This window comes from Hordeum vulgare, chromosome 1H (genome assembly GCF_904849725.1).
Source record: "Hordeum vulgare subsp. vulgare chromosome 1H, MorexV3_pseudomolecules_assembly, whole genome shotgun sequence".
Lineage (NCBI taxonomy): Eukaryota > Viridiplantae > Streptophyta > Magnoliopsida > Poales > Poaceae > Hordeum > Hordeum vulgare.
In genome coordinates, this window is record NC_058518.1 from 161,246,166 (window position 1) to 161,318,254 (window position 72,089).

The window sequence follows — 72,089 nt, forward strand, 5'->3', positions numbered from 1 at the left end:
TGGCTGACTTCATAGCAGAATGGGTAGAACAACAGCAACCGACCCACATCTACTCGGCTCATTCGACAATGTTCTTCGATGGGTCCAAGATGTTGAATGGCTCCGGCGCTGGCGTTGTGATCATATCGCCAAAAGGTGACAAACTCAAGTATGTGTTGCAGATACATTTCGATTCCTCCAACAACGAGGAAGAGTATGAAGCTCTCCTTTATGGATTACGCATGGCCATCACACTCGGTGTCCGTCGCCTGATGGTCTATGGCGATTCAGATTTGGTGGTTAATCAAGTAATGAAGGAGTGGGATGTAAGGAACCCCACCATGACTACATACTGCAACGCAGTGAGGAAGCTCGAGAAAAAGTTTGAAGGTGTGGAACTCCACCATGTTCCACAACTGAAAAACCAAGCAGCTGATGAATTGGCGAAACTTGGATCCACTCGGAGACCAGCCCCGAGTGATGTCTGCCTCGAGCACCTACACCTTCCCTCAGTTAAAGAAGATCCCTTCACAGAGGAACCAGTACAACCAAAGAGCTCGATAGATCCGACTGAAGTCGAGGTCCCCGCTGTGGTTGATTTGATCATGGAGGTTCTTGCTATCATCCCCGATTGGACTGTGCCGTTCATTGCGTACATCCTAAGGCGAGAATTACCAGAAGACGAGGTCCAAGCCAGACAGATCGTCCGCAGGTCGAAGTCGTTCACCGTCATTGAAGGCCAGTTGTACAAAGAAAGTGTTTCAGGCGTCCTTCAATGATGCATCTCCGCCGAGGAGGGGGAGTTAATCCTGGAAGAGATTCACTCGGGAACCTGCGGTCATCATGCCTCCTCAAGGGCAATCGTCGCCAAAGCATTCAGAGTTGGCTTCTTCTGGTTGCAGGCGAATGAAATGGCGAAGGATATGGCCGACCGATGCGAAGGCTGTCAGTTCTACTCGAACAAGTCCCACAAGCCAACATCTGCACTGAAGACAATCCCTCTTGTTTGGCCGTTTGCAGTGTGGGGATTAGATACAGTCGGTCCATTCAGGACAGGCCAAGGAGGATTCACACATCTGTTGGTGGCAGTCGACAAGTTCACCAAGTGGATTGAAGCCAAACCCATCAAGAAGCTCGATGCCCTTACGGCCATCAAGTTTGTCAGGGACATCATCTCCAGATTCGGGGTACCGCACAGCATAATCACTCACAATGGCACAAATTTTGACTCGGACAGATTCAAAGGTTTCTGTACAAGCCAAGGTATCTGAGTGGATTTTGCATCTGTGGCGCATCCCCAAACAAACGGGCAAGCAAAGCGGGCGAATGGACTTATTCTTCAAGGGTTGAAGCCTCGACTCCTGCGGGAAGTTGGACATGCTATCGGCGCATGGGTCACCGAGTTGCCTTCGGTGTTGTGGGGCCTCCGCACAACTCCAAATAGATCTACACGGCGAACCCCATTCTTCCTCGTTTATGGAGCAGAGGCAGTCCTTCCGAGTGACTTGCTTCACAACTCTCCACGAGTCGAACTCTTCTCCGAAGCCGAAGCAGAGCAAGCCAGGCAAGACAGAGTGGATCTTCTAGAAGAGGAGCGCGAGATGGCACTAACTCGCTCAACCATTTATCAACAAGATCTGCGGCATTTTCACGTGCGGCACGTAAGGAGTCGTACATTCCAAGCAGGCGACCTGGTGCTCCGAGTGGATCAGCAGAGACCTCACAAGTTGGCTCCCGCCTGGGAAGGACCCTTCATCATCTCCAAGGTGCTGAACAACGGGGCATATCGAATCTACAACCTCGACAGGGAAACGGACGAGCCGCGAGCATGGAACGGAGATCTCCTGAAGCACTTCTACACATGACCGCCGACTGAGGCAATGTAAAGAACAAGTATCATCGAAGTAATACAAAGCAGAGTGATTTTTTGCAAATTCAAAATTCTTCCGCGCTGGCAGACTCCGGTCTCAAAAAAAAACTCTGAGTGTGCACTAAGCGTCACACTCGGGGACTTCGCTGCGATCCAGAATCGCCTAAGTACAAACTTTCTCCAAGTGTGCACTAAACGTCACACTCGGGGACTTAGTTGCGATCCAGAATCGCCTAAGTACAAACTTTCTCTGAGTGTGCACTAAACGTCACACTCGGGGACTTAGCTGCGATCCAGAATCGCCTAAGTACAAACTTTCTCCGAGTGTGCACTAAGCGTCACACTCGGAGACTTAGCTGTGATCCAAAATCGCCTAAGTACAAGATTTCTCCGAGTGTGCACTAAGAGTCACACTCGGGGACTTAGCTGTGATCCAGAATTGCCTAAGTACAAACTTTCTCCGAGTATGCATTAAGCGTCACACTCGGGGACTTAGCTGCGATCCAGAATCGCCTAAGTACAAACTTTCTCCGAGTGTGCACTAAACGTCACACTCGGGGACTTAGCTGCGATCCAGAATCGCCTAAGTACAAACTATCTCCGAGTGTGCACCAAGCGTCACACTCGGGGACTTTGCTGCGATCGAGAATCGCCTAAGTACAAAATTATCTCCGAGTGCGCACTAAACGTCACACTCGGGGACTTAGCTGCGATCACGACTCACCTAAGTAAAAAGCTTCCTTCGAGTGTATCCTACAGATCCACTCGGAGGCTTAGCATACGCTCATTGAGACTCATGTAGATGTGAAGACAACTGACAATTACATGAGTCAGAACTCGCTCCGAGCGCGACCTTACAGTCCCCCTCGAGGACTTAGCTGCGATCAACTATCGCCTAGGTAAAAAGCTTCCTTCGAGTGTATCCTAGAGATCCACTCGGAGGATTAGCACACGCTCATTGAGACTCATGTATATGTGAAGACAACTGACAATTACATGAGTCGCAACTCGCTCCGAGCGTGACCTTACAGTCGCGCTCAAGGACTTAGCTGCGATCAACAATCGCCTAAGTAAAAAAGCTTCCTTCGAATGTATCCTAGAGATCCACTCGAAGGCTTACCAGACCTTCACTGAGGCTCATGTAGATGTGAAGACAACGGACAACTACATGCTCCGCATGTTTGCCATTGGCTTCACCAAGAAACGCCAAACAGAAAACACGAGCCAAAATCGTGTCAATTGTTTTTTATTTATTTTTTGGTCAAAGAAGAGCAAATATTCGATTCAAATTCAAAGTTGGTTCAACGGTAGTCGGCTCGGTGTAGATCAAGCTTATCCACACCGAACCACGAATGTGACGGCCAACAGCAGTGGCCAAAGTTTGATACAGATACCACTCGGCATACCGAGGTAAAGTTTTTCAAGCATCGTCAGGACTGGCACCAGGACTGGCAGGCTCCACAAAATTGTCAAGGTCGATCCCGTCTGCGATGCGAGTGGTGGTCTCAAGGAAGGTCTCCATGAAATCTTCAAATCGAAGCTTCTTGGTGTTGGCGACCTGCAACGCCTTCAGCTTCTCTTCGCGAGGTTCCTTGCAGTGCACTCGGACCAGCGATAGCGCCACGTCTGCACCATAGCGAACGGCAGACTTCTTCCACGCGTGCACTCGGTTCGGGATGTCCTCCAGCCGAGTCATCAACCCTTCTATATCCCGCCGGGACTCGTCTTCGGGCCACAACTCCTTGTCGATTCGGCCGACGACTTCTCTCAGGCGGCTGATGAAAGGTTCCACTCTGCCAAGGCGAATGTGCGCTCGGAGCATGTCTCGATTGGCTTCGTCGCCGAGTGGAACGTTCGGAATAACCGACCGCTCAATGTCAGCTGCTTCAGCCTCAGCGTCCATACAAAAATCTGCAAAGACAAGACGAGCAGAAAGTAAGCGCAGAATGAAATACAGAGTCAAGAAGCACTAGGAAAAAACTTACCACCGAGCAGCGCAATCGTCTTCCTTGCCCAGTCACTGACGTACTTCTCCTGCGATATGCACCGACTGTTCATCAACTTCATCTGACCCATCAACTCAGTTCTTTGCTTGCCCATTTTCTCAATTTCGGCCACCAATGCCTTGTTTGCCTCACGGGACTCCTCCAAGGACTTCTCTCGTTCAGCAAGAGCACCCCTCACACCAGCTAAGTCATTCATAGCTGCCTCCAGTTCCGCAGCAAGCTGAATCTTTTCAGCCTTCAGAGCATTGTACGCTGATCCCATTTCGCAAGTCTTCTGCAAATCAACGCGAAGAGAAGATCAGACACATTCAACAAGGAAAACAATAAAAGCTCAAAGTTCTTCAGACCCCTGCCGACGCAAGCAGTCGACAGTGGTCTCAGGGACTACACCCAGTGGGTTCACTAAGAGTGACCCCACTGGCATGAAGCTCGAACAGGCCCACCCTATTGAGCTACATAACAAAAACAAGCCTATGAGGCTACTACTACCCGACCTGAGTAAAATTACTCCCGGGGACTACTTCCAGTGGGTGCACTCGGAGTGCCCCCACTGGTACCATTCGGACAGATTAGTTTTGGTCCGATCAAGTCAAGGAAAATGTATATAAAGACAACTGTTGGTGCAAGCACTCGACAGAAGTCTCGGGGACTACACCCACTTGGTTCACTCGGAGTGAACCCACTGCAAAATAATCCTACTGTATCCGAGTATATCGCTAAAACCCCGAGTGGGTTACAAGAGGAAAGCAAATACTTACTAGCGCACTTACTCGGATATCGTCCCAGAGCTCCAAGCTTCTCTTGTACAAAGATGTGATGGAGTCGTACGCCCCCTTCGCATCACCCGCCATCAACTCCACCTGCACCATAGCCTCCTTGGTGGCTCCCACTTGATCTTCCGGGAGGTGTCGGGCGTCGTACTGGACGGTCGACGGACCTGGCACGACAGGAGACTCCTTGGGCATCCCAAGTCCCGCTCTAGTCGGTTCAGCCACGAGGAGCACTGTCTCAGTCGACGGCATCGTCTCGGTCGGCGGCGCGTCCGTGGCGGGAGCGGTACCAGATGGAACAACCTCAAGGACAGGCACCAAAGCTTGCCCGGACCCCTTCTGGTCATCCTCCTCCAGATGAATCACCTCTGAAGGAAGCCCGACTGAACGACATGAGACCATGGAAAAAGGGCAAGATTAAAGACAGAATTCACGAAACAATAATGCAAACTCTCGGAGTTGCCACAACGTACCTTGCTGGGATGTGGCAACGTTATCCATATCCATGGGATCGTCTTCCTGGCGTGGAAGAGAGGTGGCGGAGGTAGCAGCTCTGTCGAGTAAAATCCACTCGACCAATAAGCATGAGTTCAATCAAATACTGAAAGAAGATAGGAGAACAAGACACTTACGCTGAGGCAACGGGAACAACGATCCTCATCCGAGGCAAAGCTTTCCGAGGCTTGGATCCACTCGATTTGGCCACCTTGGAAGGTTGGTCCGTGGGCTCGGCAGCAGCGTCCCTGGTCCTCTTTGTGCTCCGAGCACTCGGAGCCACGGCAGTAGCTGGCAAGGCGCTCGGAACCACGGGAGGAGCTGGCGAGGCACTGGGGGCCGCTGGAGGAGCCGACGGAGTCACGGGTTCGTGACGATGCTTAGTTCGAGGCTCTGGTGGTGGAGGTGGCGAGCTCTGCTCCCCAACTTCCCCCTCCTCCTCTTCGGTCTCCTCCTCCGTCTCCTCACTGTCGGAGAAGTACTCGACGCTGTCCACGCTGCCCTCCTGGCTGCCTTCCTCTTCCTTAGCCGGATTCCCGTTCGAGACGGGAGAATACCAGTTGGTCCACGCCTGCATGAGATACAGTCGACAACATCAGACGTCAGACAGTGATACAAGAAAAAGCGAGAAATCTAAGAGAATTGTAAGCACTCGACAAGATATGCTCACCTCATTTGAAGGAGGGTTGTCAGCGCGGAAGGGCTTCACTCGCCGGGCTCCTCTGGGGTTATCGCAGGAGCCTGTGATGCTGAGGACCCACGCTGTCACAACCTCCCCGGTCACGCATTCGGGATGAGTCCGAGTGGAGTCCCCAGGCCCCGCGTAGTGCCACATGGCGTGGTGTCGAGCTTGCAGAGGTTGGATGTGCCGACCCAGAAAGGTCTCCAGCAAATCCGTGCCGGTGACTCCCTTGCGGACGACATCTATCAGCGCTTCGACCAGAGGTTGAATCTGGATCTTTTCCATCTTCGTGAGCGCAAGCTGCCTGGGCGGGGCCGGCCGGTCTAGGCTAAAAGGTGGCAGCCCAATTGCGGCATTCGGACAAGCGACGTCCTGGCAGTAGAACCAAGTCGACTGCCAGTTCCTAACGGACTCGGACAACTGAAGAGCGGGGTAGCTACTTTTGTTTTTCTTCTGGAAACCTAAGCCCCCGCAGAGCTGGAGGATATGAGTTTTGTCGTCCGACTGGCTAAGTTTTTTGACGGTTTGGGATCTAGTGGAGAAGATGTACTTAAAAAGCCCCAATGGGGAGGACAACCGATAAAGCACTCGCAGAGCACGATGAATGCAGAAAGATGAGCTATTGCGTTGGGAGGAAAATGATGGAGCTGCGCCCCGAAGTGGTTCATGATACCTCTGAAGAAGGGATGAGGAGGCAGAGAGAAGCCTCGGTACACGTGACTGAGCAGCAAGACGCGCTCCCCCTCCTGGGGCGCCGGCTCCGTCTCGCCCTCTGCCCGCAGCCTCCACGACTTGTTTTCGATCATACCTTGCTCCACCAGCTCCAGCATGTCGTTCGTCGTCACCGTGGAGGGGAGGAAATCCCCCTAGATCCAACCAGCCGGCAGTGCAACAGGAGCCGCCTTCTTCTTCTTCTTCTTCTGTGACTCGAGCTTGCTCGTCTGCCCCTTCGTCATGGTGGAGGTTGCAGATCCGCAGGGGAGGAGAGGAGGGAAGAAGCTTGGGGAGCGCAGGGAGCCACGGGAGAAGCGGGGCGAGTGTGAGTAATCACGTGAGCTCAACAAGAAACCCTCGCCGAAGAGGTTTAAATAAGCTTCCGACTGGGTCACTAACAGGTGGCCCCGAAATCTTATCCCCCGACCGACTGTTGCGATATTAGTGGAGGAGATGAAGGCGCGGTAATTGAGGTGGCAGAAACTACTCGATGACGATGTCGTCATCCCCGCTGAGCGCGCGGCAACCGAAATTTGAGGATCCCAGAAAATCCACCGCTGTCAGTTGACCGGTCACGTCAAAAGATTCCGCGGAAGCACTCGGTCTCTGACGGTTCGTTTCACGGATATATCCACTCGGATTACTGGTCAAGAGGATAAAATGGATCGAGGCAAACAACGCCAAAGTCACATCCATACCAGTCGGATCCGTACTCCAAGCATCGCTTCGTCGTTCCAACCCCGATCCATTCGGGGACTAATGATGGGGTTATAGTCCCAGGGTAGGGTCATAGGCCTGCCCTATAGGTCCTACCCAAGGACTACCCTTCATAAGGGACAAGGCCCTTAGTCAGTTCCGACTGAATTAAGGACTTCCCATCATCCAGTCGGTGACGATTCCTCCATCATCCAGTCGGGGACGAGCATTCAGAGCGTATCAAAATTACCGACTGGATTCCACTCTATATATCGTAACCCCCCTGGAGGGCAACGGTCATACGTTTTCATGTACCATTATTAGCATTTAAGGCATACGTTACCTGTAACATAGGCATTTAATCGCCACTACTCCACCCCTATGCACCGGACCGTTGTGAAGGGCAGCGCACTCTATATAAGCCGCCCTTCCCCACTGGTGCAGGGGTTAGCATTTCATTGTAATCCATATTCCACTCGACATCAAGCTCCCAAGAGCACTGAGACGTAGGGCTCCACCGTAGAGGGGCCTGAACTCATACAACCTCGCCGTAGCTAAGGCTCTGCCCATCCTTTCGTACCCTACACATCTACTGTCAGACTTATACCCACGACAGGTCCTAAGAGGTTAGTCACAATAGGCTTGGCAACCCAAATGGTACTTTTCTTGACACCACTTTGAGTACCAACAAACTTGGAAAACACATTTCCAACCTTATCCTTCCCAAGTGAATAGATATCATCAACAATGATTGGGTTGGATAAATTACCTCTCGTGCAAGAAGAAGCGAAGTGACCCTTCTCACGACATAAGTAGCAACATCTACCCTTTAATTTCTTCCCTATTGATTTCTCAACATGAGGAGTGTTAGCTTGGGTCTTCTTGGGAAGGGGCCTTTCTTCAACTTGTAGTTGAGTATGTGAGTGCACTTGTGGCCTCTTCCCTTGTTGATTGTGACTTTGGGGCTTCTTCTTTAGTGGGCAAGATCTAACATGGTGCCCTTCAATTTTGCACTTGAAGCAAATAATCTTGGCCGAATTCTTGACTTGTTCTTGGCCCTTCTTCTTGAAGCTTTTGGACTTATTCTTCTTGTTGGAGTTGAATCCAAGTCCATATTTGTCATTTGGGGATTTTTTTCCCACACAAGACATTGTTGAGTGTGGACATTCCTTCATGACTCTTTTCCAAGTCTTTCTTCAAGGAAGTGACTTGGGCCTTGAGCTCTTTGATTTCCTCTACATGGTTAGTATCAGCACATGTACTAGAGGAAGTATAAGCTTCATTGTTAGAGCAACAAGGCATGGAAAGTAATTCATCACAAGATGTAGCAACATTGTGAGTAGATGAATTACGAGGACTAGCACATGGCAATATAGCTTTTTGACAAGAAGTAGTGCTAATGTCCACATGAGGCTCACTCGATGTTACCTTGGTAGTAGTAGCCTCATGAGCTAATTTTAGCACATTATGGAATACTAGAAGATCATCATGAGAGCTTGTGAGCATTACATGACTTTCTTCCATTTTCCCATAATTGCTAGATAGCAACTCGAGTTGAGCCCTTAGATCAACATTCTCCTTTAAAATGGATACTTCACAAGAAGTAGAATTAGTAGCACAAGCATCATTATTAACAATAAGAGGAGAAGGCAACTTGGCAAGCTCTTTAGCATATGAAGCTTCAAGTTGAGCATGAGACTCGGTGAGTTCGATGAGCGAACTCTTAATAGCCTTTGAGCCATTTTCGATGTGCTCATAGTCCTCAACGAGTTTAGCATGTGCAACTTCAAGCTTATCGTTTTCAGTTATAAAATCATTAGCCACCTCAAGAGCTCTATCATGGGATTCCTTTAATCTAGATAATTCTATAGCAAAGGTTTCCTCAAGAGATTCCTTGGTGGTTTGTTCATTTTCAAGAGCTTGAGATAGCTCCGCGATCTCGTTAGCGTATTCACGCTCATGACCTTCCATTGTCTCAATGGTGGCCTCATGCTCCTCGAGATGAGCTTCCAACTCCTCAATGTATTTCTTGCCCTCAGTGGCAATAGACATGATTTCCAAGAAGTTGGAACAAGCAAGTTTATTCTTATAAAGAGATTTAAAAATCATTTCACCCTTAATTTTTAAGGATGCAATATTATCACTCTCTTCATCATTATTCTCATCCCCATTATCATCAACATCATCATCATGAGATATATTGGGATTCAAAGTAGGAGATACCTTTGAAGCCTTAGCCATAAGGCAAAAGTGAGTCACAATAGATGATGATGTAGGATCCCTTGAAGCATCATTCAAGGCCACATCTTGTTCCATGGAGTGATGAATTTCCTCTACATTGTTAGCACAACAACTCGAGGAAATATATACATTTTTATCATGGCAACAAGATATAGGAAGCATATCATCATGAGATTTAGGCAAGCAGTTTTTACATGATATGCAAGGACTATCAACACAAGCATGTAAAACATTTAGAGTGCTCGAAGTATTAATGCCCAAATATGAAGCATTGCAATAATATAGTGATGAAGGATCATCAACAATAAACCCACTATCATCGTTGCAATGATCACCACTACTCACCATATCATTACCTTGTGGCAATCCACATGTAGGTGAAGTAGATGAAGTCGAGAAGACCACACGACCGGAGGTGGAGGGAGAACAATCATTCCCACAAATCTTGGACATACCATATTTATCTTGAAGCTTTGTCCACAACTCATGAGCATCCCGTAATGGCATGAGTTGAAATATAACTACATTGCTCAAAGCATCAAAAAGCACATTAGAAGCTTGAGCATTAATATAAGAGTTTTTCTCATCCTCTAAAGATATATTTTGAGAATCCTTTGGAGGAGAAAAACCCATATCTACAATTCGCTCTAAATTTGGGTCCAAGACCCGAAAGTGATTAAGCATGCGAATTACCCAAACATCAAAATTTGTGCCATCAAAACTAAGAGTGTCAGTGAATCCTAAGCCCCTATTCGACATCCTTACTCTCTGGGTGGTTAAACCTAATAAAGAGAGACCTAGCTCTGATACCAATTGAAAGGACATGGATGTCGCCTGAGGTGTGAATAGGCGCTTTAAAATAATTACGGTTTAGGCTTGAACAAATGCGGAATAAAACTAACGTTTAATTTTTCAAGCACAAAACCTACAACAACTAGGCTCACCTATGTGCACGAACAACTTATGCTAAGCAAGATAAACAACTAAGTGATAGCAAGATATATGACAATAAACAATATGGCTATCACAAAGTAAATTTCATAAGTAAAGGGTTCGGGTAAGAGATAACCGAGGCATGCGAAGACGATGATGTATCCCGAAGTTCACACCCTTGCGGATGCTAATCTCCGTTGGAGCGGTGTGGAGTCACAATGCTCCCCAAGATGCCACTAAGGTGAAAAGACCTCGATGACGCCTAGAGGGGGGTGAATAGGCTATTTAAAAACTTCTTCGGATTTGGCTTGAAACTAATGCGGAAATAAACTAAGAGGGTACTTGTCAAGCACAAATCCTAAATGCACTAGGCACTGCAGCGTCTATCAACAACATGATCTACCAAGATGGACACAATACAGTTACTAACAAGGACAAGTAAGTTACACAAACTTACTTGAGCTATATCACACGACAAGTAGGTGAACAACACAAGATACTAGATCACACTATATCACACGATATATCAAAAGCTGCAAGTATGAACGTGTGGATATGAAGGTATGCTTGAATGATTAATCTTGTACAAGAAATAGCCAACACAATATAATGAGCACAAACAATATGCAATGTATGTATGCTCAAGTAACACAAGTAAACCACAAGTAAGGAGTTAGGGTTAAGGATAACCAAGGTCACTGAGACGAAGATGTATCCCGATGTTCACTTCCTTGGAGGGAAGCTAGTCACTGTTAGAGAGGTGGGTGTTACCACGAAGGCACACCAACACCACGAAGGCTCACCTTATTCTCCCTTTGAGATAACACCACGAAGGCGTTTCTCAACCACTAGTGGTAAGCCTTTGAGGTGGCTTCCAAACCCTCACAAACTTTTCCGGGGGAAATCACACGGATTGATTCCTCTCCGAAGAACTCCTACCGCCTAGGAGTCTCCAACCTCCAAGAGTAACAAGATCACGGGGAATGCTCAAAACTTCCTGAAATCTCAAATAGCTTGGGTTGAGAGAAGGAGAGGGAGACGATTTATCTTTTGATTGGAACAACTCTCAAAGGGGCTCACAAATGCTCTTGGGATCTAAGATTTGGTGTGAGCAAATGTGTGTGAAGTAGAAATGTGTTCCTATGAGGATAAGGCTGTGTTGGGCTGCCCTCACACGAAGTGGGAGGGGGGTATTTATAGTGGGGAGAGAAAAACAGCCGTTGGGGACACTTTAAGTCACACAGGGTCCGGACGTCCGATAGTTTCCAGAAGTCCGGGTGTCCGCGAGGGGTCGGATCCGACAGGGGTCGGTCGTCCGAGGCCTCTAGATATGACTGAAAATACTGTGAATTGAACAACGGTCGGACATCCGGAGAGGACCGGAAATCCGAGTTATTCGACTCAACTTCTTCTGGTGGGAGGTTTCGGATTTCCGAAGGGGAACGGACGTTCGGCCCTCGGGCGTCCGGAGGGAGCTGGAAATCCGAGTTATAGAGCTCATGTTCTACTGTTGCAGGGCTCCGGATTTCCGAGGCTGGTCGGACGTCCGGAGGGAGCCGGAAATCCGAGTTATAGAGCTCACGTACTTCTGGTGCATTGCTCCGGATTTTCGAAGCTGGTCGGTCGTCCTACCCTTGACCGGTCCTCGGACGTCCGGAGGGAGCCGGAAGTACGAGGTAGTAGACCTGTTTTGAGATAGGAGCAAAGTAGAGAATATGTGGTATTGAGCAGAACAGTGGAGATGTAGTTTGAGCAAGTTCATCTCAAAACCTGTGATCCCCTCTTAATAGTGCGGGATCCCTAAGGACTCAAGAATCATAAAAGGGTACTGATGATCCATACTTGAGTGTATACTTTTATTCACTGATCATCACTCCGCACCACTAACATCAAAGGAACTGATACCTTTGAGTTAGCCCTTTCACTTGAGCTTGATGTTGTTGTTCCTTCTTGGCTCAAGTTGAAAGCAAGACATGATGAAGTCTTCAAGTAGCTCTCCCATACACAATGCGGAACTGATACCTTTGAGTTAGCCCTTTCACTTGAGCTTTATGTTGTTGTTCCTTCTTGGCTCAAGTTGAAAGCAAGACATGATGAAGTCTTCAAGTAGCTCTCCCATACACAATGCGGAAAGCCTAGCTTATGTATTCATCTTCATTTGCCCACCATGTGAACATCCACAAGAATCAAGCATGTAGTGCTCAGGAATGCTTATCTTGATCTTGTCCTTGTTAGCACATGAGCTTGTCCTTATCAACACATCATCATGACAATAGTTTCAATGATATATTCGTGCTGCTCCACTTGAACTTGCACACCACAATCTTGATGACGATCACCACTTGACGTCATCCTTCATGGGTTGTATGAGATCTTCCTTTTGACGCAAGCCCAATGGAAGCACACTAACCCCCACATAGGAGTCTCACAGAGACCATGGGTTAGTACACAAACACGTAATGGACAATGCTTACCATACCATGGGATCACTTGATCCCTCTCGGTACATCTTATACACTTTGTGTGTCGATCATCTTGATTTACTCTTTGTCTGAGATCTTGATCAACCTAGTGTCTCTATGACCATTCTTTGGATAATACCTTGAATAACATCTTGATCATCATATAAACTCCTTGAACCCAACTTATGGACTTCAAGAAATGCCTATGAACAAATCCTATAAATATAACTTAAGGAAACCATTAGTCCATAGGAATTGTCATCAATTACCAAAACCACATATGGACATATATGCTCTAACAATCTCCGCCATTTTGGTAATTGAAGACAACCACTTCAAGATAGTTTATATAAGGAAATAAGCATAACCAAGCGCACACATACAAGGTAATAATGCATGTGTGCAAGATGTAAATGCTTACGCAATAAAAGCAAAACCCTCTAAGCATATCCAAAGTAAACTCCCTAAAGTTCTCCCCCATTGGCATCGATTGCCAAAATGGACGAAAAGTTTAGAAAGCCAATCTAGTAGGTGGCCTCCAAAAAGTGTGTACTTCTCAGCAAATGAGTGCAGAAAAATACACAAATACAATGATAAGTAGTTGGAGGAAAATAAACTATATTGAGGACCCAAAGGTTGCAAATAAAAGGAGCGTATGCCACAAAGACATACAAAGATAGAGGCAAGCAATCAAAAGATTCCAGATGGAGCAAACAATCATATGGTCCTTCGAACCACATGAATAAAAGATATTATGATAAAGGCAACATAGTGCTTTATCAAAAACTAGAGAAGCTCCCCATGATTTGTGCACTAATATGAGATTTTTGTATTTGACACAGGTGCACAAAATAGGATCGTTGCTCCCGCAGAATTTATAAAACACACAACGAGTGCAAGAAGATAGATGAGACAATAAGCATATCAATTTGCACAAAACAAATGGTTGAGCAACATGTAATGGAAGCAACTTAAGAATAGGCTCAAACAAAGTAATGTGTGTGAGTCATGGCAAAACACTTGAGAAGACTAAGATAAGGATGAGCATTACTCATCAACATAGTCTTGATGAAATGAGATACAAAGTGCAAGACATATCATTCCCACACACACATACTAGGAAATGGGTTCAAAAGCTTACTAATAAACAAAATAAGAACCAACGCTTGTGACAACCCATTGTGAAGATATGAAGTAAGAACCTTGTCAAGAGGAGGGATACTAATTGAAAATGGCGAAACCCTCATCAAGACAAGCATGAGGAAAAATAATCTTCATGGCCAAAGAGTGCATCAAGATGTAGGAAAGTAAGATACGCACTCAAAACAAATCCTTTTACGACGCCACCAAAAACCGAAAAAGGAAATGCAACGATGGACGTGAAAGAAAAGAGGATATCAATTAGAGATGTAACTTCTCTCATGTGTAAAAGATTCTAAGTAGAAGACAATCATGATGATATATATCCACAAAGAAGGATGTACACACGAAATGGTTACAAGAAGGAACAAACTAGGTATCCAAAAGGAAGTCATAAATATATCAATGAGATCTTTTGCTTGGAAGCATAGCACATGGCCTAATATTTTCTTATTGTACAATATGAACTTCCAACATACGAACATCAAAGACATCCCAACTAGTAGTAAGACATCATCGTTCGGATGCTTTGAGAAAGCAAACAAGTACTACAAGAACGAATCAAGAGATTCATGACATGATGCAACCTGGAAAAGAAAAGACAGGTTGGGGCCTTTGCAAGAAAAGAATGCATGAAGTGGATACTTGTTACCGAGACAACATTGGATTGATGTAGTAGATAGTTGTTCTTTGATCATCCTAGCTTGGCTTCAATAATCACATGGTCTCAACACCTTCCTTATAGGCGAGCCGAGCATCCAATGCTTCTCCAGTTGTTCCTGGAACAACAAAACAAACAAAATGGTGCCCAAACTCATTGGGACCCAAGAGTTAGAAAACCGGCAATACATAGGACAAACTCCACATACATATGTGCATATACATATGAATTTGAATTTCATGCACACTTTAGCCAATTTGTAACAAGGTGGAGTTTCCCCTATATATTGGGTCAAAGAAGGAAAGCAAGCAAAAGAAGTTGTATATAGTAGCTAGATACACATGCACAAGACTCTTAATAATCAACTCAACATAAAGTTGATAAGTCACCAAAAGACAAGGTATCAAGTGATAATAAGATCCTAAAACAAAAGGAACTATCACTTGAAGGATATCAATTAAAAGATACCTCAAGGAATGAGATATTCATTGACACATGTCAAATAGAAGGCAACAAGAAACCAATTGAAGGAAAACAAACACGAGGTATCTAGTTTCCAAAAGAGAGCTAGGTTCCAACAAACCAAGCCCTCGACAAATTTTCATGATGGCACAAATCATCATAAAGAGCAATACTTGCCTCCCATCAACACACACTTGATGGGGATCAAAAGATTTTATGATGGGTGAATAAAGAGAGTGTTCTAAAGAAAATTGGATAGCTCCCCCAAGGGACGTGCATTATATAGAATTTGCATTTAAATACAAAACGCACACAGTGGGATCATCACTTTCTCTATATCTATAAAAACACTAGACATGTTAAAATAGATCCATAAGAGGCAAGGAAGACAAATGAAACACAGAATCCAATGTAAGATGATTAGCAATTCCTAGCATATGATGGGAATACCAATTGTCAAGGACAAGAAGTATTTTCGAAGTGATACTCATTGGTAGATCACAAATATATTCAAGATCATTTTTACCCATAAAATGCAAGCAAATGACACTTGTAGAGCTAACATGCCACCTAGGAACAAGGTAATTTACAATATCAACACTAAGTGTCAATACGTCAAATGTACACATTTTCTTGGTTTGTAATATGCACATAGCATATTACTCCCCCATAATGTGATAAATCAACAACATTAAAAGGTGGAAAATTAAAACCAACAAGAGATACTTAATGGACCATATAAAATTTGAATTTCTCATGAGTAAGACATACCACATAGAAACTAGATAATCTTGAAGTATCAAAACTAAGTGGTATTCCCCATGTATACACATTTATAGGATTGTGAGGTGTGCAAAGCACATCACTCCCCCACAATGGGATAATCCATTAATCTCTCACAAGAGCCAACAAAAAATAATATAAACAAGATGCAAAAAGGCTCAATACAAGACTCACATGTACGTGATATGCAAACCAACATACCCATACTCGATTACTCAAGATAAGCAAGTTGGAAGCACAACATATACAAACGCATGCAAGGTACAAAACCACAACATGCAAAGGGGCAAGCACCTAACAATGTAAACAGTTTAAATATAAGTTACCATAAGGAGGCACATTGGATATAAGATAGAAACTCGATAATCCAAATGACTTGGCTTGAGATAATATGAATGATGAAGACCCCTTAATTCTTCATTATGTATCCAAGTCTCTAGTGTCCTCCAATAGTCACCTATTGATCAAGTTTGAGCTTGTTGGTCCCCAACTATGTTGGGTCCTAAGAGGTTAATCACAATAGGCTTGGCAACCCAAATGGTTCTTTTCTTGACACCATTTTCAGTACCAACAAACTTGGCAAACACATTGCCAACCTTATCCTTCCCAAGGGAATAGATATCATCAATGGTGATTGGGTTGGATAAGTTACCTCTCGTGCAAGATGAAGCGACGTGACCCTTCTCACGACATAAGTAGCAGCATCTACCCTTTGTTTTCTTCCTAGTTGATTTCTCACCTTGGGGAGTGTTGGCTTGGGTCTTATTGGGAAGAGGCCTTCCTTCAACTTGTATCTGAGTGTGTGATTGAGTTTGTGGCCGCTTCCCTTGTTGCTTGTGACTTTGAGACTTCGTCTTCAGAGGGCAAGATCTAACATGGTGCCCTTTAACTTTGCACTTGAAGCAAATGATTTTGGCTGAATTCTTAACTCGTTCTAGGCCACTCTTGTTCTTTTTTGAGTTTACCCCAACATTATTTTTGTCACTCGGAGATGTTTGCTCACACAAGACGTTGTTGAGTGTGGACATCCCTTCATGACATTGTTCCAAGTCTTTCTTCAAAGAAGTGACTTGGGCCTTGAGCTCTTCGATTTCCTCTACACGGTTAGTTTTAATGCAAATACTGGAGGAAGTGTAAGTTTCATTGTTAGAGCAACAAGGCAAGGAAAGTAATTCATCACACGAGGTAGCAACATTATGAGTAGACGAATTACGAGGACTAACACATGGAAATATAGTACTTTGACTAGAAGTAGTGCCATTGTCCACATGAGGCTTATTTGATGTTACCTTGGTGATGATAGCCCCATGAGCTAACTTTTGCACATTATAGGATATTAGAAGATCGACATGACAGCTTGTGAGCATTACATGGTTTTCTTCCAACTTCCCATAATTGCTAGTTAGTAAATCAAGTTGAGCACGTAGCTCAATATTCTCCTTCAGTGTTGATACTTCAAATGAGGTAGAGTTAGATGTACAAGTATCATCAACAATATGAGAGGAGTAAGTAGCAAATAGAGACTTCTCATGAGTAGATTGAAGCTCCTCATAGATCTTAGAGGTTTTGATGAGCTCTCCCTTGACATTATTGCATTCAAGGAAAAGGACCTCAAAATCCTTTTTAAGTTTATCATGAGCAACTTCAATCTCTCCTTTTGAAGATCTTAAGTCTCTACATGCTTGATGACTCTTCTCAAGTTCATGTTCAAGTTGTTCACTTTTACCTTGTTCATGATTAAGTGAATCATTACAATTTTCAAAGTAAGCAAGAACATCTTGGAATCTTTGAAGAGCGTTATTTTTAGCTTTATGAAGAATTTTACTGATCACATAGATATTTTCGGTCAAATCATCATCATCATCCTCATCACAAATATCATCGTTATTGCACAGGGAAGATGATACCTCATTATTACCTCTTGCCATGAGGCACATGTGAACTGGAGGAGTTGATGATGATTCTTTTGGTGAATCAGATTCTTCATTAGTCAAAAGTACTTCATATTTCTTGATTTCCCCTAAATGATTAGTCATAGAGCAACTAGGGAGAAACAAGATATTTTGATCAAGAGGACACGAGGAAGCAGGCATATCACCATAGACATTTATCGAGGGATCTTTAGGTGAAATGCATGACCTATCAACACAATAATTTACACTATGTGTGGTGCTAGATATGCTCGTGTCCATAGAGGCTATGACATTTTCATCAACATATATTTCTTCACTCACCATGTCATTACCTTGTGAGATTGAAGATGCTGAAGTGTGCAAGCAATCGGATATGGAAGTAGTGGTGGACTCTTTAAGATCAAAAAGAGTGAAGAGCTCATGCACCAACTCCTTCATCATAATACCGTCTTCATCAAGATTGGACCCACCATATATATCTTCAAGTTTAGTCCAAAACTTCATGAGCTGACTTGCAAGTCGAGATAGACTTAAACACTTCAGGACTTATGGTTCGATGAATGGCAAGAAAAGCCACACAATCAAGATACATCTCATTAGTAGATGAAGATGCATCATCCTTTTTGTCGGCAATCCCTGCAAGAACAATTCGTAAAGTATTTGGGCCCATGGCCCGAAAGTGATGAAGCATACGAATTCTCCATAGGGTATAATTTGTGCCATCAAAGTCAAAGATGTCATTGTGCACTAATCCAATAGTCGACATCGATACTCTCTAGGTCGTGAAACCTAATTAAAGAGAGACCTTGCTCTGATACTAATTGAAAAGACCTCGATGACGCCTAGGGGGGGGTGAATAGGCTATTTAAAAACTTCTTCGGATTTGGCTTGAAACTAATGCGGAAATAAACTAAGAGGGTACTTGTCAAGCACAAATCCTAAATGCACTAGGCACTGCAGCGTGTACCAACAACACGATCTACCAAGATGGACACAATACAGTTACTAACAAGCACAAGTAAGTTACACAAACTTACTTGAGCTATATCACACGACAAGTAGGTGAACAACACAAGATACTAGATCACACTATATCACACGATATATCAAAAGCTGCAAGTATGAACGTGTGGATATAGAAGGTATGCTTGAATGATTAATCTTGTACAAGAAATAGGCAACACAATATAATGAGCACAAACAATATGCAATGTATGTATGCTCAAGTAACACAAGTAAACCACAAGTAAGGAGTTAGGGTTAAGGATAACCAAGGTCACTGAGACGAAGATGTATCCCGATGTTCACTTCCTTGGAGGGAAGCTAGTCACCGTTAGAGAGGTGGGTGTTACCACGAAGGCACACCAACGCCACGAAGGCTCACCCTATTCTCCCTTTGAGATAACACCACGAAGGCTTTTCTCAACCACTAGTGGTAAGCCTTTAAGGTGGCTTCCAAACCCTCACAAACTTTTCCGAGGGAAATCACACGGATTGAGTCCTCTCCGAAGAACTCCTACCGCCTAGGAGTCTCCAACCTCCAAGAGTAACAAGATCACGGGGAATGCTCAAAACTTCCTCAAATCTCAAATAGCTTGGGTTGAGAGAAGGAGAGGGAGACGATCTATCTTTTGATTGGAACAACTCTCAAAGGGGCTCACAAATGCTCTTGGGATCTAATATTTGGTGTGAGCAAATGTGTGTGAGGTAGAAATGTGTTCTTATGAGGATAAGGCTGTGTTGGGCTGCCCTCACACAAAGTGGGAGGGGGGTATTTATAGTGGGGAGAGAAAAAAAGCCGTTGGGGACACTTTAAGTCACACAGGGTCCGGACGTCCGACAGTTTCCGCAAGTCCGGGCGTCCGCGAGGGGTCGGTCGTCCGAGGCCTGTAGATATGACTGAAAATACTGTGAATTGAACAGTGGCCGGACGTCCGGAGAGGACCGGAAATCCGAGTTATTCGACTCAACTTCTTCTGGTGGGAGGTTCCGGATTTCCGAAGGGGAACGGACATCTGACCCTCGGACGTCCGGAGGGAGCCGGAAATCCGAGTTATAGAGCTCATGTTCTACTGGTGCACGGCTCCGGATTTCCGAGGCTGGTCGGACGTCCGGCCCTCGGACGTCCGAAGGGAGCCGGAAATCCGAGTTATAGAGCTCACGTACTTCTGGTGCAGGGCTCCGGATTTCCGAAGCTGGTCGGTCGTCCGACCCTTGACCGGTCCTCGGACGTCCGGAGGGAGCCGGAAGTCCGAGGCAGTAGACCTGTTTTGAGATAGGAGCAAAGTAGAGAATATGTGGTATTGAGGAGAACAGTGGAAATGTAGTTTGAGCAAGTTCATCGCAAAACCTGTGATCCCCTCTTAATAGTGCGGGATCCCTAAGGACTCAAGAATCATAAAAGGGTACTGATGATCCATACTTGAGTGTATACTTTTATTCGCTGATCATCACTCCGCACCACTAACATCAAAGGAACTGATACCTTTGAGTTAGCCCTTTCACTTGAGCTTGATGTTGTTGTTCCTTCTTGGCTCAAGTTGAAAGCAAGACATGATGAAGTCTTCAAGTAGCTCTCCCATACACAATGCGGAACTGATACCTTTGAGTTAGCCCTTTCACTTGAGCTTTATGTTGTTGTTCCTTCTTGGCTCAAGTTGAAAGCAAGACATGATGAAGTCTTCAAGTAGCTCTCCCATACACAATGCGGAAAGCCTAGCTTATGTATTCATCTTCATTTGCCCACCATGTGAACATCCACAAGAATCAAGCATGTAGTGCTCAGGAATGCTTATCTTGATCTTGTCCTTGTTAGCACATGAGCTTGTCCTTATCAACACATCATCATGACAATAGTTTCAATGATATATTCGTGCTGCTCCACTTGAACTTGCACACCACAATCTTGATGACGATCACCACTTGACGTCATCCTTCATGGGTTGTATGAGATCTTCCTTTTGACGCAAGCCCAATGGAAGCACACTAACCCCCACATAGGAGTCTCACAGAGACCATGGGTTAGTACACAAACACGTAATGGACAATGCTTACCATACCATGGGATCACTTGATCCCTCTCGGTACATCTTATACACTTTGTGTGTCGATCATCTTGATTTACTCTTTGTCTGAGATCTTGATCAACCTAGTGTCTCTATGACCATTCTTTGGATAATACCTTGAATAACATCTTGATCATCATATAAACTCCTTGAACCCAACTTATGGACTTCAAGAAATGCCTATGAACAAATCCTATAAATATAACTTAAGGCAACCATTAGTCCATAGGAATTGTCATCAATTACCAAAACCACATATGGAGATATATGCTCTAACATAAGGCCACCGTAATCTCCTCACGCTCTCGCACAATGCAAGATGTCGTGATTCCACTAAGGGACCCTTGAGGGCGGTCACCGAACCCGTACAAATGGCAAACCTTGGGGGCGGTCACCGATACCCGTACAAATTGCCCGGGGTAATCTCCACAACCTAATTGGAGACCCCGACGCTTGCCCGGAGCTTTACACCACAATGATTGAGCTCCGAGACACCACCAAGCTTCTAGGACGCCAAAGCATCCGCGAAGAACAATATCTAGGGTACTAAGTACCAAAGGTAATAAGCTTCTCAAACTTCACTTCCACGTATCACCGTGGAGAACTCAAACGATGCAACTAATGCAATGGCAAGGGCACACGGAGTGCCCAAGTCCTTCTCTCCCAAATCCCATCAAAGCAACTAATGCTAGGGAGGAAAATGAGAGGAAGAATGAAGAAGAACACGAAGAACTCCAAGAACTAGACCCAAGGGGTTCCCCTCACTTAGAGGAGAAAGTGATTGGTGGAAATGTGGATCTAGATCTCCTCTCTATTTTCCCTCAAGAACTAGCAAGAATCATTGGAGGGATTGAGAGTAAGCAAGCTCGAAGAAGGTCAACAATGGGGGAAGAACACGAGCTAAAGAGATAAGCTTCAATGGGGGAAGAAGAGCCCTTTTATAGGTGGGGAAAAATCCAACCCTTAGGCCTCACAGCCCGCACACAGCGGTACTACCGCTCATGGAGCGGTACTACTGCTCGGTAGGTTCATCAACCATGATGAGGCCAAAAAGTATGCAAAAAACAGCCCGACGGAGCGGTACTACCGCTCCTGGAGCGGTAGTAAAAAATTACTACCGCTCCGGGGGCGGTACTACCTCTCCGGGGGTGGTACTACCGCTACAAGAGCGGTACTACCGCTCGCACCAGGAGCGGTACTACCGCTGGATACTGAAACTGCTGTAACTTTCGCATACGGACCCCGAATTCAACGAAACCAAGTTTGTTGGAAAGCTAACGACATGGGATAACACAATCTTGATAGAAATATCAATAAGAAGCAAGTGAGAAAAGTCCCATAAGAAAATGGGATAACCCTTCTTCGAACAAGACCGGTAAAAACTCCCAACATCGAAAACATCATAGAAGATGCATATGGACTCCGTTTTTTATGAACTCAAGCTTGTAATGAAGATGGATATAAGCTCTAAAACTCACAAATAGAAACACCAAACAAGAACCAAGAAGTATGATGCAAGGATGCAAATGGTTTGAGCTCTCAACGAACGATACGATCAAGCTACTCACTTGAGAGCCCCCCTTGACAGTACGGCAATCTATCCTAAAACAGAAAACCTATCAAGGGCAAACCTATACCTTGCACCTCGTCCTCTTGAGCTAGATGACGATGATCTTGGCTTCGTCAAGATGGACCACCTTTCTTGATTGCGTTGGCTTGATGAAGACTAGTTGATTGCTCCCCCGTACACACTATGGGTGAGCCACTCTTCAACATATCTTCACAAGTTCATTGCCACCACAATGGACGACAAGCATCAAGCATGATATATTCGTGTTGATTCACTTGAACTTGCACACCGCAATCTTGATGACGATCACCACTTGACGTCATCCTTCATGGGTTGTATGAGATCTTCCTTTTGATGCAAGCCCATGGAAGCACACCTAACCCCCACATAGAACTCTCACAAAGACCATGGGTTAGTACACAAACACGTAATGGACAATGCTTACCATACCATGGGATCACTTGATCCCTCTCGGTACATCTTGTATGCTTTGTGTGTTGATCATCTTGCTTTACTCTTTGTCTGAGATCTTGATCAACCTTGTGTCTCTATGACCATTCTTTGGATAATACCTTGAATACCATCTTGATCATCATATAAACTCCTTGAACCCAACAGATGGACTTCAAGAAGTGCCTATGGACAAATCCTATAAATATAACTTAAGGCAACCATTAGTCCATAGAAATTGTCATCAATTACCAAAACCACATATGGAGATATATGCTCTAATACCTGTGGCTCGGGCTTACTAAACGTGCACCCTCGACTCGGCTTACTAAATGTGCCCGCGGACCGGGCCGTTCCACACACGATTAGCATGGGTCGGGCCATCCCGTCTAACTAGCTTTGTGTCAAGGGTGACTCGGCGAAATCACTAACTAGGGATTACTTCTTTCAAAGATCTCTCCCACCTCCTCTGACAAATGGCGCACTGCATGCATGTTACTTGTCGCAACATGGGAGTTTTCCCTTTTTCGTAGATTCGTATTTTCAAATCATTTTATCTCCTAAACTGTGCGTTCAAATCTCGAACCGTTTTCACGTACCTCTCGCGAAGGCAAAATGCGCGCCTCCCGCAAAAGCAAAACCGTGCCTCTTGTGGACACAAAATCATGCCTCTCGCAAAATAATAATAATTAAAAACACGTTTTTTCGTTTAAGAACGTGCCTCTCGCGAAGACAAGACCGTGCCTCTCGCAGAAGAAAAATTGTGCATCTCAAGGGAAAAACAAAAATACATTTTTTCCATTTTTTTATTATAAAGTTAAGAAAGAACCTGAAAAACGAAACACAAAAATAAAATAGAAAAACAATCTTAAAATAAAAAACGCGTGTGAAAAAAACATTCAAAACAAAGGACACATGACAACGTATGAGAGCATCTCCAACAGCCGCGCTTCGCCCGGCGCCCAAAAAACTGATTTACAGCGCGCCCATCGCCAGGTTTGGCGCGACGCGCAACGCTGACTCCAGCAGCTGCGTTGAAATGCAGTCGGACACGCGCGAGCAACCGACGTCTCACATTTCTTGCAATTTGGACACAAAATAAATTTTACACATTCACAAAACAACGACATGACATATAACAAATTGTTCAACAATACAATAATACAACAAATAGTTCAACAATACAACAATACAACAAATAGTTCAACAAATAGTACAACGCACAAATCATGATGCTCTTTGGCGGTCATTTCAAGCCCACCACTCCTCAATGAGATCATTCCTGAGTTCATTATGCGCTGCTGGATGTCGAATGGCATGGTAGGAAGCAACAAAACGGGTCACCCTTTCAACCCTCCGTCGCACTCGCACAAGATGTCCCAAGGGCTCATAGTTAGAGTAGTCTACATCTTGGCCACGCTCACTCTCGATGATCATGTTGTGCATGATCACACAAGCGTGCATAATGTACCAAAGCATTTTTTGATCCCAAAATCTAGTCGGTCCTCTCACAACAATAAATTGGGCTTGCAAAATCTCAAAAGCTCTCTCCACATCTTTTCTAGCCGCCGCCTGAGCATTGTGGAAATCAAGATTTTTCTTACCTTCCAGTTTTTTCAACGGCTTCACAAATGTTTACCACTTTGGATAGATGTCACCCGCAAGATGGTAGCCATAGTTGTACATACGACCATTAGCTACAAACTGCACCAATGACAGTTTACCATTTGCAATCTTATTCCTCAGTGGTGACCGATTGACAACGTTGATGTCATTCAAAGATCCAGGCATTCCAAAAAAGCATGTCAAATCCAAGTCTCTTGATCGGCCACTGCTTCAAGGATTATAGTGCAACCCTTTTTTTGTCCGTGAAATTGACCATGCCATGCCTTTGGAGAATTCTTCCACCTCCAATGCATGCAATCTATTGAGCTAAGCATATCTGGGAACCCGCGAGCTTTGTTCATCTCCAATAGCCTTGCGATGTCGTCAGCATTGAAAGATCTCAGGTACTCCGGACCAAACACTTGCACAATTCGGACTACGAAGCGCTTGACACACATGATGGCTTGACTCTCACCCATGATCAAGTGATCATCAACTAGATCAGCGGGAATACCGTATGCCAACATACGCAAAGCGACTGTCACCTTCTGAAAGGTGCTATGCCCGAGCTCTCCAGCATCATTCCTCCTCTGCTGAAAAAATTGGTCATGGCTCGCTAGTTCTGTGCAATGTGCGTGAACAACTCGGTGCTCATCCTAAACTGGCGACGAAAGTACGACTCGGGGTATGTGTAATTCTTCATAAAATAGTGCATCATCAATCTGTTGTGGGCATCAATCCTATCCCTTCAAATTTTTTGTCGACCCATAAACGAACCACCGTGCTTCAGTTTTTTATTGATGTGCATAGCTAGGATCATTGTGAGATCCTCCTCTTCCATATCAAATTCTTCTTCGGAAGAATCATATGCCGAACTCATCTAAAATATTCAAAACTAGGCTATGAACAACATGCACCAAAATTCATGTAAAAATGTGAAGTTGGAAGCAATACATACCTTGCGGGCCTTTTGTCGAACACCTTGCGGGCGCCAAGCGGCAGTGGGCGGTCGGACGCTGCTTGTCGGAGGACTGCCGCGCGCGACGGGCGACACTGACAAGAGAGAGGAAGGAAGCTGCGGCCGCGCGGGGAGAAACCGGGGAAGTGCCGGAACGGTCGTCGGAAAAAACGGGATGGCGAGGGCGGTGAGAGCGGCGCGACTGGATGGGTAGGTGGAGTTTCACGCGAGCGCTCGAGAGTTCAGCGCGTGGGAGCGGGCGTAGCAAATAAGCAACGTGTGATGAGTTTCCTCACGTGCGCTGAATTACATATGCCGCGTAAGTTGTTTTTATACGTCCGCTGGAAAGACCGAAACGGTAGCGCGCGGTTAAAATGACTATCTTTTCAGCGCCGTCACGCTGTGAGTATGCGTGAAATAGCGGGAGGGCTGGGCTGCTGGCTCGAGGGTCGTGAACAAAAGCTAGCTGACCAGTGGCTCGCTTGACTCGAAACCGTTTTTGTGCGAGTGCATAAACGCGAACGAACATGGCAAAAACACAAATAAAACAAAAGAGATAACCTCTTTAATAAAAAAAGTAAAACGACATCTTCTACTCAGCTTCGTTTCTACGCGCAGGAAACCCTAGAAATCGCCCCCACCCGATTCCTCTCTCCAGGACCCCCCAACCCTTCCTCGCCCCTGGAGTCTGAGCCGTAGTTCCCGGCCCCCAATCGCCCAATTTCGCCGCCCGATCCCCGGAGTCCCGCGCCCTTCTTCTATCCGTTTGGGCCGGCTGCCAGAAAGCGACTCGGGATGGTGTTCTACTTCAAGGCACGGCCCGACGCCGGGGACTACACCATCTTCATGGGGCTGGACAAGCATGAGAACGAAGACCTCATCAAGTACGGCTTCCCCGAGGACATCTGGTACCGGCCCTTTCATTCTACCCAGACCTTTTTTTTCCTGTCATTATGTATTTCTTTGTGCGTCTTGAATTGATGCCATAGTAACGGAAGAATGATTCATGGGAGTATGGGACAAGGATGTTTCTCTGGTTTGCAGAGTAGGTTTTCTAGACGGGAGTTGGTTGTTAGTTCACAGTAGTTTGCTTATGGTTAGCAGCTGTTTCCTTATTGATTATACCAGATCAGGATATTGTTGTCTGTGTTAATGCTGTTTTTAGATGCATAGCTTGAGTGAGCAGTAGTTGACTTTTACAAACGGGACATGCTTGCTTTCTGTCAGAAATTGTTGTTAGTTAACTGTGAAATGCTGTCCCAGTGAGTTTTGAATAATGGATTGATGGGTGTTCTTAATTGATGTCACCATGAACAACAATCACGGCGAGGATAATACTCCCTCCGTCTGGAATTACTTGTCGCACAAATGAATAAAAAAAGATGTATCTAGAACTAAAATACATCTAGATACATCCATTCTTGTAACAAGTATTTCCGGACGGAGGGAGTATGTTGGAACTTAGAATCATAGCTGCCTGATTATCTTTTCACTGTAAATTGGGTTCACGGTTTGTCACTTCATAAAAGGGTAGTTTGTTAGTTCGTTTCACAATCCGATTAAATTTTGTTCAAAATATAGCAATATATATTAACATATGAGCAAAAGATCCAAGCCATCTTGCTCCTACCCTTGAACATAAGCCCAAATGAGTCCACCACCTCTTACTCCATCCTCTCGTCGCCTCACCCACAAATTAAAGACGCCGCCACCAAATTTCTCATCCGCAACCTGCTGGTCCTGCTTTAAGCCTCCGCTTGTGCAACTGGCCCTTGCCCCTGAACAATTATAGCTGTGGGACATGGTCAAAACATAGAGTGTGCTTTAGCGTCATTTGGTTGCCCATGTATTGCCTGACCAGGCTGGCAGGATGCAGTAAGGCACCCTGTTTGGAACTTTGATGCCTGTTTATGTCCTTGGGTCCGTCCAGCATGATATAAATGGTCCTGGCTCCAGGGAAACATACTTCATTGTGTTTCCCTTGACCTAACTCGGTGCGGGGTTGTCAGTGTTAGAGGCTAGCACCCATCGATTCAAGCAAATCTTATGCAGACACATACTCCCCATGTCATGAACAAAAGGAGCTTCCTGCCCCAGCATATCTCACACACACTGGCAACCAAACACACGCACCTCCATCGACTCAGCGTCTCAGCCTGTCCTTAGAAATCTAGGTTGAGCTCGTCCTATATGCCTAAGTAGTTGATCCCCACAACTTCTTTTTGTCACAAAAATGCACACATGCCACCTCATCAACCCCACTACTTTTATTTCTCTCAACATGCAGAGGGTTAACCGATACCCTACTTTCATACAACGCACTGGATAGAGGAAAGGAGGAAATGTGACCAGATTCAGGAGGGGGCTTTGTGAGGCACTCAATGTGAGGCAGGTGAGCAGGAAGATACAACAACGTTCGATGGGAGTAGAGGCTCGTGTCCCCGGAGGGAGAGGAGGCCCCCGGCACGAAGGGCCCCGTGCCTGGTGGGGCGCCCTCGCCCGACCGAGGTCTCGGGAGGAGGCCTAGCCAGGCCTTGTGAGGAGGTCCGAGGAGGACCAAGCAAGTCTCAGGGAAGCGACTACAACAGCTACCCGGGGGTGAAGCCGAGGAGGAGGCGATGGATTCCCCAGGACGAGTAAATCTCCTTCCTTGCACGCCCCTCGCGCTCTCCGCTCCCTTTCGCAAAGCTGGGTTTGAGCCCCAACCGTGCAGGAGGAGCGCCTCGCCGATGAAGAGGAGGAAGAAGGAAGGAGCCTAGGGCTAGGATGCTGTGATCGCGCCCGAGGTCCAACAGGAGCTAGAAACAGGAGTTGCGCCAGTGCCCCCCGTTGCCTCCGGAGGAGCGTGGCGGGAACGCCGAGCCCGAGCCCGCGGCCTCCGTCCCGCCGCCCCTGGGGTCCCTCTGGATGAGCTCTGCATCGAGGGAGAGATGGGCCCCAACGCGTTGGACATCACGGGCCTGAACGGTCGCCCGATCTCCCCGAGTTGGAGGCGGCCGCAGCCTATCCTCCCCAGGCGGTTGAGCTGCCGGCCGAAAGGGAGGTCGAGGGGGATCCTGGCCGCCCGAAGGAGAGAGAGACCTCTCGGGGTGGAAACCCGGATCAGCCTGCTGGCGCGGCAGCCCTCGGGCCCTTTGGGGCATCGAGGCCAGAGCCGGGGGGACCGGGCGCATCTTGGGTGCTGTCCCTGCTGAGGCATAACTCTTTGCTGCGGAGCGGGCCCTGCGTCATGCCTGGTTAGCTCTCCTCTCCGTGGAGGCCGACCTCATGGCCGAGGAGGAGCTCCGTCGGGAGCGAGGTCGCTTTCGGAAGGCTGGCGGCAGCTGGACGTGGCCGTCAAGCTGGGCCGCCACTAAGCCGCCGCCACGCGGAAGGAAAGCGGGGAGGCCGTCCAGAAGACCCGTGAGCTCCTTGACGGGGCGATCCGGGACGTAGGGGAGGCCGCTCGGCGCCTCCAGGAGTTGGCTTTAGAGGAGGAGGCCCTTGCGCAGCGGCCCGTGAGGCTTAACTTGCCTCTCGCGAGAAGGTGGTTGCCCGACGCGAGAGTAGGGTGACTGTCCTGGAGCTGGACATGGGGGTCCGAGAGCAGGAGCTGTTGCGGACCACCATCGAACAGGAGCGGGAGCGAGAGCGCCTGGAGAACCTAGAGCGCTACATGGCGGTCGGTGAGGCCTCCTACCAGGAGCGCCTTGCGAAAGCCAACGCCATGCTAGACGAGAAGGCCGTGAAGTGCAAGCGGAGGCCGAGTAGCAGGCCCAGGGCGAGATCACGCAAAGAACCGAGGTCCTTGCCGGCAACTACATCAAGAAGTTGCAGAAGCAGGAGGAACGCTTCATGAAGAGACACGGTGACCTTGACGCCGTGGTCGCCCAACTCAAGAAGTAGCTGGCAGCGGCAGAGGCAGAGGCGGTGAGCGCGAAAGTACTCCAGGCCGCAACCCGTTGCGAGCTGGAGCAACTTCAGGTGCAGGTGGGAGCCATCAGCGACAATGCACAGAGGACCCGTCATGAAGCTGCCCGGAGACGTGGGGAGTAGCACCAGCGCTCCAAGATGTTCCAGGAGCTCGCGGAGCGCGCCCGTCGCGTCGTGGCCGCCTTCTCCGTCGAGAGGGTGCAAAACCCTTTGGAGACCGATGACGCCAGCTACTTGGCCTTCTTTACGAGGCTCGTGGAGCGACTGGAGGTAGGCTCTGCCCAGTGGAATGAGATCCGCAACGCCGAGTGCCGCGACCTCCTCGCCTAGGCGTCCACCCGTATCTTCAGCAACCTGTTGTGTATCGACAACAACTTCAAGCTCGTCCAGTTTCTATCTCCAGCCCCGAGGGGCTTCGAGACGAACTCACGAGGGCGGTGGAAGGCCCGGTGGTGAGCCTACTAGAGCTGTTCGCCCTTGGCAGGGAGGGGTCCGGCGAGGACGGCGAAACCTCCGCGTACGACACCGATCAAGGCGATGCAACGTGAGTTCCCCTCATTCTTCCTCCTCGAAAAGGGTAGACGCGGCCCCGAAGGGCGTGAAAACACTCCGACGACACTTTCTATAGTAAACACTTAATGCTTGCGATACTTTGTGCATCTCCGCCTTTCTCCCGAGGCCCTTCTTCCCTTCTTAAGTTGCCTTTCATGCCTTGCGTCGCTGGGACCTAGCCCCTGAGGCGGGCTACACCGTCGTTGGCATGCCAGGAGGAGGGCTCAGCAAGGCCAGAGGGTGTAGGGATCTTAGGGCTTGTGGCCAGAGGGTGTAGGGATCTTAGGGCTGGTGAGAGATCCTGGGACACGATGCTCAGAGTCCCCCCTTGATGTGCATGCGGCTTGTGCCCTTATTCGATATGATAGGACATGTAAACAAAGCAAGGCCTGGGTTGAGAGCCAATTTCATATTCTTCGGTTCCATTCCTGATCGAACTCCCTTCCTGTCATCGTATCTTGTGTAAGAATCACTTTCAGGCTTCTTATCGCTTTCCCATCAGTGGTAGTTTTGTATCACGTCCCAACCGATAGTACCTGATCAACTTACTGTTGGAGTTCTTAAGCATATCTTTATCCGTTATTAGTTATATCTTTCGAGTGGACTATAAGGCATACGGAAATCAGGACGCCTTGAGAGGGAAACGGGAGAGAAGGAACCCGAGGGGTGCACTTAGACTTAGCTGGCGAGGCCTTCTGCCCACGGGGTGCTGCTCGCGAGGCCTCTCAAGGAGGGGCTCCTGAAGCCTTCGATGTCCTGCATTAGGGAAACTACCGAGTTTTGCAAGGGGCCCAGCAGGGCGCGCTCGCGAGGTTGCTTGTGGATGTTATGCGAGGAGACCCAGGCACCAACGACCTGGTGAGGTGCCGTACAAGGGAGCAGGCCCGTGAGCCAGATCTCAGCCGCTTGGGTTTTGTTGTGCTGCAGGGATTGACGAGAGCCCAGACACCGCGCCTAGCCCCCACTCGCGTGATACACACATGGGAGATCACGAGCGCGCGCCCTTCGAGAGGCATGCTCAGCTGCAAGCGCTAGGAATTCTGGAAGAAGTGAGCTTTACTGATGCATGAAGCAGGTTCATTACATAACAAAAAGCTACATGCTGCTGTATTCGAAACGAGCCAGCGTGAGGTTGATGCAGCTGAAAAGCGCACTCATTGGACGACAGAAACGCTACCGTGACGGACACGAATCAACCTAAGGTTGATGCAGTTGAAAAGCGCCCTCATTGTCAAAAAGTCCGTCATGTCTGAGCATTGGGTATCCGCCAGCACCGAGCATGGGGCTTCCACGAGAGTGGAAAGGGACTCTCACGTGCTGAAGGCAGCGTGGGTAGAGAGAGCCCTGGAGCGTGTACAACTCCGTCTCGCACGTATCAGTGGAGCACGGAAGAACTTACGGTGATGGAGGGCGTTCCATGTGTTTGGTACCGGAACATCCTCCGCCGTCATTATCGGGGCCGCGGTGGGCCGGTTGGTGGTCGTGGACCACGCCCGTGATGCGGGACTCCAAGCTCATGCGCGCCAGCCTCGTGAAGATGGATGTGGCGCTCTCTGGGTTGATAGGCACACGCATGAGCGGAGATGGAGGGTAGTGCCTCGCGAGTGGTTGAGGGAGACGAAATCAACGCACATGCACCTGCTGCCGCACGACTTGGAGACGGGGGTGGGGGGCTTCGTGGGTGATTCCTGCATCTTGGGGCTTGTTGATGGGCCGCGCGCTCCGGCGCACGGCTGAGTGGTGCTCGACCACCTTCCTCGGGAGGCCGGGCATGCCTGGTACATCAGAGCTTGCCCGAAGGGAGGTGAGGAGCGTGCCTTCCTATTTGGGGAAGGGGGCACCGCCGACAGCGCGGGAGGGGCTTGTGCTGCCCTCATCCGGCGACACCCTCTTGGACCCGGCCCGCTCCTGAGGGAGCAGAGGCTTATTCTTGGCGAGTGCTTCCTCGGCAGGCCCAAGGATGTCCTCGTCGGCGGGGTATGCGGTGGTGGCGGCCTTGTAGGTATGCTCGAGGGTGCGTACCACGTCCTTCTCGTCGCAGCGGATGGTGATGGTGCCGTTGTAGCCGGGCATCTTGATGAGGCCGTAGGCGTGGTGGGTCATGACCATGAACTTGGAGAGCGTCGGGTAGCCCAAGATGGCGTTGTAGGGCAGGCCGATGTGTGCCACATCGAAGTCGATGAACTCCGTGTGGTAGTTCTCGCGGGTGCCAAAGGTGACGGGAAGGCGCACTTGCCCCAGGGAAATGGTGGAGTCGTCGGTGACACCTAAGAAAGGCCTGGTGGGCATCAGGCACTCGTAGGGCACTTGAAGCGTCTTGAAGGTCTCGACAGAAAGCACGTTGAGCCCTGCCTCACCGTTGATGAGCGTCTTGGTGACTGCCACATTGCTGATAGTGGGAGTGCACAATAGCGGAAGAGCGCACGACCTTCGTGGACTTGGGATTGTCGCTGGCGTCAAAGGCGATGGGGAGCTCGGACCACTTGAGGCGACTGGTGGACTCGAGCGTCGGGGGGACCGCGTTCACGTCACGAGAGAATTGCTTGAAGTGGTGATTGGACGGAGGGGCTTGGGACCTGTCGAGGATGCAGGCAACCCTGCGGGGCTTCTGATATTTGGCGCGTGGAGGGACGATGTTGGCCTGAAGGTCAGCCTGCCGCGGCTGGTCCTGCCAGCCCTGACGGTTGTTGTTACCCTAGCGGCCACCTCCGCCGCGGCCCCTGCCGCCCTCTTGGTGGCCACCGCGGTGGCTGGTGCGGCCCTCGCGAAGCTGCCTGAGCTCGTAGCAGTCCTCGGTGTTGTGGGAGTTCACGTTGTGGTAGGCGCAGAAGGGCTTCTTAGGCGTTGCGTCGCGGTCGCGGTCGCGCTTCTGCTTAGGCTCTGCTGCAAGCACGACAGGGTCCTTGCGCTTCGGGTCCTTGCCCTTGGACTTTGTTGCTCCAGGCTCGGTGTCAGGGTCGTTGTGGTGGAGCAGGTGTCCCTCTTTGGCCTTGGCGTAGTGGTCGACGAGGACGAAAAGATCCGCTATGGAGTCCAGCTCGTCCCTGACGGAGAGCTTCTCGCGCATCTTTGCGCCAGTGACCTTGCTGGTGAAGGCGGAGATGATTGCGGCGTCGGAGGCCTTTGGGATCCTATTGCGCACCTGGCAGAGAAGCACCAGACAAACTTGCGGGACGAACTTGCTGAGGGGCTCGTCAAGGCACTGGCGCACGGCTTGCAGGTCGTTGAACGTGAGGGGCGGTCGAACGTGCCCGTGAGGTTGGCAACGAACTGCGCATAGGTTCTTCCACGAAGAGATGGACGTGCCCGTGAGGTTGGCAACGAATTGCGCATAGGTTCTTCCATGAAGAGATGGACGCCTCAGGGAGGTTTAGGAGCCATGCGCATGCAACGTCCTTGAGGGCCATGCGGAACCAGTTTGCCATGACCCGGTTGTCTCCCCTCGCGGCTCGGATGCTGATGGTGTAGACCAGAAGGAACTCCGTGGGGTTGGTGCTGCTTTCGTAGCTCTGGCTTGAACTTGTCGGGCCACACCACGCGGCGCAGCTCAGGAGCGAGGGCCAGGTAGCCCCAGTGGTGGCGACGCCTCGTTGAGAGTCGCCTATGCTGGCGCTCGGGAGCGGCAACGTCTTGGAGGATGCGATCTTGGGGCGTGCAGTGGACGATATGGCAGCTGTCGCCGCCACCTGCCGGCGCCGTCAACCCGTAGGGCCAGAGGAGGAGGAGCATCGTGCTTGGCTTGGTCGGCGCGTAGCAGAAGAGGAATTTGGGAGAGGGAGGGCGCCTGACCGTCGTGACTCGGAGCGTTGCGCGCAGCTTCGACAAGCTCGGTGATGTGCTCGAGCCAGGCGTTGTAGCTGTCGTTGGCGGGGCGGTAGCGCAGAAGCTCTTGAGCCATGAGCAGCGCGGCGTGCGGAGCAGGCGGGTGCGGCGCGCGAGTGAGGAGACGGTGGTGGAGCGGCCACACGCTTGCTCGTTCATCGATGGGTGGATGGAGGAGTCCACATGCTCCCCAATGGGCACGGTGGCAGGCACTGCGGGTGCCCTGGTGGTGGCTCGGTGCGCGACGCGTTTTGGTGGGCGGCGACTTCGTCCATGTCGAGGCCGGTGTCGAGGTCAAGGGCGCGAAGACGGCAAGTCCCCCTACCCGGCGCGCCAAATGTTGGGAGTCTGGGATTTGGGTCCAATGACTTTTGCAAGAACAAGGTTCGAACACTAGGGGCTTGGCTTGCGACCTGCAACACGATGACAAACACAGCAAGATCGACGGTGAGTTCACTCTTCCTCACCGGAGACGATGAGGGCACGCGAGCTATACAGGTTCGGGCCGCCGTGCGGCGTAAAACCCTACTCTTGCTTGTGATTTTGTTGCTTTGAAAAAGAAGGAGCTTGAGGCTCCAGTGCACGGATTGGGGAGAGAATGGCTCGATCCCCTTACCTGGATGTGGCCCTTCCCCCTTTGTAGTGCCTCGATCTTTTTCCCCGAAAATATCAGCGGGAAAGGGTGGCCACAGGGTGGCAATTTGAAGGGGGACAGGAGCCTGGCCTATCCTGACTAAAGGTGGTCTTCACTTGGTAAAGTGATGTCCGTGACACGCTCGTGGGCTCGGCGATGACGTCCGTCCTGCAGCACCAATCTGTTCTGATCCTCTATCACCGAAATAGTAAGCTTTGTATCCTGCTTTTGGAGGGGCAGCTGGCGCTGCGCCTTAATCACCAAAGGGGAAGTCCTCCCTGTCCGTGCCGGCTGGTACTGTACCTGCTATTCTTCTCTATGGAGCCTTGCCGCCGGCGCTGCACACCAAGCCTCGTGAGGCGGCCTGACGCTTGAAAACCTCAGCAGGGCTTGGACTGGGGGCAAGGGGGCCTGGTGAGACATACCGCCGCGAGGCTGCTTCCTCCGGAGCGGCCGGGGCAGGGCAGCATTCCTTGGGCCGGCCCACACGTTATCCTTTGGGCCAGTGACAGACGGGCCGTGGTACCCTAGTTCCCATTGGGCCGACACACACCTTCTTGGGGAGTGCCAGTGGCAGCTCAGGCTGGGGCAGCAGCGGGCAGATGGTGCTGGCAGCAGCTGGCAACATTTCTGACCGACGAGAGGCGAGTTTGAGCTGCTGGAGGTGTGTGCGCACCGTCGGCAAGGAACCAGCTTCCTTATTACACCTGATCAGCAGCCTGTCAGACCAATTAATTGCCTTGGCCAGTTGATACGTTGAATGGACCTATCCATATCAGTCACCCTCTGAGTAGGGATTAACTAGCTGATTAACTTATATATTGGCCGATATTTTGAACAGTACTTGAGCGGCAATGCACGAACAACTCATTGGAGTGGAATAGTTTCCTGCCTTGACAATGGGTCCCACTGACAATGGGTCCCACTGACAATGTTGGTTAAAGTTAAATTTATTTAGATGCAATTTTTTCATGGATACTCTTGTAAATTTCTTTCAAGTCATGTAGAATCATTTTATCATGCTTTGAGCCTCAACAACTTTTCTTGAACACAGGTTCCATGTAGATAAGATGTCCTCTGCTCATGTATATTTGAGACTGAATAAAGGTCAAACAATGGATGACATAAGCGATGGTTTGCTGGAAGATTGTGCCCAGCTTGTTAAAGCGAATTCCATTCAAGGTTGGATAAATTAACCGAGGAGACATTGTTATGTGACATGAATTTGTTGCTGTACCTTTGCTTGTTTTCCTTTACTCACACACATCTAATTTTCCTGTTTATCATTTATAGGTAATAAGGTGAATAATGTTGATGTGGTTTATACACCATGGTACAATCTGAAGAAGACACCATCCATGGATGTGGGTCAAGTTGGCTTTCACAACTCTAAACTGGTGAGAAGTCATTATTTTCCCTAGGTCCTTCTTCACTATTTTTATGTCACACTCTTTGTATCTATCCATTCTCCTAATTTTCTATTTGACATGATGATTTGAATAAGTTTACTGACTGAGAACATAATTTACTCCCTATTAGAATTTGGAAGTTTGTGCCTTGTATAAATTTGACTAGTATGTAAGATCGCTAAGGCTACGTTTTGCAGCTCTTTTTTTTGTGGAGAATACTGTGATTTTGTAGAAACCATGGTTTCAAATACTCAGATGTGTTTGGCATCAACATGTATAGTACCTTTTTTTTTGCAGTATTTCATAAGAGGCCTTGGCCTCTTTTTTAAAAACTGACTGAGAAAAACTGCCGTTTTTAGTAACTGAAGCATTCATTGCGCAGGCATTGGGATACTTAGGTTTTAGATTACTACGTTTTGGGAAAACCGTGCTGCCAAACAGGCCTAAGTATATGTCGGACAGGGTTCCCTATTGAAAAGCTATGTTTTCTTGATCTGCGTGACAACCTTTGCATAATCCATGCTGTTGCCCGTTCCTAGTTGCTAGTGAGTTTCGAGGGCTTTAGGGCAGAATTGGCATTGAGTAAGCATTCCAGAGAATAGTTTGTTTTCATAATTATTGATGTTTTCATTGTATCTGAGATCTGACTATGTATTGATGAGATTTTTCTGTATTGTCGGCAATTGTTAGAATAAATTAGTTATTTAAATGTGTCTTCTTTCTGTAAATCCTCCGTCCTACTAGCTCTTGAAGTTTGTATCGTATGTGCTCATTCCATCCTTCTCTGAACCACATTATGCTTTTAACGGTGCCGATTTGTTGCCATCTCTTACTGCAACCTGCATAGATTGTGTGAATTGGGTCCTGTATACCTCTCCCATGGAACTTGATTTGCAATATGCCATTTCAGTGCATTAATTGTTCAATTTTGTAAACACTGAATCCGTACCACTAAGATTACCTTTAAAAGCTCGCCAGTATTTTTCTTTTCTGCTGGTGGATATTCTCTCTGTTAATGCACTTGGTTCTGTTTACTCATGCTATTTTTTAAAATGGGAATATCTAAACCAAAGCGAATGAGTCATAGTTACCATGTCCCTGATCTACGGACATGTTTGCAGGTTCGGACTGTTCAAGTAGAAAAGCGAATCAATGAGGTTATCAATCGGTTGAACAAGACAAAGGTGGAGAGGACGCCTGACTTAAAGGGTACATGACTACTCTCCGGAATATATCTTGTATGCTCATTTTAGTTGCATTTTTAACATGCCTTTTGTTTTTGACTTAACGTATAATGTTTGTTTTGCACCTATAATTTTCGAGGATGCTTCAAGGGGAATGACGAACTGGTGTGCAATTTAGGCTAGACCAGGTCTAATGCAAGTGCAGGCTAGACTGTTGTGAATTCTAAAGGTGGAACTTGCATCTAGATAGGTAGAAAAGAATGAAAATTTTAGGTATTAGAACTTGAAAATGGGTTGAAGCACTGCACAAACATTTGCCATCTTCCTTTCGGTTATTTGTTAGTACTTAAAACAGAAGGCATGATGAACCATATATCCCGTCCTGTGTTTTTGCTAGTTGTGATCAGTTGTTGTATTAAGTATTTACAGCCTGATGTCTTCCGCTGTAGCTGAAAGAGAAGCCGTCAGTGCTGCGGAAAAGGCTGAAAGAAAGTTGCAGCTTAGAGACAAAGTAAGCTATTCATCATCCCATGTGTTGGCAGAGCGCATCTCATTTTGTTTTCGAGGATTACCTCTGTATCAAAATATAAAACGTTTTGGTAAGCTACCTTACAAAACCGTCTTATATTTTGGTACGGAGGTAGTACTTGAGTATCAGGCTATTACAAGTTACTTGCCTTTAGTTTTTGTTTGCTGTACAGAAAACTGGCTGTCACGAATCTGTTGACCAGACAACTTTTATTTGGTTTCAGAAACGTAAGGAAGAGATGGAGAGGCTCGAGAAGGAGAAGCAGGCTGAAATAAGGAGTTACAAGGGCCTGATGGTCCAGGACAAGATGACTTCGAACAAGCAGGTTGCGTCTGGTAGCAAGACCCTGCAGGAACTAGAGGACGACTTCATGTGAGACTGAGACAACAGTGTGACGAATTCCATCATACTGCAAAAGCTCTCTAAGAACTGAATCTGTCGAAGACAGGACAGGCATCGCCCAGCTTTCAAGACTCTTGACCTGATGATTCCAGGCGGAACCTTGACCTGTTACTGTTATGCTTCCTACTTTAATGTCATCTGTAGACCTGTTTGATGTGTTGAGAGTTAAGACAACAGCTATGTGTGATCTAGCCGTGGGTCCGATACATGGATCGGTTAATCGTGACCTGACATGGTAATAAAACTTATTTTCAATGATTTCGTTGCAATGGAACAGGACCTGATTGCCTTGAATATTCTCACTCCTTACCTGGAGCATACTTTGGGAAGCCTTAACTGAGCTGTCACGGAAGTGAGGGCGAAGGTCTTGTTTTTTACTTATTGTGTACTTAAATAATTGTAGTTGAAAAAAATTGGTCTAATTCTCTTTAAAACAAGTATTTAAAGCATCTTTAACATGCGTGTGCTATTATTTTTGCAGCCCTGTTATAGCGTTCCAGTTGGCGTTGCAAATTTAAAACGTGCGTGCTGAGCATAAACATAACTTTTGCTTTTTGAAGATAAAAAACACAATGATAAATCAGTAATAAAAAGTTCATATCATTGTTAACATAGTCCAAGCCTAAATGATATGAACGGAAATGATAAACTACCTAGATTAAACAAGATAAACTACTACTCATCGCTCTCTCAGTGGTGTAGTATGACGTGAGGAAAGCATCATCCTTGTCGCTCCATGTCGACGCCTCCTTCATGTCCTCGCACATGTCGACGCCTCCTCGAGGTCGCACCGGGCTAGCGCTGCAGCCTTCCGCTCATGCTTTTCTGCATGCTCACCGGCTCGCACCGTCCTTTGTCGCGCTCAGAACTCATGCTCGTCGATGACGTCCCGTGGGAAGCGCTGGCGCCACGCCTTCATGGCCTGCTCGTCCGTCTCGGCGATGAGGAGGAAGCGATCACGCCTCGCCTGGATGTGGCGGTCCTGCGCCCCCTCGCTTGTCCGAACTTCATCTACGCACGCGGCTTGGAGAGCCGCCGCGCCGCCGCGTCGTACGCGCGGGCAACCGCCTCGGCGGTGTTAAAAATGTCGAGCCCTAGGCGAATGTCCCCAGAGCATATCTCCACGTAGAACACGTTGGAGAGGCGAGCGCGGACGCCGGAGCTGCTCCGGGGGCGCGGCGGCATCGTGACGACGAAGGAGGGAGAGGCAAGGGCGAGGAAGAAGAGCGTCGGCGACGAGGAAGAAGGGGGGGAGGGAATGGGGGGGGGGGGGGAGTGACGCAGCGGAGGCGAAAAAGAAGGCGACGGAGTGGCGGTTTGCAAGAACCCACGCACGGTTTATAAAGGACGCGTTGTACACCGCGAAAACTATCCGTGCGCGTCGTTTTATTTAGCGCGTTTTTTTCCCGCGCGTGTTGAAGCGCGCCAAACACTGCCGCACCCATGAAAAACGCATTTTTTTCCCGCGCGACATCTTTACCACGCCTATTGGAGATGCTCTTATGTACAAAGGGAGTAGACATTAACGTCAAAACGCACGTGAACATCTGTGAGCAGAATCGAAAGTGCTGTTCTTAGCCTGAGTTGTGAGCTCGGGTGAACAATAAAAATAAAAATAAAAACATTCTGATTTTTTTTCTATGAAATGTCGACAAATATTTTTATAGGTTGTAAGATTTCATCATGAAATGTCACTTATTGAACGTGGCAAAAAAAACTTGATGCTCTACAATGTGTTTGAAAATACATTTTGAAGCATTAATTTTTTTGCAACGATTTTCACGTATGTCATATGGTGATGAAACATTATAAGCAAACAAACATTTTGTCAATGTTTCACACACAAAAAAAAATCAGATTCTTTTGAATTGGTTCTCCGTTCTTTTGATTTTAATGTTCACCGGAGCTCACATGAGCTCGGAATTAGAACAGACGCGTCCCACCAGAACTTCTTACTTTCATGTTTCATGTGCTTCAACCTTGAGTGTTCCTCTCTGAATTTTGAAATTTATTATATGTTACAAAATGTGTGGATGATGAATACCTATTCAGAAAAACAATGGAAATTACACCTCTTTATTGTTGCACATATTATGAGATAGCATCCGACTTAATTATTGTATGAGGAAGCACCCTTCTATAGTTGCATGTTGCTCTAATAGCACTACTCTTGTAACCCTAAATAAAAGGCCAGTGTTATGCGCCGATGCACCGACCCAATTTTGGGACGGTCGAGTACCCATCGTCGGATTAACTCGCGCGTGACTGTTCGATTAAGTCAATGCATCCCTTTCATCCCGATCTTCGTCAAAAAAGGCCCCCTGCTTTGTATTACAAAGCAACAACCGAACCATTCAGGTATAGGTGCTGGGGCGGAGTCAGCACTGTCACGCCCAAAAGAAAAGACAGAGAAAGAGCAAAAAAAATAAATGCCGACAACGGCGGATCAACAACAACGAAGAAGCCCCGTGACCGCTGCGCCCACCCCGTCCCGATCTTCTCCCCCCCCTCCGCACGTCTCTGCTGCATCCGCACACTATCCACCTCGCCGTGTGCGGCCGTCCGCCCATCCTGCAACGCTCGAGTCCCCACCCCCACCGTAGCTCCGCCGGCTGTCCGCCTTGAAGCCGCATTATCCCCGGTTCCAGCATGAAAAATCCCCATCCATGTCGTGGGTTGCAGCAAAAAGCAGAGTGAGACCATGACCGTCGTCGGGGAAGGAACTCGGTTCCATCTCCGGCGTCCATTGTTGCTCTCTCCCGGTTGAAACTTTTCAATTTAGGGTTGAAGCTTCCATGTAAACGACCGCAACTTTTTTCATTAGGGCAAAAAATTCTGTGGTTGTAGCAAAATTGACCACCGGTGGTAGCTTCTTATGCTGCGAGTTGCAACAAAATTCGCAGCTTTGCCATCGCCACCACAAACTTCGTCGTGGCCGTTGCAGCAAATCACGTTGTCGATGATAGATTTTTCGTTATCGATTGTAGCAAAAATGACAGTCCGTGGTAGCTTTTCCCGCTTCCGACTGCAACAAAAATCGCAACACCATTGTCGCCACCACAAAACTTCGTCATCGCTGCAGCAAATCACGTCGCCGGAGGTAGCTTTTTTCATTGACGGTTGTACCAAAAATCGCGACACCATGTGCGATGTATCAAAATGCGACACCTGCGGTAGCAGAATGCGATGACAAAAATTGTAATGCTGGTTGAAGCATGTAGAGAAAACAACACGTTGCGGGGTGTTGCTTGGTGCATCGCCGCTCCATGGTCACCACGCTCGCCGTTCATGGTCGTAACTCCCCTCGACACCGATTGCAATTCCTTCCAATAATAGTTGTAGCTCTCCACCTTGAGCACTCGTTGCAGCAAACTATGACGAGGATGGGCTGCAACGAGCTTTTTACGAGATAGAGAAAAAGAGGGGTCCAATCTCTACGTTCATGGCGCGTGAGCGCGCTGTGACTCGTTAGGGGAGAGAGAGACTATGTTGTTTGGTGGAAGAAGAGAAAAAGCTAAGGGCATCTCCAACCACTAGGCCCCCAAGGGCCTGAGATAGCGCCGCTTGGGGGCGAACCGACGCTAAATTCGGCCTGGGGAGGGGGGGAGGCTCGGGTTCCCAGCCGCCCTCCCAGGTCACCCCCAGACGCTGGTTTCAACCGAGTTTCGATGCAAATTCGGCTCACTTTTGGCACAAATTCAACAAGAACTAAAATTTTATGACAAAGTTCATCAGAGAAATCAATACAAATCAAATAGTTCAACGAAGCAAGCTCATAATTCGAACACAAATTATAACAAGTCGAACTAGGCGTTGCCCTTGAGCCTCCATAGGTTCCCCACCAGATCGTCCTACAGTTGTTGATGCACCTGTGGGTCTCGGATATCCTGGCTTGTATTGAGGAAGGCAACCCATGTTGCCGGTACATGGTGATCAACAACTGCAAGAGGAGCCTGCATGAAATATGGTTCAATGTCAAACACTGGCTCTTCTTGCTCGCTCTCAATGATCATCTTGTGCAAGATGACACAACAATTCATCACCCCCACATCTAAGATTTCAACCAGGTCAGAGCGGGGTGCCGGAGAACAGCAAATCGAGATTGGAGCACACCAAATGCTCGCTCGACATCCTTCCTGCAAGCCTCCTTACACTTAGGAAAGTGTGACTTCTTGGCTCCTCACACATGATTTGAGATAGTCTTCACAGATGTGGACCATCTCGGATAGATACCATCTGCTAGATAATATCCCTTGTTGTAGTGACGTCCATTGACCTTGAAGTTCACCGGAGGAGCATGACCTTTAACAAGCTTTGCAAAGACATTCGAGCACTCCAGTACGTTGATGTCATTGTGAGTTCCTGGCATACCAAAGTAGGAGGGCCAAATCCATAGGTCCTTTGTGGCCACTTCCTCAAGTACCACACTACAACCTCCTTTGGCGCCTTTATACATCCCGTGCCAAGCAAATGGGCAGTTTTTCCACTTCCAATGCATGCAGTCGATGCTTCCAAGAATTCCAGGAAGCCCTCTTGCTGCATTCTGTGCTAGGATCCGAGCAGTGTCTTCAACATTGAGTGATCGCAAATATTGTGGTCGAAACACTGCCACCACTGCCCTGCAGAACTTATACAAGCACTCAATGATGGTAGACTCGGCCATGGGTCCATAGTCTTCCTGTATATCACTCGGAGCTCCGTACGCAAGTATCCTCATAGCTGTGGTGCCCTTCTGGAGTGAGGAGAATCCAACCGTGCTGGTGCAATCCTTCTTGCAAATGAAATAGCCGTCGAACTCTCGATGTCATTCACAATTCCGAGGAAGAGTTTACAGCCCATTCGATAATGGCGCCAAAATACTTTCTCGCCACGCAGAGGAGCATCAGCGAAGTAGTCGACATAGAGCATGCACCAGCCCTCCATTCGATGTATTTTTTTGCTGTTTCGGTGACCCGGTGCAGAGCCACCTCGCCGCGATTTGGCATCGTTCGCGAACAGGCTGGCCAACACGGCACGGATCATGAGGTGTTCTTCATCGGCGGTGTCTTCCTCGGTTTCCTTCTCCATCACAACCACGAGTGGTCCTCGTCGTCTGAGTCCGTGGCCGAACAAGCAAATCGCCGAACAACTCGCGGGCGTGGTGGATTGGCAGCCGCCGGTACCCCCGCCTACGTGGCCTCCAAAGCCCACACACGGGAATGGGATGGAGGCGGCCATGAAACCGGCGGGGGAAATGGCCTTTTCTAGCGGCACGCATCGGCTGTGGGTGGGTGGGTGGTGCCGGGAGCGGTATGATGGCGAAGCGTCGTGTCGGGGATACTACCCCGGGGTGTACCAAAGGCAGAGATTATCCTTCTCCAAGACAATTAGGGGGCCACCTGCCCCCAGGACGGCTAGCTATAGCCGGCCCTCCTGCATGACCGGCTGGCGGTAGCCGGCTCCATTGAGCCATATTCACGACCGACTGGCGGTAGCCGACCCTTCCTTCCAACACCTCTCCAACGGTCGAATGCGATACGGCCGGCCGGCTGGCCGGTTGCCAGCCGGACGGACTGCCCCGTCCCATCAGGTCATACAGCGGTACACAGACAAGAGAACTCTTGACCCCAGGCGGGGAAACAGTGCCCCCTGACGCAGGCTAGGGCCATAGCGGGATGATGGCGCCATCATCATGGGTACATGGAGCCTAGACGACACCGACGCCGGCTAGACGGCACGACCCTGTAGCCCTCGTTCCTCCCGCGCACGTGCCCTGGCGGCCCGACGCATGAACCGCTCGTTGCACAGGCCGGCGGGACCCATGACAAGACACAGAAGCCGGTGGGCCCCCCAGGCCGGCCATAGGCTGATAACCGGGTCCCACCGCCGATCTTATCCCCAATACTGTATAGCTTGGGCTGCACTATAAAGCCTCCCCCAACCCCCCGAGAGAGGGGCTGGCTCCCTTCGCATTAGCACACACATACACACTCGATACAGCTCGAGGAGCACCATTTGTACTGTGACCTCATATAGTCACTCAGGCAGGACTAGGGGTATTACCTCACCGGAGGGCCGTGAACCTGGATACACCGGCGTCATGCGTCTTATGCCCAAACCCATTCCCAGACGCCGCCGGCGCCCATCGGCCCCAATCGATGAGTTAAGCCACCCTATGGCATCTGTGCCGGAAATACCACGACAGTTGGCACCCACCATGGGGCCGACAACGACGTTCCGGGCGGGACCCTTCCCTGTGGACGGCTCCATCATCTCGTTCGGCTCGCACCGCGTCTATGTCACGGTGGTGGCAGAGCACTAGCCTGCTGACGTGGCTGACGACGACACGCTGCCACCGGCGGGCGGCAGCAGCCTCTCCAGCGACGTCGTCGACCTTTGCCGTCGCGTTGAGGTGCTCACTGCCACTTCGGCAGCTGGGGCGTCCGGCCACCGGACCCCGATCCGTGCGTCGTTGGAGTCGCTCCGCACCCCCGTGCCGTAGGTGGCCGACCCAGCGGTGGCCACTCAAGAGCTCAACAAACACCGTTAGCAACTACTTCGCGAGGCGGAGGCGCTCGAGGCAACCCAACACGATTTCGAGGTTGCGCGACGCGAGTTCACCGCCGCCTACTGCATCACGCCGGCTAACCCCGGGCCGAGCCGGATCGCCTTCGTGACGTCATGGGGCCATCGTCGGCCAGGAGCTGGCAGGCGGCCGCCCCCTCTACGACACCCCCGTCCAAAACATGCGGGCGGAGCAGGCTGCCATCGCCGAGCTGAGCGACCTTGATGGTTCGGCTCGCGAGGCGCAGGTAGACCGTATCCGCCTCCTCCTCGAGGCGGCCAACGCGCAGCAGGCGCAGGCCGTGCCGTCCAGTTCCCGCTCAAGGAACCGTGAAGACGCCGGCGGGCCCACGGCCGACCGTCGAGAGACACACCAGGCATCTTCACATGGTAACAACCAGAACCGTCGCGGCAGCCGGCAGACTGGAAGTCGTGGCTGGTGAGATCGTAGCTTGTCGGCTATTGACAACCAGGCTGGTCAGGGAGACCTCAAGTCGGCTCAGACTGGCCGATGCGAGGAGCGCGACCGGTCAGCTGTGCTGTGAGGCCCAGTAGGCGAGCACATCGGCGCACGCGAGCTGCACGATCAAGATACACGCCTCAAGCTGTACCGCATCGCCAAGACCCACGCCACGGAGGAGGAAGGCAGTGCCGGCCCGTCGTGCTTCGGGCTGCGCATCCTCAACGAGACTTTCCCCAGGGGCTTCACCTTGGCCCGCGACACCCCCAAGTACAACGGCTCCACCAAGCCCGAAGACTGGCTGACCGGCTACACCACTGCAGTCGGCATCGCCGGCGGCAACAAGCGCGTGGCTGTGCGCTACGCACCCCTCATGCTGCTCGGCTCGGCCCGCACCTGGCTTAACAGCCTGCCTGCTGGCAGCGTGAATGGGTGGCTCGACTTCCAGGAGGCGTTCGTCCGGAACTTCACGTGCACGTACAAGCGCCCGGGCCGGCCACGACAGCTCGCCCTGTGCGTACAGGGTCCGAACGAGCCGCTCCACGACTACCTTACGAGGTGGACCGAGCTCCGCAACTATTGCGAGGGCGTCCATGAAGTGCAGTCCATCCAGTACTTTATCGATGGGTGCCGAGACGGCACCCTCCTCAAGCACAACCTCATGCGTCGGGAACCCTCCACCCTCGCGCAACTGATGGCTGTTGTCGACCAGTATGCCGTGGTCGAGTCTTCTATGAAGCTCCCCGTGCTCGTCGACACGGTCGGAAATCCTACCGCCGCCCCGGTGGCCGGCCGATCCCAGCCGGATCAAGGCAAGCGCAAGATTGACCAGCCGGACACTCGTGGGGACTCCCGGCAGGTCGCGGCGGTCGAGGACGGCCGGCTAGCGGACGGTCTAGGTCCCAACTAGCGCCAGCGTACCAACGAAGGCAAGCAACCATGGCAGGCCATGCTCGACGGACCCTGCAAGTTCTACAGCGGGGCCAAGCCGGCTATGCACACTACTTGGCAGTGCACCTGGTTCACCAAGATCGCGCGTGACGAGGCCTTGCCGGCTACGCCTCCGCCTCCTCCGCCGCCTCTCGGGCCGGGAGCCGACAGGGACCGCGACGCCTTCCCACAGCAGGATGCCACCTATGTCGTCTTCACTAGCGAGCCAGATGACAAGCAAAGCCAGTGCCGCCGCGCGCAGGAGGTCAACGCTATCATCCCACCGGTTCCCCAGTACATGCACTGGTCGGACAAGCCGGTCACCTGGGGCCGCGAAGACCATCGGGCTGTGATGCCCATGCCAGGCGGCTACGCGCTGGTTCTGGACTCCACCTTCGTCTCCCAGCGGAGCACCTGTCGCTTCACGCGGGTGCTCGTCGACGGTGGCAACATCATCAACATTCTCTACCGCGACACGATGTAGAAGCTCGACATCCTCGAGTCCGAGCTAGAGCCGCCCCGAACGTTGTTCAACAGCATCGTCCCCGACATCTCCTGCTCGCCGATCGACAGGGTCCGGCTAGACGTGCTGTTCGACGCGGCGAAGAACTTCCAGCTCTCCAGCTCCTCTGATCTGGTTTGAGGTCGTCGACCTCTCCAGCTCCTACGAGGCCATCTTGGGCTGGCCTGCCCTGGCCAAGTTCATGGCGGTTCCCCATTACGCCTACTTGAAGATGAAGCTGACAGGCCCGCACATGATCATCATCGTTTCGGGCGACTACAAGAAGTCGGTCGAGTGTGCTCGGCCCGGCTCCAAGTTGGCTGAGCCACTTGTCATAGCCGAGGAGCGACGGCAGGTCGACCAGCTCATGGCCCTTGCCCGCGAGCCAGCTGCCGTGACCAAGCCCAAGCTGAAGCAGCCGGCTGCGGAGGCCCAGTTCCAGCCGACCACCGGCAAGAACACCAAGAGGATCCCTCTGGACCCGGCTGATCCCAACGGCAAGTAGTCGTGGTGGGGGACGGCCTCAGCAGCAAATAGGAAAGCGAGCTCGTCAACTTCGTCCGTGAGAATCGGGATATCTTTGCATGGTCCCCCAAAGACATGGCAGGTGTCCCGAGGAAGTTCGCTGAGCACTTCCTTCACATCCGGCCAGGCGCTAAACCAGTCAGGCAACCCCTGCGCCACTTCTTAGAGGCAAAGAGGAAAACCATTGGTGAAGAAGTCGCCCGGCTGCTAGCAGCCGACTTCATCATGGAAGTCTTCCACCCGGACTGGTTGTCGAACCCTGTCCTGGTGTTGAAGAAGAACAAGACTTAGCGCATGTGTATCAATTACACCAGCCTGAACATGGCATGCCCCAATGATCCATTTGCTCTGCCCCGTATCGATCAAGTGATCGACTCGATGACCGGCTGCGAGCTGCTGTCCTTCCTGGACGCCTACTCATGCTATCACTAGATCAAGCTAAACCCGTCCGACCGGTTGAAAACAACTTTCATTACACCCTTCGGGGCGTTCTGCTACATCACCATGACGTTGGGCTGAAAAATGCCGGCGCAACGTTCCAGCGCTGCATGCAGCGATGCCTCTATGGGCAGCTCGATCACAACGTACACGTCTACGTGGACGACGTTGTGGTCAAGACGAAAGAAACCCACACCCTCCTGGACAATCTCAAGGAGATGTTCGCGAGCTTGCGCGAGTTTCAGATCCGGCTGAACCCGGAGAAGTGCGTGTTCGGTGTACCAGCCGGCCAGCTCCTCCGTTTCCTCGTCTCCGAGCGAGGGATCGAGGCCAACCCAGAGAAGATCCGAGCCATCGAGCGGATGGACAAGCCGGCCAACCTGGCCAAAGTCCACAAGGTCACCGGCTGCCTAGCCTCCCTCAGTCGCTTCATCAGCCGGCTAGGAGAGAAGGCCCTCCCGCTCTACCGCCTACTCAGGAAGGCAGACGGCTTTGTCTCGAGCGACAAAGCCCACGACGCCTTGCGCGACCTCAAGCGCGCTCTCAGTAGTGCGCCGGTGTTGGCCGTGCCGGCTGACATAGAGCCGATGCTGCTCTACATCGCGGCAACTAGCCGCGTAGTCAGCATCGTCATGGCCGTCGAGCGCTTGAAGCCAGGCCGAGCGCAGCCGGTCCAGCGACCGGTCTACTACCTGAGTGAAGTGTTGTCCGTCTCCAAGCAAAACTACCCGCATTATCAGAAGATGTGCTATGGTGTGTTCCTGGCGGCCCAGAAGCTCAAGCCTTAGTTCCAGGAGCACACTGTGACGGTGGTCAGCACCGCTCCCCTCGGGGATATCATGGAAAACAGGGACGCGGCCGGCCACATAGCCAAGTGGACAGTAGAGATGGCCGACCACGACATCCGGTACGAATCCCGTACCGTCGTCAAGTCGCAAGCCTTGGCAGACTTCCTTATCGACTGGGCGGAGACCCAGCACCTGCCGCCGCCTCCTGACTCCACCCATTGACGCATGCACTTCGACGGCTCGAAGATGCGCGCCGGCCTGGGGGTCGACATCGTCCTCTCCTCTCCAAAGGGGGACTGGCTGCAGTACATCCTGTAGATACACTTCGCCGCATCCAACAATGTGGCGGAGTACAAAGCGCTCCTACACGGCCTGTGGCTGGCCAAGGAGATCGGCGTCCAGTTCATCCTCTGCTTTGGCGACTACGATCTGGTGGTGCAGCAGGTCACTCGCGAGTGGGACGCGAGGGATGCTAACATGGCCAGCTACCTTTTTCTGGTCGAGCAGCTGACCGGAGGCTTTGAGGGCTATGAGTTCCATCACATCCTCCGAGCTGGCAACGAGGCGGCCGACAAACTGGCGAAAATCGGCTCCATTCGACAGTCCATTCCAGCCGGCGTGTCCGTGGAGCATGGTAAGGGACGGGACACCTAGGGAAGCTCGGGTCAGATGCAAACGGCGGTGGCGTGTGTGCTAGTAAGCTTGTCTTGTTTAGATGGGATCAGATGTATTTAATGGATGGGTGACGAAGGGGTAAATTAATGGCACAGGTGGGTAAATATTCTAAACTTTCACTTCTATTTTGAGATCCATCCGCTGGGATAAGCTAGGTTGTAAAACTGATGGCTGGATGTTTCTGATTATTGTGAGATTTTCTAGATTATTTCCTCATTTCGACCTGTATTTTACTTTTAGTATATAATAGAAGATAGAATAGATAGATAAATGCGTTAAGATTGCGTATTGAGACTAGAGAACTGTATTTTTTCAGACAAGAGTGAACCGCGACACGAGTTGAGTGGACTTCATTTTATTTCTAAATGTTTTTTATTTAATACTAGCAAAAGGGCCCGTGCAGTGCAACGGGAGAAAGAAATACCACACGCTCTTAGTTTATAAAAAATGGTCTATAATCTAAGAATTTATAGTTACAGCACAAACAAATATGGTCTTATCCTACAAAAGTGTAGTTCAAACTTTCACAGGTCTTCTATTTTAACACAGCTTGCATGCAGATTTAATACGTACAAAGAATCAGTCAAGTGACTTTCAGTTTCATCTCCAATCCTGATTTTGTTGACGTGTTCATCCCCAACCCGGATGTGTACCGGTATGAAAGAAAGACGAATAATGACTTATTTATTAAGATTGCATTCTAGATAGTATTTTTATTAAACGTTTAACAGATAAAATAATATCATATTTAAATTCTACATATTTTTCTAATCAAATTCCATATATAATATGTTAAATTTGGAGTTACGGTTTAAAAGATATGAATATTTTAAAAAACATTTAATATATACTACGAGTTTAATATTAAAAACATCAGAGGGTTTTCTATAAAATATCATGACGGACTAAGAATACCTATTTCTTTTATTAGTAGGTATAGATTGATGTAAAGAGTGCAATGGGTTTAGTTCCACATCAGGTGCTGGATCCTCACCCCATCCGTCTCTCCCCGATGTCCGCCACTTCCCCGCCTCCCGGAGCGATGCCGCCGTCGTCCTGCATCCCGATCGGATCGGGAGCCGCCGCTTGATTTGAAGCAAAACGTGCACAGAGGCGATGCAACGACGCCTAGGGTGGGATCCGACGGGAATGGGTCCATGGCGGCCGTATCTGGGCGAGGGAGTACGGATCTGAGCGACGGCGTGCTGGAGATGCGACTGCGAGCTCGGGCGTCCATGGCGGTTCCTGGTAGAGAGAAAATGGTGAGGCGGAAGAAAGAGAAGAGGGAAGAACAAGGGGTGGGCGGCGCTGCTGGCCTGGGTCGCCGGCGAGGCTCCGTTCGAAGTTGGTCGACGACACGAGGTCGACGGGGTCGGGCTACGACGGAGGGAGCTTGGGGCGCAGTCAAGCTCGGGAGGTCCTCTTACAAATTCTTACAAATGTAGGGGGCTTTTTGAAAACATGAAGTATTTTCTCAGATCCATGTATGAAGGGATTGTGGGTTGAATGTCATAAACAGCAAGGCCTTTTTTATAAAATCATCTCGATGGGTTTTCCGACGGAAGCGATGGTCTCTTTACTATTAAGTAAAGATGTCTAGACTGCCACCAAACTGTTTCCAAAGTGGCAAATAGAACTTCTTTCTCACATTCCACCAAACACCGAGTATGATCTAGAAAGAAAAAAAGCATTTGATGTACACACGAAGTGCTCTGATGTTCATCTAGAAGAGAAGTAGTGATCCGTGGTAAAACACAAGCAAAAGAAGCACATCTGCATTAAAAAAACTAGGGAAGTGCACACGCGCGTCACGCGAGCACCATGCGAGCTACACCGAGCTTTCTTTCCTGCATCCACGCGGAAAAGAAAAAGGCTACACTAGTGCAACAACTAAGCCAAACCGGAGTGCCGACACAGGGGAATGAGATGCCACCCAGGGATGCCATACCCGTCGAGGCAGAAGTGCTTGAGGTTGGTCCTCTGGGAGGACGGCGTCAGCGCAATCAGCAGCGGTAGACACCCAGCGCCCGCTTTCTTGTCGCTCTTGGAGCGGCCCTCTTAGCAACTTTACCCCGCATCCCGCCCCAATACAAAAAATAATCGTTAAAATATGAGTTGGGACGAGAAAACCTGCACGATCAGATCCCGTATCCCGTTCTGATCCGTAAATATTTTTGTGGGAAACGGTAAAATCTCGGCCCCAACCCGTGTATTCACGGGTTTCCACCTCTCCATCGTGGTGTCCACCATATGAGCGAAAACGGTTGGTGAGGGTACATTTCAGCCAGCGCTTTCCCCAACAAAGCATATTTCGCGACTATGCTCTTTTACAGATCCGTTATGCGGGGTTTGCATCCGCGTCTGTGCGCATCAATTCGTATAGACGTTTTTACGTGAACTGCAAACACATTTTACGAGCCGGACGAATACGGACTCTGCTAGACTTGCTGTTAGCGGTCACGGCACCAAAAGAACGAGAGAACTGCACGCAATCCACCAGCAAGCTCCACACGCACACGCATGCGAGCTGCACGCCCCGCAAGCTGCACATGCACGCGACACCTTTGTGTACTGTACAGTTTTGTCAGAGCCATCACCAACGACCTGGAGATGGAAGGGGAGCTCCTTGCAGGCCATTGAATGGGTGAGAGAAGACCAAGGCTACGTGGCCAGGTGCCCTCATAGCCAGCATGGAGCCACAACAGTCGTCCTGCTCGCAGCCACAATTGCGGGAAGCAACAGAAGATACGGCGGTGTCCATGACGGATGGATCCCGAGGAGAGCACCTCGGCCTAGCCGGGATCGAGGAGAGGCGACCCCGCTAGGAACAGCATGGCCGCCGAGGAGGCCGAGGAGGCTGTCACATTCCAAAAATTCAATAATAATTTTTTAAAATAAAATTTTACCTAGAACAGAAATTTTGAAAAAATAATTTGTTCCATGACTCTTGTCAAAGCTTCTTTCCAAAAACTTTCATTTGAAGTGTTTTTTAAAGATATTTTTGTACTTAAGCCCTTGCTTAAGACCAATTTGAATTCTTTATTTAATTAATATCATTTTGGCTATGCCTATTTGATATCTGAATCACTCAATTCTTTATTGAATATCATTTTGGAGGAGTGTTTCAAAGACTAATAAAAAAATTGGGGATGACCTTTGATGTCTCTGGATCATACTTATGCAAAAACCTACTCAAGTGTTTTGAATATTTTGAGCACAATAGCTATTTTTCTAATCTGGTCCAGATTTGAGTTTGTACTGCAACCCCTAGAAATAATCTTTCAAAAATTCCATAAAAAATTAAGGATGTCAAGTATAGCATGAGAATCTCTTTTATGCAAAAACCCGACTTAGTACTTTGGAAATTTTTAGCAAAACAATTATTTTTCTCTTCTGGTCCAGTGTGGTAATTTATACTACAACCATGCTTTTCCTTGCTTTGTTGTGATATTTTTCATGCTTGTTTGGCACCCTACCAAAATCTTAACTCCAATAGTTTAGCCCCATTGGAGGAATTTAAGTGCATGCGATGTTCGCCTCAAGTTTCTGTCAAGAAATGTATTTTTCAAAATGTTGCATTAGCCAGTTTTTCTTTTTACCAAACTAACCCTACCAATTTGAATAACACCTAAAGAGAGTAGGATGTGGAGATTTTGGTTGGGATAAAATCTCTTTAGGAGCCTCTGGCATTTCATCAATCACTTTTGGAGCATGACCAGAATTGACATGACTTTGAACCTGCATTGTGGAGTTGATGATCCAGCCCAACCAGGATGTCTAGGAGGATTGTTTTGATCCATAGCATGGTCCTGTGTAGTTTCATAGGCTTTGAAGCTCTGGTGTGTGCACTGGCATAGTGTCGAACACCTTGCGTGCACGCTCTGGGTGCACCAGAGCGCACGTTTTGCACGCGGAGATGCCGATTCGCCGCGTCGCCGTGCCCCTTGCCCTTTGGTCAGCTGCAAGAACCGCGTCAGCCTCCCCTCCCCGACAGTTGGTCGTCGCCCCTGTGCGAGCAGTGCAGCGGCAGCGCGACGGCCGTGGCCTCTTCTCTCCTGCTGCAGTGGACGGCGTCGCCCAAGCCCCCTCCGATCGCCAGCTGGTCACGGTCCCTCCCGTGCCTCGCTTACCCTTGCTGCTGAGCCCCTATGCTGCCCCTGATGAGCTCTGTCGTCGCCCCTGCTGCCCCTTGCCGATTGCCACAGCTTGCCGCCGTCGAGCTTATCCGCAGCCCTAGCGAACCGACTCAAGCTAGCTATTTAAAGGACCCCCGAGTCCCCTGGATCTACCAGCAACCTCCCCTTAACAGTAGTTTCCTCCCCATCGCCCCAATTTGGCCCAAGCTGCTTTCTGTGCTCGCCTCTGACAGCAGCGCCACCGTCGACCTCCTGTTCAATTCCGGCAGCCCCAAGCCCCTATCCTCCTCCCAGGACCACCGCTAGACTACCCAGACCCCAGGGAACCCGTTCCCATTGTCGTGCATGGTCGGGAGCCACCTGAGGCCGAAGCTGCAGGCTGGCCGAAGCTCCATCCGCCATTGCCGAAGCTCCGCCCAACCTCGAGCTCCCTCGCGCCTCTAGCCGACAAAAATGGATGCGGTGTCTTCCCCCGAGCGTGTGCATAGTCTGAGCGCGACGGGAGGTGCCCTGTGCTACCAAAAATCGCCGTCGGGATCGACTTTGTTTCTGTCCCTGCGCGCGGGAGGAAGAAGGAGAACCCGACAGGTGGCCTCCACCTGTCGGTGAGCTAGCCCAAGCCTGATGGTAGCTGCCCCGTAGCTCGTCTTGCTTCTGAGAAAGCGTATAATCGGAAGTACGCCTTCCGTGTTCGGTAAGCGTATTAATTCCCGAAGTGCTTTCTTTTATATTGATTTTAAAAACAAAATTGACCAGAAAGTTTGACTGGCTCTAACTTTTTATAGGAAACTCCAAATCAATTGATTCCTTTTCCTACCTATTTCGAATTTCATCTAGTTTATTTTAAGATTTATTTCAACAATTTCAAACAACTTTTGTGTGTTGTTTTGAATATGTGTGTTAATTAAAACATTTGTCAAAATAGGATTTGAAGAGAGAATACCTACTCCAAGATATGGGGTACACATCGCCCTCCTCAAACCCCTAGAATCCAAATTTTGCATAAGTTGTGTGATGATTGTATTGCGTGATTTGAGGTTTAGTTGATAATAATCTTGCATGAAATAATACCTTGCATTTTTCATACATGCTACTCATATTATAACAATGGTAAAACATGATGATGGCATATGATGGTTATGAAAGGTCGTGGAATAACCTAGTCACGCGGAACGTGATAGGTTATGGCCTGGTCATGACATGTGCACAATGATGCCGGTAAAACTTGGTTAACTCCAGTATCGACCTAGATCGAGTCTTGTCCGTGTCATACTTCTATAACGTGCTACCACAGTTTCGTGGATAATGGATCCGATAAAGTTAGTTGTAGACCTATTATCAGTCACACACCAAGTAGAGGGGCCGGTATGAAGGTATCCATGGCCTTGGAATAAATCCAGTCATCCGGTCAGGGGGCATAGGTGTTCCCGGTCTGGGACCGGGAGGGAATGGCCCTTCCGAGTGAGCGCGCGATATAAATTTTTGATCCCATGGTAGTCGAGGTTGGAGCCTCCCCGTCTTATGGTTGTGCCTTGGCAGCGTAGTCCGGGTGAAGCCGAGCTTTGCGGAGGAAAATCGGTGTGTGCTGATTCTGAGTGTCCACTTCTAAAATGTCGTACGCGGGATTAGTCTTGTCGACTATCGGAAACCGTGAGCTGTGGGTAAAGAGTACACCCTCTGCAGAGTCAAAACTATTCGAGTAGCCGTGTCCCCGGTCATAGATGTTGTTTGACGAGTCAAGTGTCGGTCCTAGAGTCGGTCTTTGGAGTATAAGCGGTGATAAGAATAATGGTTGTGGAAAAATCATATGATGATGTGGTGGATAATCATATTATTATTATTACTCTGGACTAACCCCTATGATATTGTTGTTGGATATCCGTGGGACGGTTCTACCTCCCGGATATTCAATATTTACTATTATTTCGAATAAGCACTTTATGTGGTGTTGCTGAGATGCCCGACTGTGGCATGCTTATTATCATTTCTTATCGGCCCTTTCGGTGGTGTCGCTCAGACGCCCGACTGAGGCATGCTTGTTACTAGTCTTTATAAGCCCTTTCCGTGGTGTCGCTCAGCCACCCGACTAAGGCATGCTTGTTACTATTCTTTATAAGCCCTTTATGTGGTGTCGCTGAGACCCCGACTGCGGCACGCATATTGTTATATAATCAGTATTACCTTCCTTGCTTATTTATAGAACACTGGTGGAAACATTGCATATCTTCATGAATGCGCCTATGAATTAAACTCTAATGGCAAGATATAATTGTTAGTGGAAATTTGCATGCATCTCACCTGCTTTAACGTGTTGTTTTCTTGATGTTTGCGAGTACATTCAATGTACTCACTGGCTTGTCCCTGGCTATTGTCTTGGCCAGATTGCATTTGGAGAGGAGCACGATGCCGTCAACCCCGGAACCTAGGAGTCAAGGATAGCAGCCTTGTGAGATAGGAATTTATCCAGGTCAGTTGCTCCTGTGGGAATGGAGTCCCATGGGTACTTGAGATTCCTCGAGTCGCTTCCGCCGTCAACCCCAGACTTTTGTTCAACCTAGTAGACCTTCATGGTCTTGTAACCCAGATTCTGTATTTTGCTTGGATATTAAGTATCAAGTAGGTGTCTACCAGCTAACAACAATCCTGGGGCTGGTGAACACAGAGACATGTTTTCTGGAGATTATTTTTCGAAAAACACGTCGCTACAACCTTGGTATGAGAGCCAGGCTGACCATTGGCTAAACCTATCTTAGCCAGGTCGCTGTCCCGGGGAAAGTGAGAGCTGAAAGCAAAAAGTAAACAAAGCAAAGTAAAAGTGAAAGTGGAAACGATAGTTGTGAATAGACCCGGGGGCCGTAGTGTTCACTAGTGACTTCTCTCATGAAAGCAAGTAGACGGTGGCTGAACGATTTACTGTCGAGCAATTGATAGAACCGCGCAAAGTCGTGACGTTATCTATGGCAATGATTATATCTATAGGCATCACGTCCAAAATAAGTAGACCGATACTTTCTACATCTACTACTATTACTCCACACGTCGACCGCTATCCAGCATGCATCTAGTGTATTAAGTTCATAAGAACAGAGTAACGACTTAAGCAAGATGACATGATGTAGATGGACAATCTCATATCTATGATAAAAGCCCATCTTGTTACCCTTGATGGCAACAACACGATGCGTGCCTTGCTGCCCCTTTTGTCACTGGGAAAGGTCACCACACGGTATGAACCCAAAACCAAGCACTTCTCCCATTGCAAGAATCATAGATCTAGTTGGCCAAACAAAACCCAACACTTAGAGAGACTTACAAGGATATCAAATCATGCATATAAGAAATCAGCAAATACTCAAATATAATTCATAGATAATCTGATCACAAATCCACAATTCATCGGATCTCGACAAACACACCGCCAAAGAGGATTACATCGGATAGATCTCCACGAAGATCATGGAGAACTTTGTATTGAGGATCGAAGAGAGAGAAGAAGCCATCTAGCTACTAACTACGGACCCGTAGGTCTGAAGTGGACTACTCACGAGTCATTGGAGAGGCAATGATGTTGATGTAGAAGCCCTCCAACTCCAAAGTCCCCTCCGACAGGGAACCAAGAAGGGTCTCCAGATGAGATCTCGCGGAAACGGAAGCTTCCGGCGGCGGAAAAGTATTTTCGTGGATGTCTTGATTTTTCTTTGGATTTTAGGGAATATATAGGCGAAAGAGCTAGGGCAGGGGAGCGCCAGGGAGGCCACAAGCCTGGTAGCCGCCGGCCCCCCTGGTGGCGGCTACAGGGCTTGTGGGCCCCCTGTGGCTCTCCTGCCTTGGCCCTCAAGTCCCCCGATCTTCTTCTGTTCTGGAAAAATTTATTTCGGGGATTTTATTCCGTTTGGACTCCGTTCCAAAATCAGATCTGAAAAGAGTCAAAAACACAGAAAAACAGGAACTGGCACTTGGCACTGAATTAATAAGTTAGTCCCAAAAAGATATAAAAGGTACATAAAACATCCAAAGTTGACAAGATAACAACATGAAACCATCAAAAATTATAGATACTTTGAGACGTATCAAGCATCCCCAAGCTTAACTCCTGCTCGTCCTCGAGTAGGGAAGTGATAAAGAATGAATTTTTGATGCTTTCATGCTACCTAGCATAGATGTACTTTGTAACTCCTCTTATGTCACGTGAATGTTCTTATCCATTAGATTCAAAACAATAGTTTGCTATTGATGTGGAGACAATAATACTTCAAGCAAACTAGCACGGTAATCATGAACTTTCAAAATAACGAGGCCAAAAGAAAGTTATACCTACAAAATCATATAGTCTGGCTATGCTCTATCATCCTTGCACAATGAATTTAAATCATGCACAACTCCGGTATTGGCCAAGTAATTGTTTTCACACTTTTACTTTCTCAAACTTTTTCTACTCTCACGCAATACATGAGCGCGATCCATGGTTTTATCACTATAAGTAGAATGGAGTGTGGTGGAGGTTGCAAGACAAACAAGGAGAAGATGGTCACATTAACTAAGCATATCAATGAGCTATGGAGATGCTCATCAATAGATATCAATGTGAATGAGTAGGGATTGCCATACAAATGACGCACTAGAGCTAAGAGTATGTGAAAGCTCTTAAAGAAAACTAGTGGGTGTGCATCCAACTTGCTTGCTCACGAAGACCTAAGGCAAATTTGAGGAAGCCTATCATTGGAATATACAAGCCAAGTTATATAATGAAAATTTCCCAATAGCTATATGGTGGTGACAAAACGAGAGACTCTCAATCATGAAGATCATGGTGCTTAATAAGCACAAGTGTGGAAGGATAGTAGCATTGTCCCTTCTTTCTTTTTCTCTCATCATTTTTTTGGTGGGCTCTTTGGGCTCTTTTTTTTGGTGGGCATCTTTGGCCTCTTTTTGTAAATGGGATTTGCTGGCCTCTTTTATTTCCTCACATGGGACAATGCTCCATCAATGATGATCATCACACTTACAACTCAAAACTTAGAGCAATGATGACTCTATATGGAATGCCTTCAGTAGTTTACCGTGACAATGATCTAGCATGGCATAGACATCAATGGAAACATCACGCTAGCTATCTTACGATCATGCAATGGCAATGTAGAAGTGGTGGCACATGTCATGGTGGTAGTTGCATGGCAATATATCTCGGAATAGCTTTGAAAAAGCCATAGTAGGTAGGTATGGTGGCTGTTTTGAGGGAGGCTATATGGTGGGTTTTGTGCACCGGCGAAAGTTGCACGACACTAAAGAAGATAGTGATGGTGAAAGGTGAAAGTGCATCTAAAACATGGACTCAACATTAGTCATGAAGAACTCATATACTTGTTGCAAAAAATTTAGTAGTAATCGAAACAAAGCATTCAACGCATACCCCTAGGGGAAGGGTTGGTAGGTATAAACTATCGCGCGATCCCGACCGCCACACAAAGGATGACAATCAATAGACTAATCATGCTCAGACTTCATCACATAGCGGTTCACCATACATGCATGCTACGGGAATCACTAACTTCAACACAAGTATTTCTAGATCCACAACACCATACTCACATAACTTAAATATTACCGCAACCACATCTCAAAACTAATTGAGAGGAATCAAACTTCTCTAACTATTCAATGCACATGGAGATGGAAGTTTTCATATCCCTTTGGATAACTATCCCTTTTGAGACTACTTTCATAGCATAGATCAACTACCAAGACACGCGCTTCCGTGCTCTAAAAGATATAAGTGAAGCACATAGAGCAAAATCAACTAGCTCAAAAGATATAAGTGAAGCTCGACAAAATCACGGTGAGTGCATGTCTCTCTCTCTAGGTGTGAAGAAAGGAAGATTGTGACACAACAAAAATAAAAGACTCCTACGATACAAGACGCTCCAAGAAAAACACATAACATGTGGTGAATAAAAATATAGACCCAAGTAACGTTACCGATGGATTGAAGACGAAAGAGGGGATGCCTTCCCGGGGCATCCCCAAGCTTAGGCTTTTACGACATCCTTGAATCATCTTGGGGTGCCTTGGGAATCCCCAAGCTTGAGATCTTGCCACTCTTTATCTCTTTGCCATAAGAACTTCACCCAAAACTTGAAAACTTCACAACACGAAACTTAAACAGAAACTCGTGATATCATTAGTATAAGAAAGCAAACCACCACTTCCTTAGGTACTGTAGCAAACTTATATTCTACTTATGTTGATGTTGGGTTACTGTATTTTAAATCTTCCATGGCTAATACCTCCCGATACTATCCATAGTTTCATCAAAATAAGCAACCAACTCAACAAAAACAGAATCTGTCAACAGTAGAGCAGTCTGTAGCAATCTGTATACTTCATATACTTCTCTTAATTAGAAAATTCTGACAAATTACGAAAGTCTGAATAATTTTCGTAGCAATCATAAGAAAAAAGAACCAACTCAAAATCTCTTACAATAAAATAATTAAAATTCTTTTCGTGAGCAGAAAGTTTCTGTCTTTTCCAGCATGACCAAACGATCATCCCCAAGACTAATCATAACGGTTTTACTTGGCACAAACGAAAAAGAAACACAAAAACACAATCATAACAGAATTACGAAAGTGTGTAAAACACAAAACAGAAAGAAAAAGGATAGATTTATTGGGTTGCCTCCCAACAAGCGCTATTGTTTAACGCCCTTAGCTAGGCAAGGTGATGGAATCACGTATAGTCATCTTCGGTGCTCAAACCATAAGTAGCCCTCATCATAGATTCATAAGGTAATCTTATTTTCTTTCCAGGAAAATGCTCCATGCCCTTCTTTATAGGAAATTGAAATCTAATATTCCCTTCCTTCATATCAGTGATAGCACCAATAGTCCTTAGGAAAGGTCTACCAAGAATAATGGGACATGAATGATTGCAATCTATGTCAAGTACAATGAAATCCACGGGTACATAGTTCTTATTTGCAACAATAAGAACATCATTGATCCTTCCCATGGGTTTCTTGGCAGTAGAATCCACAAGATGCAAATTAAGAGAACACTCTTCAATCTCATGAAAACCAAGAATATCACATAAAGACTTTGGAATCGCGGAAACACTAGCACCCAAATCACACAAAGCATTGCATTCATAGTTTTTGATTTTGATTTTGATAGTAGGTTCCCACTCATCATGAAGTTTTCTAGGTATAGAGACTTCTAGTTCGAGCTTCTCTTCAAGAGATTTCATCATAGCATCTACGATATGAGCGGTAAAGGCTTTGCTTTGGCTATAAGCACGTGGAGAGTTTGCAATGGATTGCATCAAAGAAATGCATTCAAACAAGGAGCAACTATCATAATTGAATTCCTTGAAATCCAAAGTAGGAGTTTCATTACTACCCAATATTTTGATTTCTTCTACTCCACTCTCCACACCTTTATCATCAAGATAGGTGGAATCCGAATCATTGGGGCTTTTTTCAACCAAAGTGGATTCATATCCAGTTCCTTCATCAATAGGTTTGACACGCGAAAACAAAGATTCAAGAGGAGTCACACCAAGCACTTTAAGATCTTCGTGATTTTCATCACAAATTTCAGGTTTAGGTGCCATCTTATTGACTAAGGTAGCCTGCTTGTCAGAAATTTGGCCCACCAATTTTTCAAGGTGAGCAAGCTGAGAATTTAGTGCAAGGAATTCTTTGGCCATATCATCAACTTCTTTATTCAAACAGACCATAAAAGAATTTTGCTCTTTTAATTCCCTACAGAAGTAACTATTTTGGTCAAACTGAGAAGACATGAAACCTTTGACACTAGTTTCAATCTCTTCCAATTTTCTGAAATAGTTTGGTTTGGCCATGAGGAAAGGTCTCTCATGAACAAGTCTAAGAGCAGGCGAGGAAAACGGGCGGAAAAAGAAGGCAAAAGACAAAAGAAAACGGCAAAGGAGAAAGGCAAATAAAAACGGCAAATGTGAAGTGGGGGAGAGGAAAACGAGAGGCAACTGGCAAAAAAGGTAAATGCAAGAGATGAGTTTGTGACACCTACTTGGATAGATCTTGACTTCATCTCTCCTTCCCCGGCAACGGCGCCAGAAATACTTCTGCTACTGCAACAAAAGACCTTCCAACGACGCCAGAAATAAGTGTGTTGACGGGAGACTATTCTTGTCTTGATACTCCTCGGCAACGGCGCCAGTAATCCTTGTGCTACAGCTACGCCTTTAGGGACTTCCTTGGAAAATATGCTAAGGATTCCCCCTTGGCCTTGGAGCCTTGCGTTGGTGTTCCCTCGAAGTGGAAAGGGTGATGCAGCACACTGGCGGTAAGTATTTCCCTCAGTTTTGAGAACCAAGGTATCGATCCAGAGGGAGGATCGCGTCAAGTCACAAGTACCTGCACAAACACAAAGAGCTTGCACCCAACGCTATGAAGGGGTTGTCAATCCCTTATAGATTGTTTGCAAAGTGAGAGATGAAAGCTAAAAGTAAACAAAGCAAAGTAAAAGTGAAAGTGGAAACGATAGTTGTGAATAGACCCGGGGGACGTAGTGTTCACTAGTGGCTTCTCTCATGAAAGCAAGTAGACGGTGGGTGAACGAATTACTGTCGAGCAATTGATAGAACGGCGCAAAGTCGTGACGTTATCTATGGCAATGATTATATCTATAGGCATCACGTCCAAAACAAGTAGACTGATACTTTTTGCATCTACTACTATTACTCCACACGTCGACCGCTATCCAGCATGCATCTAGTGTATTAAGTTCATAAGAACAGAGTAACGCCTTAAGCAAGATGACATGATGTAGATGGACAATCTCATATCTATGATAAAAGCACATCTTGTTACCCTTGATGGCAACAACATGATGCGTACCTTGCTGCCCCTTCTGTCACTGGGAAAGGTCACCAGACGGTATGAACCCAAAACCAAGCACTTCTCCCATTGCAAGAATCATAGATCTAGTTGGCCAAACAAAACCCAAGACTCGGAGAGACTTACAAGGATATCAAATCATGCATATAAGAAATCAGCAAAGACTCAAATATAATTCATAGATAATCTGATCACAAATCCACAATTCATCGGATCTCACAAACACACCGCCAAAGAGGATTACATCGGATAGATCTCCATGAAGATCATGGAGAACTTTGTACTGAAGATCCAAGAGAGAGAAGAAGCCATCTAGCTACTAACTACGGACCCGTAGGTCTGAAGTGGACTACTCACGAGTCATTGGAGAGGCGATGATGTTGATGTAGAAGCCCTCCAACTCCAAAGTCCCCTCCGGTAGGGCACCGGGAAGGGTCTCCATATGAGATCTCGCGGAAACGGAAGCTTGCGGCGACGGAAAAGTATTTTCATGGATGCCCTGATTTTTTTCTGGATTTTAGGGAATATATAGGCGAAAGAGCGAGGGCAGGGGAGCGCTAGGGAGGCCACAAGCCTGGTAGCCGCCGGCCCCCTGGTGGCGGCTACAGGGCTTGTGGGCCTCCTGTGGCTCTCCTGCGTTGGCCCTCAAGTCCCCCGATCTTCTTCTGTTCTGGAAAAAAATATTTTGGGGATTTTATTCCGTTTTGACTTTGTTCCAAAATCAGATCTGGAAAGAGTAAAAACACAGAAAAAACAGGAACTGGCACTTGGCACTGAATTAATAAGTTAGTCCCAAAAAAGATATAAAAGGTACATACAACATCCAAAGTTGACAAGATAACAACATGAAACCATCAAAAATTATAGATACATTTGAGACGTATCAGTGCACATCTATGAAGGGAATCCCTCATTGGAGTGCCCTCACCATTTCACTGGTAGAGCAGCCACCAAGGAAGCCCAAGCCCGCCAGCTTGCAGCCCGAGAGGCTATAGTCCAGGTGCGACATCTGTCGCCATGGATGAACAGCTGACCGTTCTGCTACTATCCTAGTCGTGAAGGCTATGGTAGTCTGACCCGAGTTGCCGGCGAAGACCTTGAGGCATACCCTGCCCTGGTGCAGGTTGTGTGCTATTTGAGATCGCAGGAGGCACTCATCGATCAGACCACCTCTGACTCGGTCATGAGACGCACACCAATTGCTCGCCTGTCCCCGGCAGGCTATGAGGCTGCAACCGCCTCCAGCAACCAGCACATCTTGGCTGGAAGACCTATTGGACCCATAAGGCTTGCTGCCCTAGCCATGACCCAGCAGAGCTTCACCGGAGTTTGGATGCCTTTTGCAATAAAGCTGTACCAAGAGCGCGTCGGCCGAGACGTCGTCGCCACCGCAACCCTGCAACCCCATTCCATGGCCCCGTTGACTCAGGAGCCTCGGCGAATGGAGGAGCCTTAATGGCTAGTGAGCCCGTTAGCTCAGAGGCCAATGAAGGCGAAGCGAGCCCGTCAGAGTAGTTGTCAAGCCCTAGTAACCGAATTACCATGTAACGTTGTATTCGCGTGTTTGTAATAGAATTATTTTTAATAAAATTGCAGGATGCTTGCACACCTTGTTTTTATAAGTAAAATTTGCGTGCACTAGTCCGCATGGCTTTAGATTAAATTTTTGGGCGTGATCACCCAGCCACCAAGTCAGCTACCCGAGTGAAGTCTCACTTAAGAGTTGATACCCGAGTTTCCACCCCGGTGAACCAGGCCACCCCAGTGTCATACTAGGTGTGTCCCTAAACCGGTACCCTTTTTGACCACCCATGACCGCTCCTAACACTTCTCACCAAGTGCACTGCCTCGAGCCAGACCTCCCCATAAGTAACCACTAGGATTTATCCGGAAGTTCTGGATGAAAACCCATAATGCCCTGTTTGGTTGCACAGAATTGGGCCTAGAATCAGGGAATCTGGGATTCAGGGCTCAATTCGGACATTTGGATGCGCTTGGAATTTGGATCTGGAAATGCGAGCAAATTCCAAGCAACCCCCGCACGTGCCTCTCACACCCTCTCGCAAATTCGGAGGTCCTGGCCTCGGAAATGTGTGGAATCCTCCGGAATATCCCCCGCGCGCCCCACACATGGACAGAAACCAACAGAGGTCAACCGCCCCCGCCCGCATTCCCCCCGAACCGCTCTCTCTCACCCCAACTCGCCACCAAGCTCCGGCTCATCGACGAGCACCGCCACCTCCTCGACATCGGCCACCGCCGCCTCCTCCTCTTCGAGGCCGGCCTCCACCGCCTCCTGTCGCCGGCACTGCAGCAGGCTCCGCCTCCATGGCCAGCGACGAGCATGGCCAGCCACCAAGCTCCGCCTCCACGGCCAGCGACGAACACGGCCAGCCACCAAGCTCCGCCTCCATTGGTCCGTAGTCGAGCCCAGCGCCGCCTAGCTCCCCGCAGCCATGGACGACGGGCTGCTCCCCGCAGCCATGGACGATGGGGCAATCCCAGGACCTGATTGCTTTTGTAAAATTCTTTTCAGGGTCCTTATTGTAAAAATTTGGACCTGTTGGTAATTTCAATTCCTGGACTTGGAGGACCTATAAGTAAAAACTGTGATATAATATTTTTAATCCTAGGATCTTCTCTAGATTACTAATGAAGCTAAACCAACCACATAAATACAAACCTTAATAAAATGTTGTTTACACACTATTAAAATGGTAAAAATTGAATTCCACATTATGTACATCCAAACAGGATTTGAAATTCCATTCCAGCCTTAATTCTACGGACGAATACCATGCGCATCCAAACAGAAAAATTGGAATTCCATTGAAATTGTTGATTTGGTATTCCATTGCGAATTCAATTCCGCGACGAATTCTGCGCAACCAAACAGGGCATAAAGGTAACTGTGTTGCCTCGCAGCCCAGTATAGAGTAGCTCTGGTTTGCCCATCCCTTGTCGTTCAAGCCATCACCAAGGGTGTTGATCTATCAATGCGTGGAATGATTAGACACGCAGGCTAATGGAAAATTTTCAGATCTTCCATTGGTAGGTGACTGTTGTGAGACCAAGGGAACATGTTTTCCAAAACTCCTTCTAGGAGAAGTGAAATGTGTTTTCCCCGACCGAGAGTATCTTCACGGGAACCCCCTTGTCCATATTCCATTGCCTGTCCTCGGAGTGTTCGTTAGTCTGGTAGTATGTTTTCCTGATACTAGGTGAGCAGCGGTGAACTAGTTTATAGCATTGATTGCACCCGCATATGAATGATTGCTTGAAATATAATTGCCTTGTTTGTGCGTGCACTTGAGTGATCATGTTCCGTGTTTCCATGAGTGAATCATTTTCTTTCCCTAAGCAAATCTCGGGGACGAGATTTATTTTTAAGGGGGTAGTGTCTGTCATACCCGAAAAATTTAATAATATTTTCCTGAAATAAAATTTTGCCTAGAACAAATTTTTTTTGGAAAATAATTTCTTTCATGACTCTTGTCAAAGCCTCTTTCCAAAAACATTCATTTCAAGTGGATTTTCAAATATATTTTTGTACTTAAGCCCTTGCTTGAGACCAATTTGAATTCTTTATTTAATTAATATCATTTTGGCTATGTCTATTTAATATCTGAATTTCTGGATTTTTTTATTAATCTTTGAGACACTCCTTCTCCTTTATAAGGATGTTTTCCCTAGGTAAATGTTTTTGATAATTTATGTTGGAACCTGATTACTTGCATAAACACATTTCTTTCTTATGGTAATTTCTTGGGATATTTTATTTTAATCTTTTTTTATCAAGATTTCCTTTATTCAAAACATATTTATATTTTCTTTAAGAGCTATTTTGCACTCCAACCTTGTGATCACTTCTTCAAAAATTTCTATGAAAATTTGGAGATGACCTTTGATGTCCCTGGATCACATTTATGCAAAAACCTACTCAAGTGTTTTGAATATTTTGAGCACAATAACTACTTTTCTAGTTTGGTCCAGATTTGAGTTTGTACTACAACCCCTAGAAATAATCTTTCAAAAATTCCATAAAAGTTTGGGGATGTCAAGTATAGCATGAGATTCTCTTTTATGCAAAAACCCAACTTCGTACTTTGGAAAATTTTAGCAAAACAATTATTTTTCTCTTCTAATCCAGTCTGGTACTTTGTACTACAACCATGCTTTTCCTTGCTTTATTTGCTATGATATTTTTCATGCTTGTTTGGCACCCTACCAAAATCTTAACTCCAACAGCTTAGCCCCATTGGAGTAATTTAAGTGCATGTGATGTTAGCCTCAAGTTTCTGTCCAAAAATGTGTTTTTCAAAATGTTGCATTAGCCAGTTTTTCTTTTTGCCAAACTAACCCTACCACTTTGACTAACACCTAAAGAGAGTAGGATCTGGAGATTTTGGTTGGGATAAAATCTCTTTAGGAGCCTCTGGCATTTCATCAAGTACTTTTGGAGCATGACCAGAATTGGCATGACTTTGAACCTGCATTGTGGAGTTGTTGATCCAGCCCAACCAGGATGTCTAGGAGGTTGGTTTTGATCCATATCATGGTCCTGTGTAGTTTCATAGGTCCTGGAGCGGTGGTGTGTGCACTGGCATAGTGTCGAAGACCTTGCGTGCATGCTCTGGGTGCACTAGAGCGAACGTTTTGCACGCGCAGATGCCGAGTCGCCGCGTCCCCGTGCCCCTTGCCCTTTGGTCAGCTCCAAGAACCACGTCAGCCTCCCCTCCCCGACGTTTCGTCGTCGCCCCTGTGCGAGCAGTATAGCGGAAGCGCGACGGCCATGGTGTCACGCCCAAGATTCGACCCTATCCTCAATTTGGCACGAGGGCCTTGTCAGGGATAGAAGCGCATCTCGTCGTGTCGCAAGAATGGATATCGTCACAAGTACATGTACTGAAAAGATGAGATATATAAAGAGTTGGCTTACACTCGCCACAAACTACATCAGAGTCACATCAGTACATTACATAATCATCAAGAGTAAGAGCAGGGTCCGACTACGGACGAAAACAAACGACAAAAGAAGAACGACGTCCATCCTTGCTATCCCAGGCTGCCGGCCTGGAACCCATCCTAGATCGATGAAGAAGAAGAAGAAGAAGCAACTCCAAATGTACAATCAACGCGCTCGCGTCAAGTAACCTTTACCTGTACCTGCAACTGGTGTTGTAGTAATCTGTGAGCCACAGGGGACTCAACAATCTCATTTCCAAAGGTATCAAGACTAGCAAAGCTTAATGGGTGAGGTATGGTTAAGTGGTGAGGTTGCAGCAGCGGCTAAGCATATATTTGGTGGCTAAACTTATGAGTACAAGAATAAAGAGGGGAAAGATCTACGCATAGCGGACGTGAACTACATATGATCAAATGAATGATCCTGAACACCTACCTACGGCAGACATAACCCCACCGTGTCCTCGATCGGAGAAAGAACTCACGAAAGAGACAGTCACGGTTACGCACATAGTTGGCATGTTTTAGTTAAGTTAAATTCAAGTTATCTAGAACCAGTGTTAAACAAAGTTTCCACGTTACCACATAACCGCGGGCACGGCTTTCCGAAAAGATTTAACCCTGCAGGGGTGCTCCAACTAGCCCATCACAAATTACCACAAGCCGCATAGAAATCCTCAATCACGAAGCTCGCGATCTTGTCGGATTCCCTAGTGGAAAACCTCAACTCTGAGATTACCCAAAGCATCACCGGAATCCCGATGCACAAGATATCTCGTCAAAGGTAAAACTAATCCAGCAAGGCCGCCCGACATGTCGACGATCCCGATAGGAGTCACGTACCTCGTTCTCAGGACACGGCGGATGAGCTAGACGCCGGGATCGCTAAACCTCCGGGTGACCAGAGGGGCGCCGGACATCGCTCAGGTGGGGCCAACACTCATGAGGAGCACTGGCCCGGGGGTTGATTAAATTATCCTCGGGGTCCGGAAAGTCCCTATGCAATTTTATTAGGTGTTTAGGCAAATGTAGTACCAAAGTTGGGCCTTGCCAGACCAGCTTTAATCTAAAACGAATTATCAAGGGGGTCCCCATAACAACCCCGATCGTGTTAGGAGCGCTCAATTATGGAACATAACACCGGTAGCTGGAAACTAAGGGGGCAAAGGTGGAACAAAACACCAGGCTAGAAAAGGGTCGAGCCTTCCACCTTTTACCAAGTATATAGGTGCATTAAATTAAATAGCATTTAAATATGGTGATATAACAAGGAACCCATGCTTTCACATGGAAGCAATAGACCTGCAACTAGCAACGCTAACAACAGGGTTAAGCAAGCAGTAACATAGCCAATCAGTGGTTTGCTAGGTTGAACAGGTTGAGGGTTTCATGGCATTGTTGAGAGGCTGACATTTAACATGTGGTAGGCAACGAGACATAATGACAGAACCGATAAAACTAGCATGGCAATGATAGTAATGGTATCTGGGGAAATGATCATCTTGCCTGAGATCCCGCTTGGAAGAAGAATGCCTCCGTGAAGCAGACGAACCGACGTAGTCCAACGGGTCCTCGCAATCCGATACGCTACGGAACTCTAACGAGACGAAGCAAACCGGAAACACAAATCAACACACGAAATTCACCACACGATGCACAACACATATAATGCATGAGCTACTGAATACATGCAAGTCACGACATGTCAATTCACGACAAACAAACACTACACATTAAGTGAAGTTCAATATGCAACGAGTTGCATATTGACGAAACTCCACATATGAATTATTTAGTTCACTCCCGTTCAGGTACACGGATATATTAAATGTTGTTAAACATGGCACGAGGGTGAACCACAAATTAATCTACCTAGCTAGGCATTTTAAATGAGACCGGAAACGACATATAGCATCTCCGAAATGACCCCATGTGTTAAATCGTAATTCTGCCCAGATTTGTCCTAATCACATTTTAGGTTTGTTAAACAATGAAACAAAGTGGGGCATGAGATTCTACACGTCGTTCTACTCGATTTACATATATAGAACATCTCCAACGGAGCTACGGTTAAATAACTACGACCTAAACCGTTTCTATTACGTCGACATGCAAACCGAAGTAAAAAACACACTAACAGCCTTAAACATGCATGAGAGTTGGTTTTTCTGAAACTGCAGAAAATTCTAAGCAACTTTCAAGTTGAAATCATTTTAATCCGAGGCACGGTTTAAAAGTTGTAGCCGTTTCTTTAAAACCTGCTATTTTCTGCAAGCTAGCAAATTCGCAGGAGGGAAAAAAAAGAACATAGGCCGAATTGCTATAGCTTGCAGCGGCCCAGGAGTGGACGTGCCTGTGAATGACAAAGGTGCCCCGCCTGTCAGCTAAAGAAAGAAACTAAAAGCCAAAAAAAATGATGCTCCTTATACTCGAACCCAGAACCTACTAGAGGTGGGCGAACGCATTGTCCAGTTGGGCTAGCCACTGGTTTGCGAATTAACAGCGGCTTGACAGCAGCTGAAATAGATGAAGGAGGTCATCCTCGAGACAAAAATAAATGCATAAACAAGACCATGCAGCGACGGGGATTTGAACCCACAACCTGCTGGTGCGGGCGTCGTGAGCTAACCAGAAGGACTAACTACACTATGTGCTGAAAATGCAACCTTGCGTGCTATGAAGTACACCTTCGGATGGATCTACCATCAGCAGAAAAGGCACAACCTGCAGCGGTTAGGTGCGACGCAGGGGGGGGGGGGTTCAGCTCGTCAGATACTGCATGGGCGGCGCCGACGGGGATCTTCGCCCGCGGGCCGGGCAGATCCGGACGAGGGGGGCCCCGTTCCCGAGGCTAGAGAAGCTTCCGGCGGCTCGGGATCCATCGGTGACGGCCATCCATGGCGTCCCTAGGGCTGCTGCTCCTGGTTCAGACAAGCAGAGATAGGAGGGAGATTAGAGAGGGAAAAAGGGAAAACGGGGGAGAGCAGGGCAACGACGAGCTTACCGACGGCGCTAGGAGGTGAGGGATGGGCGTTGGGGTCGGATCCGAGGGCGGCTTGGAGGTCCTTCGGCGCCTCCATGGCTGCTCCTGATTGCAAGGGGGGAGAGAGAGACATTAGAGAGAGGAGGAGAAACACGAGAGACAGGGAGAAGAAGGGCGGCAACGAGGTCGACCTGGCCGGTGAATGGAACCCGCTAGTCACGGGGTTGCTGCTCCGGCGGCTCGCCGGCCAGCCGGATGAGAGGATGGTGCTCTGAGGTCTTGGTGTGAGCAGGGAGGCAGCATAGGAGCTGCGGTTGTTGGCTGCTGCGGGTGGTTGGCAGGTGGAGGACGACCTCGCTAGTTGGACGAGGAAGATCCCGAGGGGGTGGCGGCGCGGACGGGACAAATGTCCTAGTTTTTAGGGTTTGGTCTAATTGAACTAGGTAGTCTGTATATAACTAGTGGGTTAGGTATAGGGGCATCTGGACCTTCCGATTTAGATCGGATGGTCGAAATAATTAGGTTAGGGAGAGCAATGGACAAACCGATGACGATTTGCAGTAAAATGGGGTTGATCCGGATCCAACGGTCGCGACCGCCGGGTTCGGGTTCCGGAGGTTTTTGGGCTAGGTTGCGCGCAGGTCGGTGCACTATGTAGAGGGGCTAGGCGGAGATGAGAGGGAAAAACAGGCAACCCGGCGACAGAGTTTAAAATATCGATACGCCTCACGTTTGACCGGCTATAGTGCCGCTATAGGTTTAACGGTTCGAGTATCAAACAAACTCCGATGGCGACGAAATTAGACAGGGGGCTTAGCTATAACTAATTACGACCGCATGTCAAGTTTCACCTCGATCAGAGAAAGTTTTACGCACACTTTTAAAATAGAGTTTTGACGATGCCGCGGGCGCGTGCGTGTGCGGTCGGGCTCAGAACGAACAACGACGAGAACCGGCAACTAACAGCGGATGCAAGTTTTGAAAACTGGCGACAACGGGATGCCGATGCAATGCTGATGATGCACATGATGCGATGATGATGCGACAAATAAAAGTAGACACACGACGAAAACGGAAAGAAAAGGGGAATCTTCTGGGGCGTCGGCATCGGGCTGTCACAACTCTCCTACACTACAAGAGGATCTCGCCCCGAGATCCAAGAATGAAAGGGGGAGAGGATGAGAAAGAACAAGAGGTAAAAACTTAGTCGCTTCTTTGACAAACGAGTGAAAACAATGAACCTTGAAGGTTGCAAAGCGTTGAGGAATGATATGAGAAAGAAGCAAGAATTCACGGAAAATTTCGGCAGCACTTCGGTAGAAAAATGGGACAAAAAAATTCGATAAGAAGAGAGAATTATACCATATTCACAACAAACAAGTACAATAGAGCAAGGGACACCATGATCTTGATAGAACAACAAGATTGATCCAAAAGAGCAATATCACAATGCCTCCGGAAGAAGAGAATATGAACTAGCTCATTCAGAAGAAGAGAATGAAGAGAGAATGACAACTACTAACTCAAATTAACTTGTCAAGCATCCTTGCAAGAAGAATTGGACGGAGTTGTTGGAAAAACAACAACGAAAAGAACAAGATAGTAGTGGACTTATGAAAATCATCTCAACAAATATGAGGTGACAACCAACCACTAAAAGAAACATGGATAGATTGGGAGAAACAAGATATGAACAATCTTACACCAAGAGGATACATTGAGAACTTGGATTAATGACAAGCACCATGATAGCGACAACCCATAGGAAAAGCTTTAGGTGAAATCCAAACCAAGATAGCTCAATGAAGGAATCATGGGTTGAAAATAACTCAACACCATAGAATCGGTGGGTTTAATTATCTCATTCTTGAAAGGAAAACTCTTCGAGGCTCCTACACTAACAAGAATGATGTAATACCACCTCAAAGGATAAAGGAAGAACAATTGCACATAGAAATGCAAGAGAAAGGATACTTGAGGTTCTCCAACAAGAATCTTGAAGAACACTTGAGAATGGATTGAAACCTTGATGAACCACCAAGAAGGACCTCCGTATACAAATGAATGATGCAAAGATATCAAGGTAGAAAAGAATACGATTATGACCTTGCCAAGATTTAGATGAAGTCTCACAAAGAGATACTTGATAAAACTTGGAACTCCGGAAAAGAAAAGATAACGACACTTGAGAAAAAGGAATTGACATAATGAGCCGCTCCGGAAGAAGAATTTAGATTACTATGAACAAGAATAAGAATTAAGTTATGCTTATCCTTCACCAAATTAAATTGATGACAAGCAACGGATTTAGCATACAACTTATTCTTCTTGAAAAGATTGAGGAGAGATATGAGCACAAACTATAAG

The 72,089-nt window shown here is 47.9% G+C and overlaps 1 protein-coding gene across 1 annotated transcript; it reads left to right on the forward strand.

The window, feature by feature from the left end:
* Positions 1-26,016: 26,016 nt before the first annotated feature.
* LOC123427817 (coiled-coil domain-containing protein 25) lies at positions 26,017-38,157 on the forward strand. Its single transcript, XM_045111949.1, has 6 exons — positions 26,017-26,363; positions 35,430-35,557; positions 35,669-35,772; positions 36,906-36,993; positions 37,418-37,479; positions 37,721-38,157. The coding sequence occupies exons 1-6, from the start codon at positions 26,251-26,253 to the stop codon at positions 37,871-37,873; spliced, it is 648 nt and encodes a 215-aa protein (XP_044967884.1). The 5' UTR covers positions 26,017-26,250; the 3' UTR covers positions 37,874-38,157.
* The last annotated feature ends 33,932 nt before the right edge of the window (positions 38,158-72,089 follow it).

Excerpts from the sequence above, each read along its gene's own strand:
- LOC123427817 (XM_045111949.1), top strand. The coding sequence starts at position 26,251 with ATGGTGTTCTACTTCAAGGCACGGCCCGACGCCGGGGACTACACCATC. Across the intron at positions 36,994-37,417 it reads GAGGACGCCTGACTTAAAGG|CTGAAAGAGAAGCCGTCAGT; the intron begins GTACATGACTAC and ends CTTCCGCTGTAG. Across the intron at positions 37,480-37,720 it reads AGTTGCAGCTTAGAGACAAA|AAACGTAAGGAAGAGATGGA; the intron begins GTAAGCTATTCA and ends ATTTGGTTTCAG.